We start from the raw sequence: 71,331 nt of genomic DNA, 5'->3' as shown, positions 1-71,331 counted from the left end.
TTTAAAAAAAAAAAAAAAAAAAAAAAAAAAAACCCGTTTTCTCTTTAGTGTTGTCACATCACGTCACGTGAAGTTGTTGGCATAATATGTGAATAACATCCAAATAGGCGGTGAACAGCATGTAAGAGGCACAGAATGATTTCGTCAGTCCAAGGAAATCGGGGTCGTGTCGGGCTAGTCTTGAGCTTGAGTGCTCAGATTAATGCGTCAAAGCCCTTCGCTCGCAACTCAGCCCGAGAAATTCTCTTGCTGGGCTGTGCGGAACCCTTCTTTATCTTTATCGCATGTCGCCCTGGCGAAAAGGAATTGGGGAGAAACCCAAAGCACTGCTTTGAGTTCAATGTGTGTATGTGTGTTATGTGTGGGTCTGGTGTATTTTGTTGGCGGCGTAAAAGATGTAAAAAAAATAGATGCGTGTGAAAGAAAATAGTGCACATCCCACACACTCAACTAGAAGAGGACTTTGGAGATGGCGAAGACGAGGATACTGTTCTCCCCTTCTTCTCGGTAACCGCGCGTCGCTTTCTTCGCTTTCCGCCCGATTGCTCAGCAGCAAGTATTCGGGCGGCTCGTTGTGCTTGTTGTGCGCGAAGTTGTGCATGAGCGTTGGCTAAATACTGTCGTCGTCGCTCCTCTACTTCTGCTGCCCCGTTGATCATGCTAATTTGCTCCTCCGTCGTCAACTCTGCTGCAAATACTGGCTGGTACGAAACAGATTCATCCTCCAGGGCTGACTCGGATCCAGATGACGAAGATGGCAGTAGAAAGAGATCCTCGTCTGACAGGTAGGCACTGGCGCAGGAGTCAGAATCAGAAAAGAGCGAGGACCGGTTGGGCCAAGAGGGAAAAGCACATGAAGTGTTTCCACCCAACGTCATGGAGAAGGAGGTTTTGCGAGGAGCAATGTCGAGGAGAGAGTCGTTGGGAGAAGGTGGAGGGGGTGGTGGAGGAAGAGAGGAAGGTGAGGTAGATGGCGAGGAGAGTGTGCTCTTGTTGAAGCCGAATCCGTACCGCATTTTGCTGATGGGGGAAGTGTGTGGTTTGTATCGATGTTCATAGAAAAGATTATTGCTGTAGTAGTGAGGAGAAGATGAGATGACTTCTGCTATAAGAAGATTTTGCTTGTATGTGTGGATGTTGGCGGTATACAGAAAGGAGAGGTTATGAAGATGTGGATAAATGAACAGTCTGGGGGAAGGTTTATATAAAACCTGGGGAGTCTGTGCAAAAAGGGGGCTATTCAGTATATTCAGGGTGCAAATTGAGGCGATCGAGACAATCAACCCAAACGGGCGGGAATGCTGTATTGATATATAAACCTTATTTGGACGGCAACAGGCAAATAACAAACAAAAAAACCGTTGCAGCGGGATAAATAAGAGACAAGAGTTTAAAAATATGACAGCTCTTTAGTCCGGTTGGCTGATTTTGCTTTTTCTTTCTTTCTTCCTTTGCTCTTTTTGGTTTGATTTTGCTTTTTCCTTGGTGGAAACCTTAAGTAAAGAGTCAAGGGGGACGACCAGGGTGGGTGAGGGATGTTAATTTCGCGGATAAGATCTGGGAGGCGTCGATTGCAGTGAGGTACCCCAGCACGCTTCCATGGAACGGTCCGCTGACGGTCAGGCAAATTACAACCTGACTCAGGAAGTGATTAGCGGTTGGACGGTGGGCTTTGGGGGGAAGCCGGGGTCCCACGGCTAGTTGCTGGTGCTGGCTGGCGTTGCAAACCGAAATTAGGCGGCACAGGGCTTTGCTAACTTCACTGGACAACCAGGATGTGGCTGTTCCTATTCGCTCACAAACAAGGTTTGCAGTCCCCGGTCAGAAGGACGGTGAAGCAGAAAATAGGAAGACTCGAAGTTCTCGTGTCTTGTTTGTTTGATTAGCTGGAGAGCGTCACGGGTGCAACACACAAATCGAAATGCAGGATCGCGAGATATCTGATATCTCTCCCGTGGATGGCTCGCTATCAGATGCCACAGGGTTGGGATAAATGTAATAATTCGTTGCGAATTATTACTCATATAGGGAGGGTATAAGCCTCAGCTGTCTTGTCGCAAGTGACTCAGACCCCTTCCAAGTTACACTGGAAGAAATCACAATGTGGGCTACGTTCGATGAGAGTGCTGGTGATTTTGCGGTGACAAAAATGCAGAGGAGCGACTCGATGCTTTGCCGTAGACACGCACTCTTAGCAATAACAAGATGGATGTCCTGCACATGAACCTGTAATCTGTAGTGGTGCCCCCTTCTAGACAAAACACCTCACCTGGCAGGACTGCCAACTACGGCCAGATTACGGTGCGAATTTTTACGTGGGTAGCCGCGGGAGACCTGCGACTGGAGATTTGCAGCTTGTCTGTGGGGGGATAAGTTGGTGCAGTTCAGCTAAAGCTTGGGGATCGGGCGTTGGGAGAATATTATTTTATTGGCAAGGCAGGTCTTGGGGTTGGGTTGGCGGACAAGAGCTGCTGCGATTCGAGAGATTTTAGTTTCGGGCAGGATGTGAAAAAAATGGATAAATAATCAGACAGATCGACAAGTCTCGAAACTGGAAAAAAAATCAAAAAGAGATAAAAGAAATAAAACTGTTCTAGACAGACGCGTGTTTGTCGTCGAAGATGTGATTGTGACAGGTTTTTTTTTTTTTTCTTTTCTTTTTTTCTTTCTTTTTTCTTTTCTTTTCTTCTTCTTCTTGTTCTTTCTTGCTGTTGCCGCCGGGGTCTTGGATCGGGGATCTTATTTTATGGTTGTGTTTGTTGATATGCAGTCCGGGATAAAATTTGGGTTGGATGTTCTGTATCTCAGTTCTTCTTTCTCTGCGGGCGATAAACAATCAACCACAATAGCAGAGGAAGGAGGCAGGAGGATCCAGAGTCGAGAGTGAGTTTGGTTAATATATAAGATGTGAAGTTGTGTTGCCCTTTTGTGGGAACTGCACAGTATATTCCTTCGCGGAGATGGAGACGGTCGGTTCTATTGGCGTGGTCTCCGTTCAGGATAGGATTACCTCTTCGTAACCGTAAATGTGGCGCGTCTAGGGTAAATTTAAAAAAATAAAAATAAAAATATAAAAATATAAATCAAAATAAAAGCCGAGAAATCACAAGCCGCAAAAAATAGTCGATCTGGCAAACAATTTGAAAACAGAGAAATATATCTGCAGCCAGCGGGTCGGGGTTGGTCTTTCGGTTGCAGATTTACGTCGTTCATGTGCTGTATCAAGTTGGAATTAAATATCAACAAGACAAAAAAAGCCAAATTGTACGAGTCTCCGATTCGTTTTTGCAGGCAGGGGACCTCTTCAGGTCTTTGATTTTTCCAGTGTTTTGTTTCCCCTCCGTCGAGTCCGTATTCGACCACCCCCACGCTTCGTGGTTGAGCGGTTGAGCGGCAGAAGAAGACCGGAAAAAGCAACGAGATTCTGTGACCTGCCAGCGACTAGGATAGGAAGATGATAAATCACCACCTGGAACGTGGGGAAGAACGAGACGATTGTTTGTGAGCTAAAGTGATGGTTCTTGATTCGAAGGCTCATTAGGGAACGGACTCGGACTGGTCGTTTCGGGTTGATTGTTGAAAATGTTTCTATCCGTCTTCGTTCCTTGATGTGTGACATTAATATAACTTCGAACTTCGGGATGTTGGTATGATGATTATTGCCGGATGATATATATAGAAATAGTATAAGAAGTGGACAATAAAATAACCATCCAACGGTTCTGTCCTCCAAGCGGCCCACCTGTCACTTATATCTGTTTCCCACCTTTGACTCGCTGAACTCCTTCCGTTGCTGGTCCCGAGATACGCATTCTGATGATGATTCATCCTCTCCGTGAAGACTCCCCTTAGAACTTTAGCCTCGGAACAGGCACGAGTCAAGATGCCTCAGCCAGTAGTGAGCGGGTGTAGATACCAGGTCAACGGAGCTTGTAAAACTCAAGGTCCCGTCCGGCTCCATCGTGTAAGGTTCCTAGTTTGAAGCCGCAAGAGGTTTAAAAAGCCTCCTGAAGGGGGCCATCACCACCACACACTGTCGAGTGTCGAGTCGAGACACATAGAGAACTCCGCCAGAAAGCTGGCGCATCTGCACCAGAAAACACCAAAGCGAACTAAAGCGTACCAAAACACACCAAAAAGCAACCACGACTTTTCGTTAGTATCGACGAACTGGGGCATCCTCAATTTCCTTCAGGCTTCGCCTCCTCGGGGGGAACTTGAGCCCCAAGCGTACGGATCTTACCCACTTGGAGGCAAAAATAGTGGGGATTAACTCGCTTCTAAATTGTTCTTAGCGCGTGTTCCTTTCCTTTTCCCCGACAAACGACAAACCGGACTGAGGTTAGAAGAGTAGAGCGTGCAAGATCACAACTGAAGTGGTAAAATACACGTACAGCTGCCGTACAGAGCACACAAACACGGGAAAGGGGTGCTTGCGCTCTGCAGATGGACTCATAAGATAGACGACTTTTGCCTGGGCTAAGAGGTCAGTGTTTTGTGTGTCCGTGTCCATGTGTATATATACATGTATGTGCGTATGTATATCCTTCAAGAGCTCTTACAAAGTGTGGTAAGGCGTGGTTCAGGAATAACTTAGAAAACAACTACACCACATTACCCCATATCCCATCCATCAATGTTTGTTGAAGTAGAGTGAGTCGAGCCGAAAAAGCCGAGATTCACTCGGTTACGCCGCAGTGGAATAGCCGTTACCAGTCCCTGAGATAATTTGTCTTGGTCCGTATATCGTATACATATTAATCCCGTATTCTTCCGTATTATTCTAGCCGAGTTCTAGAAGGGAGACCGCGGGCGAGTAAGCCCAATCAGAAGACAGAGCGAGGAGAAACTCTCAGCGTGCGGATGAACGCTGCATGCATACTACCGCCAAGGGGGGTTGGCCGGGATCCTGGGCCCAGAAGCCCAGGTTTGTCGCTCTGCATCTCAGCCGAGGCTAACTACGGATTCGATGGCTGCTGCCAGTGACCTTTGTGGGCAGGGGTAAACAAGGAAAAAGGGGGAGGGGTGAAGGATATGTACCTGTTGTATACCTTGATAATATACACCTTTATACTTAGCTCACCGATGATGGTTTGCAAAACAGGACGGAGTAAGGAGCCGAGGAATGTGGACGACATTCTCAGGCACACATTATTATTCTTGGAATGCAACCGCCATTCAGGGAACCCAGGAAATGAACAGCTGTGATGGACGAATCTCGAGGTGTCCCCGTTGATCGAGTTTACCCGCATTTCACCGCGGTCTTCTCTGCAAAATCCGCCTGGCCCCGGCTAATCGTCGCGTAAGTTTTCTCTAGACTGGAGGGTTCCCGTCTCTCTGTCTGGGAGTCCTCAGTCCAACAGCATCTGAAGATCAGACTCTCAGACCCCCCTCTCAGTCTCCCTCAAACAAACTACTTCTGAGTTCCCTCACGCCTTCACACTCTCAAACTGCTACATGGACGTCCTTGTCCCGCACTATCATCATCCATTGTCCCCAAGAGTCCCAGATCCACCCCCCAGACCATCTGTAGTCTAGAAGACGCAATTGCATACACATGCAGTGTCCTAAACACCCTGTTTCCCAAGTTCTCGGGCCTGCTAATTAACAGTGCTAAAATAACATACTAAAATCTCTCCCTTGCAATTTAGCCTACTGGAAGTCTTGATTTAGGCCTGAATAGGTAAATAAGCTATCTCCCTCCTATCCTCATTCCCAACCAACCGGAAGCCATTCCCTGGTCGATTGGGGTCAGACTATGGCACTATGCTGCCTATCCCAGCAACTAGCGCCCACAACCTTGAAATTATCCTACGGTTCAGGGGGTGAGAGCTGCAACATCCCAACCTTAAAACTCCTCAAACTTGTTACTCCACACGGCACGGCAGGGTAACTAACGAAGAAAGCAGAAGAAAGAAGAAAAGAGAGAATACTCCATTTACTAAATTGGGCTAAGAAGATCCCAAGTCGCAGCCACTTCCCGTCATCAAGGAAACCCCTTGAAAAAAAATCTTCAACATGTAGAAAATCAAGCAGGTGATAGCCGGATAGGTTCCATAGAAAAAACGTAGGGGGACCCCACTGCTCGACAGAGCTATTGTTTACCTGGGACCTGTTGATTCCTCGTCACCTATGATCTTCATTAGCTGAGCCTGTTGATCTCAGAGTTTACATGCTTCGTATTCCTATTCTGCTTAGCCCTTTTGCCTTTCATGCTCTGCCCTCTTTAGAGTCCCTTCGTTTTCCGGAGTTAACAAGGCCGTTAGGGTTGTTGGAGAACCATGAAGTTACGACGAACTCAGTGTCACAACACGTATGAATGAGAAAACGAGAAAAGGTTAGTCTAAAACCTGCTGACCAGGCTAAGGAACCCAGGGCTTTGGGTGTGGGATATGGGGAACGGGGAACGGGGAAGGGGGATAGGGTGTCTGAACTGCGCGTCCTCCTGCGTCCTCCAAAGACACTTGAAGGAACTAAGGACAGGGGCTTGACGCCGGCAAGACCATGTCTGATCTAATTTTCCCAGGTTTCTGGTTGTACACGGTCTCAACTTTTACGTTGGAACTTGGGAATATAACTTAGCCCTGAACTGCGGAAGGATCTGTCAGATATCAAATGTGAGATGTGAGATGTGAGGATGTGAGATATCCCTCAACCCCAGCCTTCAGGCTTGAACTTCAATCCGATGGTCAGCCACGTAAATAACCATCACATTATCTTCAATTCGCCTAATCGAAAATGCCCCAATAATCTATCAATAATTCCAACAATCGCAACAATCCGTAGATCCAACCGCATACAACTTCCTCGGCATAAGCACGAATATATGCAGCAGATCCCCGTCAAAACTCGATTTCAACTTATTATTCACTAGACTCCACTTGCTCCGCAGATATTCGGTAGCACACTAACAAAGGATAACCCGCTAACCACCGACCTGGAACGCGCCGTCCCGCCGGAAAGCAGGGGTTCAGCACTTCCGCATGGCCTAGCTAAAATGTGTAGGTCAAAACACTTCAGAAGCCCCTATTATTCATTGTCTGTTCTCCCATGTCCATCAATAATTAGGAAAATGACCCCGCTAACCCTTGAGATACCAATCGACATGGATATGTACATCTCAACCACCACTATGTATGTGACAAATGACCCCCACGGGCAGCTTCATGGTATGCTCGAGGTGAGCTTCTGTGGATGGAGAACAAGAAATGACTCTATCTTCGGGAATCTTGCATCATGGGATGGGATTGCAAGAGTTTGAATCGTTAAGAGGTCCGCTTTCATGGGTGCATCACAAGGCTGGCACGAGAAGTGTCCATGGGTGCCTCCCGAATGTGGCTTCGTGGGAATCGTATCCAGCATTATGGTCCATTATGCTGGATGTCCACCCCACGCGATGCCTGAAGATGGGAGGAGTTTCTGGAGTCTGTAGAGGATTATCCCTGAACTCAGAATGGGAATTTGGGGGATCCACTTCAGCCCGTGAATATCCTCGTGGCTGGGATTTCTGGCAAATATCACACCCATTTTCTATGATAGTCGTGATTATCCAAAAACAACAGAAAAAAAAAAAAAAAAAAAAAAAAAAAAACAATAATATACGAGAACGAATACTCTAAAACCATCGCGTGATTTCCCCAATAATTAGGTCAGTCCGGCTTTGGGGCAGAAACGGAGCGGCGGCAACTGTGCCGAAGTAGTCACTTTTGGGTTCACCATTCCGGGGCACTTGGGCGATGTTTTAGACTCATGATTCGGGCCATCGCCAAATAGTGGCCCATTGTGGGGGGGGGGTTTTCATATCCTGCCAAGGGCTGGTGGCAAGGGCAGCCGGCTTACGACTTAAATGTCTCCCAGCGAGTGAAGAGCAGGTGTATGGTCGTCATGGCTAAAACGAAGACCTGACAAAAACTGAAACTGCACAAAGAAACTGCCCCTGGCTGCTACTCTGTGAGGGGTTGAATATGAGAATTGTCATCGGTTGGCATCTGATCCCTCCTCCTTCAACAGCAGTGAGACAGATTGTAACACGGGCTTCTCTTTATGTCCTAAGCCACCTTACATTGATCTGTCAATTTTCCATATCGACGCTGAGCATTGCTCACTGGACTTTCCCCTCAACCCACATTCATTCCAAGCAGATCCTTCATTGGTCATATAAATCTCTCCTCTTTGGAACACCCTCTAAAATCACTAGTAACTTATGACAGCGAATTGGGAGTGGTCTTTATTAAACCTGGGCCAACCGCTACGCGCCCACTTTTCCCTTAGCCGTTTCCATCTGGTTCCTTTGAGGGAGTAAATGCGCACAACCATACCCCCGTTATTCCCCGCAAGGTCCGACGTTAAGCCGAGACGGGCGAAATAAGAATGAAATCCTCAAGAGGTTCTGTTTTCCAAAATTTCTATAATTAGTTATCATTGCTGTGATTTAATAATGCTATGTTACTTGGAGAAGCTAAGAAGGGGATTTCAGCATCGTTCAGGCCAATGGCCGACATTCTTTCTCCTATCAAACGCCTCAGCTTGTGAAAGCGCCCATCAACACTGTCAAGGCTCGCCCTGTGACCATCGCACTCATCTATTGTTATGTCCACATAGTTACCCGTTTGCCCCGAAAAACCGCCTGTCACTACCCGTGCAAGTAAGGGGTTGATTGACGGATCAGATATCACGGTACTCCATTCAGAACCTCGGCTGGTTCCAGCATCACAGTCTTCGCGGCGAAGATCAAACAGTGGGCACACACATTTCATCAATGTCAACCAGCAACGTCTAAGGGAGCGTATGCCGCTGGCCGCCTCCGCAGTTATCCCGCATCAGGCGGGCATCTGAATGTTTCTTCTTTTCTCTTTCACTTGCTTCACGCTCCAAGAAAATCCACAACTACGGACATGAATGGAGATACAAGCACTTCTGAACGAGGATATTCTTTGGACAGAATATTATAAATAAATAAATAAATAAATAAATAAATAAAAAATGGTTGTCACTAGTTTTGGCTCCTTGTTATCTCAAACAACAGCGACCGCCAGAGAGATATTCCATGATCTTCCCGATTCCCGATACCCCGCTTCTAGTTCCGCGGCTTTGCATGTGGGTTGGAGCTGCATGTCAGAGATTTTTCTGCAAGGATGTGTTTTCTTTTCACAGTCGGTGAAGTCACCGCTTTTCCATGAAGTGGGTGTATTCATTGAATACGAAATTTTGTGAATCGGAAGGGAAATAATAAAATAAAATAAAAATTTAAACCTGCTCTCCCGGAACTCCAGCATCCCGGCCTACCTAGATCGTCATTGTTGCACTTATGCCTCGTCCCCAATTCAAAAAGCGCACTGAAATATTTCCGAGAAAACGGGGCTCGGTGGAGTTGCTAATCTCGGGCACTGCTTCTCTTCTCACGTCAAGTTGTTTTCCTTCTCGATTTCAAGGTGGAAACCATGTAGTTACCACGCAATTTTCACTTTTCACATCAAGATCTTCATTATCAGGATGTACATCCATGCTACTTCCACTAGACGCCAGTACCACCCTGAAACCTATTTCTGGTATACGACAGGGTTCTTCTCGCTTGCTAAGTGCATGTCACGGTGATATCTCATGTCAGCAGTCCGCGTGTAAAGACCATCTGCTACTTGCGGTTGGCTGAGATCTCGAAGCTGGAACGGGAAAATTGATTCCAGAACTGTGGAAGACCGTAACTTCTGCTGCAGAGAGTCTATAATTGTTATTCTTTATTGAGGAGTCTTTCACTTCGTGGGATATTGGCGGGGTCTCTTAAAATAATTTAAATGGAAGGGAAGGGAGATATCTGTTGCATTATATAACTATCCGCTATAAACATAGATGTTTACTACGGAGGAAGATCTAATATAACTGGAAAACCCTATGAGTTTCCTTTCTCTCCACTAGGTGCACCCAGCTTGTGATTGTGTAATAAATTAACGGGATTTTCTCGTATCACGGTGTCTCTCGATGGCTACCTATCCTACAGATGAAACCCGGAAAACCTTCCGGGTCTTCAGTTGAAAACTTTATACGAGGTCACTCCGAAGATCAAGTTTCCAATAAGGGAGAGTTACCTAAGAACAGGTATCTAACTAACTAGTTCATAAAAGCTGACGATGGTATTAGAAGCTGGAAAAGCAGTTGTGCTTGGATATCTGGTCGTGATAACTACATGAAGCAGCATGTTTTAGGGCTATGCAATACTAAAATAGATAGTTAACTACAATGTTCGTAAAATTTTATGCTCTCACGGGCGGGGTTAGCTAACTCGAGCAACCAACCCAGCAGACCGAGGAATGCAAGTTAACGGTGGACTTTTTCCTAACCAAAATTCCATGCTTTTTAGAAGCAACATAAATACCTCTCACAAGTCGATGAAATCGACTATTCTTACATCAACCTGGTAACTCATAAGCAACGTTGGAACAGTCTCATCCGACTGATGTTGTGTGTTGCGCCAACGTCACATACTTCGACTCGACGTGATCTAGAATTTCATGCGACCATGCACTTTGACGATTTAATTACAGCAAAATTAAAAATGAACCTGCAAAACAACGATTAGTCTTGAGCCAGTTTCTTTCAATCATAAACCTTTGTCCCCAACCTAGCTTCCGGGTTGATGCCTGTGAACGCTCTCCTTTGGATAGTTGTGTACGCTCGTTCCTGACACTCTGGAATAAAAACCCGCTCAGCTTATGAAGCAAAAAGAATAGGAGAAATGAGGAGAATTATTAATTCCATACCAAGGAGGAAATTGTCATAGGGTCACATTGTCATTTCCTTGTCTTTAGCGGCGCCCCACGATACAAGTTCTATTGAGTCCCGGCAACCAGGTGTCCGCAAGCGACATCACCAAAGTTATAGGCCTCTCTTTGCAGAAGAAAACCGCTCTCGATCTTGGGGCGGTTGAATCCCGAATGAGAGGCCGAATGAAGAGACCGAAGGTTTAATTGATGACTGTTTACCTTCTTGCGTTTCTTTGTTAGTTAACTATTTACTGGCAATTGTTCTTTATTAATTAACTTCCCTTTAACTGATAGTGTACCATCAAGATCCCAGCTCAACGACTCCGCGTGACGTAGGCAGACTCCAGACCTCCCAGCGCCCCAGAAACAGTGGGCGGTAGTAGAGGCCAGGAGGAACGAATGCCCTGCAAGCGACTCCGTTCGCCTCTCAATAACTTATAAGGGAGCTTATCAGCTCTTCTCCAGCCAACCTCCACATATACATATAATGTGTCTTCTGTATACATATATGCACATGTATATATTTAACTATATATTTAATGTATATACATGCATGATACCCGTCGATCATGACGTACACAAGCTCGGAGCGGGGAGACCTCTACCGTAGAGGATCCTCCATTGATGCAGCAGTACACGGCATTCTTAGCATGCTAGGTTGGTGCACTTAGGTTTATCCGAAACGTCGAACCTCTAATATCGCCAGACCACACACCCGTTCCAGTCCGTCGGGTACCTGAACCGGATTTTCAAGCCTTCTTTTTGCTTGCTGGCTGGTTTCGATCAATTCTATGAGATGGCCCATGGATGGGCCGTAAAGTCTATGTGCGGGGAGAGGCGGATGACTGGCGAGGCAACAAAACCTAGGGAAGATGTGACAAAGGACGCCGACTGGCTGTTTCCTTTGACTATCGAACTGCCTTTTTTGAGGTTGGGTTCAGACCTCACCTGCAAAGCAGGGGATAATTGGCTTGTTTAATGGGTGGGCGGCTGGAAGACAACAGAACCGAGCAATCTGATTCCTAGAGTCTCCAGATGATACAGAGCCACATTCTCGCCAGGTTTGGTTGCTTTTCAGGGGGCTTTAATCTCACCGTTGGAGTGACGCGGCGGATGATCATAGAAGGTGTCTTTCTCCGTGGCTCATAGTTGACTAGAGTGATTGTTGCTCGTCTCAGGCTGGCAGTGCTCATAGCTCATCCACTGAAGCTTTACGAGGTCATGGTTATTTGGGTCTAGGCATAGTGAGTAGTGAACAGTGAGAGTGTTATTCCGCCCTTCTCGCAATACCCTTCCTTGCTAGCAATATACGCATGTTGACGCTTTGACCATTCTTACTTATCTGTCTTCTCCGGGACGTCTTCAACTATAGCTAACGGAAGACGAGGATTCAATTGCGCTTAGTTGGAGAGTTCCATCATTATGTAAAGGCTATCCCTGTTCCCCGTTGATCCCCTCATAGATATTGAAGGCGAGATCCATCTAGATTGCAGCATAAGGTTTAGACACTTTATATTCTATGGATCTACTGAACTTTAAAGACCTTGAGTCTGAGAAGAGCTTTTCTCCTGATTTGGATAGTCGATCGATACTTCAAGAGTCGATGGACACTGCCTCCTTAAACAATCGGGAGACGGATTCTCTGGACTCGAGCGCGTCAAAGGACTGAGGATTCCTCGCCGTTAATGTTAAATGTTCATTTCCTCGAGGGGATCTGATCTGTCATCGCCGTATTCTCCCGTTGCCCACTTAGTTCGAATTGGGGCTAAAATCTGTAACTGTCATATTCGTAACTTGGATCTTGTGTTTTACAACTGATTGCCAGCGATTGAGAAAATCATCAGCAACGATCGGCCAGCACTATTAAGTCTTATGGTGACACGGGCATTCATTATATCAACATTGACGAGAATGTTATGCTTAGTGCTTGCTAGCCAATGTAGTTCGGGATGGAAAGCAAAGTCCAAGCTTGAGCTTCAAGAATTAAAGCTTGTCCCCCGGGCACTGTGAGATTATCTAGCCAACAACATATATACAAAAGAAACCTCAGGTTCTACAACGATTACCCTCGCTTGTGTACCGGAAGTATACAGAGGTGATTCTGAGTATATCAGGCTCCGCAAGATGTTTTCGTGAGACATCCTCTGCTATTTGCGTGGAATATAAAATCTAGGTTTCCTCTCCCTGCACCCCGAACGGGCGCAGGAGAATGCAGAGAGCACAGGTTCCATGAGCTTCTGTATGCAATATTCACCATTCATGCGTTCGTGCGGCCCGATCAGCTCATGAAATTCCACACGGCCAGTCCAACCCTTTTATCAAAAGGGTGTGCATAGTCAACTAGTGGGCCGAATAACCCTGATTTGGGTAACTGGGAAAAACCAAGAAGTGGCCGGGATGCAGTTGTTGAAAAAGCAAGGGCACAAAAAAAGAAAAAGAAAAAGAAAAAGAGCCGTCAGAGGTTATTTCCAGAATTTGATGCAGAGAGGTGCTTGGAGCTACAACGGGATTGGGATGCTCCAACTCGGCATCTCTCCGTTGTGGGGCTCAATCTAAATAGTTAAGTTATCCCAGAACATAGTTAAAGCGCCGAGCGTGTCCGTTTCTCCAGGTTTGTTTTACCACTAGAGAAATCAAGCACTTTCAGCTCAACGTCTCATTTGTTATCAGTCATGAAACTTACCAGATTCCTTCCACAGTAAGTTTTAAGTTTTAATCATATCTTTCCCCCTTGATGCTGGTATTCATTTGCGAAATAGGGCTGCTACAGAACGACCATTTTGGCTAGGGAGCCAGGCGGTACGCGGCTATTCCTCGGCAAAGAACGACAGTAGAATTCTCCCCTATAGCCGGCAAAATCAATGGTCACTGAACCTCCAGGTGCCGGTCATTTCGAGGTACGTTTATCATTTGAAACTTTTTGATAAATTCAGAAGGCCTATTTTATGTATTAGCAGGTGAAGTGAAAGTGAAATTACGAATATTGAAAATTCTTCGTCCTCTAGACATATACCTGCATCGCAATCCTACATATCAAAATCCTTCACAATCATGACGAGCCACAAGAATAAGAACCTGCTCAATGCCGGCAACAGCAATAGTAACAACAGCAGCCCTGGCAATGGCGCTATCACAACGTCTATAACAACACTCTCCTCCAACGCCAAAGTTGCAACAGTCACAGTCTCCCGCGCTGCCAAGCTGAACGCGATGAACAGTCACCTCCTCACAGCTCTACCAGCCGCTTTACAAACCCTGACAGCCACCCATCCGAATCTCCTCGCCATAATCCTCACAGGCGAAGGCTCTAAATCCTTCGTCGGAGGCGCCGATATTGCCGAGATGGCAAGCATCACGAACCCCGCAAAAGCTAGGGAGTTTATCAACAGAGTCCATGCCGCATGCAAAAGCATCCGCGACTGCCCTGTACCGGTCATTGGGCGCATTAATGGGCTCGCGCTGGGTGCTGGTTTGGAGATTGCGGCGGCATGTGACATCCGCGTCGCCAGTAGTCATGCGTTATTGGGCATGCCTGAAGTTCGAATGGGCGTTCCGAGTGTTGTGGAAGCTGCGTTGCTTCCGGGATTGATTGGTTGGGGGCGAACAAGACTGTTGCTACTGCTGGGAGACAATATCGGTGCAAGAGAGGCGCTGGAGTGGGGGTTGGTGGAAAAGGTTGTGGAGCCGGAAGAGCTGGACACGGCGGTCGCAGGGTGGGTAGAAAGTTTGGCAAAGAATGGTCTGGAATCGATGAGGAATCAGAAGGAATTGATTCGAAGATGGGAGCAGTTGGGGCTAAATGATGCCATTGAGGCCGGGGTTGACCATTTTGGGCGTGCTTTTGAAACAGGTGGAAAAGGTGTTTCCGGCGTTGATAGGTCGGAGACAGAACCAGGAAGAATGATGGGAGAGTTTTTAAGTAGGAAGAAAGGGAAGGGTAGTAAGTTGTAGCTAAGGTAGAGATCTTATGCCGATAATGACTGAATTTTTCTCTAATCAATAGATTCCTATCCTTGATCCTCTTTGGTCCTGTTGCATCCAGGAATCTCCAAGCTCTCAATGTTATACCGCTAATGTTAAATATGTAGCGCTGATAAAACCACTAGTCTCTGAACAGAACTTTCAATGGGAGCCAGTATGCTCAATATATCTTCTGTATTTATGCCAGTATCTCATCCTGATGGGAGTTTGGGAGGAAACAGTTGGAACCTATTGTTGGGAAATGTTATGGTTCTCACAATTTGATGGGCAGAGAAGATTGAATATTGAAAGATTGGAATTGAATAGCTCATCTCATATCACCCTGTTTCTATAAAACTTAAGGTCAAGCTTCTTTTCCCGAGCAAGGACAAAATTTCTTGCTGCGTCTGTTCCACGGAGTTGTCTCCTTTTATCTGATCGTTCGTGAGCTTAACCAGTCCACTGAGTTGAGAATGACTACTTCGACGGGAGCTGTGAGCGGCCAAAGGACTTTATCCTTAATAAAGCGAGGCCAAAACTCGGACCACCGGAACTCCAACACCATCGCTGGATGTTGCAAGTTGTCTGGGAGAATAAATCATTCAGGTCTTACTGACCTGGGGTAGGTCGACCAAGGCTTGAAAGGCCAGATGAGAAAAGAAAATAATCAATACAATTGCTTCACAGGATCTAGGGACATGATATTCAGGAGAAAAAATATGGAATGACGTGCCTGTCTCAGCTATTGAGTCCAATTCGTCCTTTTTTCTGCAAAGGCGATGAATCCTAACTGAATAATATGGAGGAGCTCAAGCTGTGGCTACTGCTGATGGCAATAAGAAGCATGTATTGCGTTAATTTGGGCAATTAAACCCCGAGTTTGAAGGCTGCAGGATATCCTGGGAGATTAAATCAGTAGTTGTCCAAGCATTGAGTAATTTCATTTAATTTTCATTCAAATTTCATGTATCTGACCCGACATACCTGGGGAGGGCTCTCGTAAGCTCCAAGTCTGCCGTTAAATGCGATCTTAAGGAAGGGAAATAAGATGTCTGAGGGGATGTCCAGAAGTTGCAAATCGGCACTGCGTGGTGTGCTTACGATCCCTTTTATATAATGCAGAAATTAGGGGGGATTTGTTGCATTTGAGAGGATGATTGCTGGAGAAGTTATGTGCGGCCATTTACTTAAGGGGCGCCGCATGTTTTCTGGTAATTCTCATGAGAAGATATTAGTTACTAATTGAAATGAAGATGAAGAGAGATAGAGAAAAAAGGCAATGAATGCAAGGGTTTGAATGTGTAGATGCGGACGTGGATATGAATGTCACTTTGAAGTTGATGGAGGTGACGTCACCACCGAGTTGATTTCAACCTCTCCGAGGCTCTTTTAGGGTAACAACAACCATTGTTGACTGCCGATTCTTGCGCCATCTTCATGGTTAGATATGTACCCCAACATAAGTCAATATGATCTCCCTTTTTTTTGCGATGTTGATGTTTCACTATATGTTGGGAAGGAAAATTATGTATGGGAATGGTTCCCCAGAGCACAAAACAGAGTCTCCATTTCGACGAGAATTATGTTATATTTGGCCGATGATATATTTCTGTTGTGCATCGAAGCTGCAGGAATCGAAAGCGGAGATTCTGTTCCAACCATATCAGTTCAGGAGGTGACAAGTTTAAGCTATTCGAAAACCAACCGAGTTTCTTACCAAGTACGCCTTTTGCAACCAAAAAGAAGGGGACGAAAAACGGGAAAAAGAAATATGTTACTCAAACTTCGTCTTATTACATCAATGCTGCAGCAAATTCAGGGGGTACTCGAATTGGGGGTTCCAAAGGACCAAATTTCGCCAAAAACAGATGTCCAGTTATGGATGTATGTACAACGATAGTTGGTGTCGATACGGCGGGTTGCACTCGGACTAAAGGAGGAATATATATATCCGACGTTAATACATCGACAGAAAACGTGGAGTTAAAAATCTCTGTCGCTGGACAAGGGTGCCAGGATGTTGACTGATCAAGATATTCAAGGAGTTTTTTTTATATATTAAAGGGAACAAAAGGATGGGCATGCATTTACAGGGCATGCATCAGAGATTCCGGGCTCTCGGACAGGCCGAGGAGATGTTGTGTCCTCTTCCTATTCTCCTTTTATCCCCGAATCTCTGATGCTTAGACCACTGGTGCGACCTCGGGGCTGCGTATGTGTATACTGTTACACAGCGTATCAGTAGTTCTGGCATTGAAATGAGGTTTCTTGGTCTTTTGCAGGAAATCTTTCACATGTTTACATTTATTGACATCGGTGTTGATCGTGCAATGTGATATTTGAAGAAGAAAGAAAGGTTGTCAAGAAACAAGGAGTGACCGAACTACACAGAGTTTCCCTGTGGGCGCTGGTCCCTCTGATGCCGGCTATCTTTGGACGGAGAGTGTACGGCTCGATGTAGATAAAACCAAAATAGCATTTTTCTGTCAGCAGGGATCAAATTACAAGATTGCTATTCTCAAATCAGTAAACTCGACGAACCTTGAAAAGAACATAGATATCCAAATCTTTGCCATACATAGGATCTGGGAGAGCCTCTAACTCTTTGAGGGAATAAAACCAACATGTAATTCCTGGATGGTAATAGCAGCTGGTCTTGATGGTTTCTAAAACATCAAATTCCTCACAGTTCTCACAGATGGCATAGTGAGGGTGTATTTTCTTTTTCTTTTCTGATCCTTCATCAGTTATGAGAAGATGAGAGATCAATCTCCCACAGACATATGAAAACTTCTTGTAAAGATCTTTCACAAGACTCTGCAGTAGCTCATTAACTAATCATAAATGACACATTTATGTAGGTCATTGACTTCAGAAGCCTCAGAAGGAAGACAGATTTTGTTTACTCATCTCTCAGAAGAAGGAAAATCTGTATCGTAATTGATGAACTGTTGCCAATGCTCACGCAGAAAGTGGATGATGAATGAGGATATGAAAAAGTCAGCAGAACTCTAAGTGTCATTTATCAATTAGTGACTAAAATAGACACACATGATGAATGAAGCTTGACACATCAAAACTGACAGATGTCACACTAAGTGAGCATGAGATTGAGCTGTCAGTTTGTGATCACCTGCTGGTCATGTCAGAATGTTTTCCCTTTCTCTTTTTGCCTACCATATAAGTCTAAGCCATCCTTAAATCAAGTTTACGTAGTTATAACGTAGTTAATAATTCAAAGAGGGGATGTTGAGAAACTTCAATTTTATTTTTCGCATTGTGCAGCAAGGTGGCCTGCACAATGATATCAGTCCTTGACCCAAAAATGCAGACTCAGAGAATTAAGGCACGGCTGCGATGGTGCTACCTCAAATCATGCAATTCACCCGAATGACTCTGGAGCGAAGGGAAATGATTTTCATAGCAAGGTGTGTGAGTAGATTCTGCAACCTTCGTAAGCAAAAGCCAGCATCCGTGTTAATCGGTGGGAATTGAGTTGGAATGTTCCTGACTACCTTCGTCCCCCTGCCTTCCTCATAGAGGAATCTGGGCCATCGTGGGTCAATTCTCAAGTTTGAGAATTGCTTCAAAACAACAGCCGCAGTGCAGGGGTCTTCCCGAACAGCGAGAGGGAGTGGTAACCCGTTCTGGAATGGGAATGAGGAGGCTGGGACAATGATGTGGTAAGAAAATGGAGTTTTACTTCAGGATTAAGCAAGTAAAGCTTGCAACTGGCTTCTGCTTAATTAGCCGTATGCGCTCTAACGTTTGTGAATTAGCTCTTTTAAAGGATCTTCTTAAATTTGGCGTTCTCGAGGTTATCATTTTCTCATCTGACGGCCATGGAAGTAGAGCTGGAAATGTTGGAGAGATAACCACCATTGATTCCAAACTTGGGTTGGACTTGGGAGCTGCGAGATGTAACTCTTTAAGCATCTCTGTAGGTTCATAGATCGCATGCTGGCATGTCCTTTGAGACGGCGCTCAAATTTGGACAATAACTAAGTTAGTAGTTACGTAACGTAACTAATCCACCACCCTCGGGTCCACTTCTACACCATTTAATAAATTCACAATCACATTTCACAATAACTAGTTAGTTAAACAGAAAAAGAAGATATAAATACATTATGAACTATTCTCTACACTAAGAGCATGTATGAGCAGTATGTTCAAGAACCTCACATACAATACATTGAGATTGCTTCATGTTTTCATAAATTGTAGATGTTTGTTCACTTTCTCTTCATTAAATTTATGTACATAAATCTCTCTCTTCTCGAACAGTCTAACCCTCTCTCTGATCTATATATGTAAGAGATTTTCTTTCTTTTTCTTTTGTTTGACATTTGCTGTCTTTAGTTTTTGATTTTCTGACCGTTAGAATGATAGCACTGTGTATGATTATCTGACATCTCTTAATCACCTGATTTAAAGCTCAATTGATTAAACTGAATGAGCTTTGAATAAAGTGCTTGAGAGATATTTCTTAACTTTTTAACTTTTAGCTTTTTTTTATCATATAGCTATTATGAGACAACATGACTGTTACTTAAAGGCTTAAAATCTATAAAAAACGGTTTGAAAATATAGAAAGTATATAGATTAACAAGTATATTATAAAAAATAAAATACTTTAGGGCATTTTCTTGAAAATTATATGCATATCCGCTTTTCAACTTGCGGGTAACTTTCGCGCTTCTGAAGCTTGATCAGCCAACAGACATCAAGGCGGGTTCATCAGCCATTATCAATTAACATGCCACAAAGGTGAGCCGTCAAGATATCTAACTGTTTGATGTTCGATATTGACCAAAAAAAAAAAAAAAAAAAAAAAAAAAAAAAAAAAAAGGGAAAGGGGAGGGGGAGGGGGTTGTTGGGCTGTTGCTGTAAATCAGGAGGGACGGATAAACGTTAAGGTATATATCCACGGTTGCCAAGTTGGGCGGAATTGGAGTGGAGGGACGTATATTTAAATAATAAGATCCGAACTATGTCGCGGAGCTGTCAGAAATAACCCAAAGGAAAGAGGGAACCCACGGCTCAACGGTGTAAAGTCAACAATCGCAGTGATTCCACTCGTTGGATGGATATTCCGCTGAGGATCCATGCAAAGCCGCTCCGTTTTGGGATATTCTGACCAGAAAGCCGTACATAGTACTTGGTTCACCACCAGACTTACCCCCTTACCCCTCTTGGGCCGTGAGGTATATAGGGTACAGCAAAACTACATGCAGAGACCAGCTTGAGCATAGGCCGTCCTTGATCTGAACCGCTGACGGAGGTAACTCAGAACTTCTTTTTCTGCGAGCCAGCGACAATGCCAACATCCAGTATCACACATAGCCGATCCTTCACCCAGCCAGAGCAGTAGAATCGGTAGAATGTAAAAAAGTCAACCAGCAAAGAGGCAACGTGGGGAGTAGATACAGACCTTACGAGCCCGGCGTGTTTCGTAGGCGGCCCCTACCCACCAGGGGTCGAACATCCAGCGGCCAAGCGGTCCCTTCCAAGATATCACAGTGCGACAACTTGGTCCATCATCCTCGGGGATTAGAGGAGGTGACAGCAGTGATTCGGCAATGTGCTAGTTTGGGGTGATGAGTCCTGCAGACCAAGAGCGGGGGTGAGCACTGTCAAGTGTCCAATCGCGTGACGCCAAAGCCGTAGTAGCCAGACCCTAGCCCTAGCCCCACAACCCTAGCCCCAAGCCCTAACTCGCCCGGCCAAAGCCCCTGATCTCGCTGCCCATAGTGACATAAAGAACTAATTACTACTCTTATTAAGACTTCTTCACATCTCAACACATGAAGGACTAATTATAGAAGAGGTGCGGGGGCTTTGCCATGCCGTACCACGACCGTCTCAATCATTCTGCTCCGTTGGGATGGTAGGCTGGCTCTTGGGATCCCGCTCACATTGGCAGCGACAACCAATATAATAGTATAATCAGAACTGCACCACCGCTGTTTGTCCTATTATGCAACGTCGCAACCTTGTTGTCTGCTCCATAGAGGACTGGGTGAATTCTCCAGCAAAATTACGATAATTCTGGTTTGAGAACACGCTCTGCCAATCGGGTGGCTGCACCTACAGCATGTCACTCACTTGCACCTTCAAATCCATCATTCAATGTTCGAATTTCCGATGGTCTGCTTTCGTCTTACATCAATGAATGGTGCGTGCTGTGTTTTCTGTCCAATCCTGTCTGGCGTTTCTCAATGGGCAGTTGTTTTGATGCCCATTAGATGGAGCCCAGCCCTTCTAAGATATGGAGCGAGGGCTTGTGACTCCCAGTCCCCCCGTGACAGGATAGAAGTATACGCTCGTTGACCGTCTTTTCGTACTGTCACCACATCGATCAAGATATTTAGTGGATATATATCTTGCGAGCGAGGTGATCTGATCCATTTTATGCTCCCAACCCTGAATCATTTGGAGCCAAAAATAAATTTAACAGGATGGAACAGAAAAAAGCAAACAAACTGAGCGCCCGGCATTTCATGGGCTGGTCAACTCCAACCGACCTATCCTTGTCCTTCTCGCTGTATTTTCTTTTTCCATGTCGAGATAGTTCCACTGGCCAAAGGCAAAAAGTGTGATGTGATCCGCCCCCTCAATGTTCATCCTTGACTCTCATGTTGGCGCCTCTTGTTGGATGTGGCAGAGCTACACGAGCCACTAACTACTTTGTTTCCCCCCGCCATCCTTCATCACCGTCATTCGCTGCCAGTCTCCCAGAACGGTCCTCCACTGTGTGATTTTAATTTAGGTGGACAAATAGCAATTTCTAGATACATGGTGTTGATTGATACTTGAACTGACTGCATATTCTTAGCGGCCTTTTATCCCTCACGTTTCTCCTTGCTGAGTAAATTGTGCGGGTTCGGACTGCTCATAATTACGTGCCCTGTCAATGATACCTCACACATATGCGAGTGTACTTCGTAGACATCTTCAACTTTGGCTTCTCCCTCTACAGCTTCTCCACTCCTTTAGACCTCGCACACATTCAGCAGATTTCCTGTGTAAATTTTCCTCCGGGTTTCAAAAACTGTGGCCTTGGTTGTTTCATTTTACTAGTCTTGGATAAATTATCCATCTCACTCAGCCGCCTGTCACTCGTCTACTGAATTTAGTCTCGCATACTACGCTGTTCGCACGGCGGTTATTTCGCTGGGCGCCCTGTAGAGTTAAATTTTCAAAAAATAGTTCGACGAACGATAGGGCTGCCATCATTTTTCGGTTTGTGACATTTGTCTCCTTGTATACGGTGGCTACCCCTGATTCTGCAACATATTAAATACATATGGTTGCTTGACTATCCCAGTTCCCCTTTCTTCCCAGTTCTTTTCCCACTTATGCACCAGCTGAGATAAAAACATTTACCGTGCGACGAGGGTGCTGACAGTCGTATACCACCGTCTTCACTGGCGTCCTCATGCTAGTTTGATGTCATAAGACCAGCTCGTTAATCAGAGGGGCGATGTCTACGGGATCAAGATCCGCCTCTGGCGCTCTCGCAGTGAACCAGATAAATACATACGACGATTTCGAACCATGTGCTTCTACTGCTTCGCTGTTTCTTTACGCTCAAGGGTCTTCTATCCTATGTCTCCACCATGATACCCTGGCGATCGAGCGACGGTTCGACCGCCACCAGGAAAGAATACAGTTTATATCAGTGGATAATGTTAGCGAAAGAGGTGCAGGAAGGTTGGTAGTCAGCTACGATGCCAGTCAGACAGCAATAGTTTGGGATATATTTACTGGACAAGAGGTATCCAGGTTTGCGTCTTTCGAACATATTCGGGTAGCTACCTGGATGAAGAATGGAAATGTGTCGTTTGGTATGAAACTTTTTCAAGTATTGAGTCGGAAATTTATTGCTGACCGTCAATTAGGAAATGCAAAGGGAGAAATCATCCTCTTTGAGCCGGCAACTTCTGAACATGTGTCTGCTCGCACAATTTTTGACCCCATTACCGCTTTGGCACCGGGAAACGATTGCCGAATTTATGCTATTGGGTATGCTCTCAGAAGGTGTGCGATCTAGATAGATTTACTGATAACGACGACATTTCAGATATAACAATGGCTCAATATTAATCGCTACCATCCAGCCCTTTACAATATTGCATACGCTCACTACATCCCGGGCCCCCTCCTCGATTGTTTCACTTGCATGGCATGCCTCATCTACCAAGCAGAAATCAGATATGCTTGCGAGTCAGACTGTTGATGGAGATTTACTAGTATGGAGTGTGTCGAAGCATCCCGCCAATGAAACACCTCGAGTTATCAGATCCCTCAAAAGATCGGAATTTGGCTCACCAGGACCAAAATGGATTGCCTGGTCCAAGAATGGGCGAATTGTTCAGTATGCTGAAGGGTATGACTGTTTATGCCTCTCTTTTAATATCCCCATTGGTCAATCTGCTTACACATTTCAGGGAAACCTGGGCGTGGGATGTGAGAACAAAACATGTAACTTATGAGCCAGTGCCAACCGTGTCAGGGGTGAGGGCCTTGGCGAGTTATGGAGCAACAGCAACCCTGTTCACTCTGGGCCCAAACCATACTGTCCAACAGTATGATCTTGAAAATCCTGCTCTGGTGGCTAATGTTCAGCATATTCCTCTTACATCCTTAGCCGATCAACCAGGTGAGGTGAAAGTTGAGAAAGTTGAATCAGGACTTACAACGAAAAATTTGGCAGAATACCAGACTACCATTGCCGAGAGACTGGGAAGTCCACCGCCCGGTTCATCAGGGCGACATATTGACCCGAATGCCTTAGAACTTGCCCGCCAGCGAGCTGGGCTAACGAGTCCTTTGTCTAATGGAAGTCAAACCGCTTCAACCGGCTCAGCACATTCTTACAGCCGTGGTGTCCGGGGTCCAGTATCAGTACATTCGAGATCCTACAACAGCGGAACCACCTTCTCAATGAGCTCCCCTTCCCCTTCAATTCCAGAATCGCGATCGGTAACATCCTTGAATTATGCTTCTTCACTCTCTACGTCGTCAAGGAGATCATACACTCACGGTTCCTCGCGACTACGTCACGAATATCTTCCAAATTCTAATGGCAGTAACAGTGGTAATTCACTCGAGAAACCGATCACAGAACTTTTCCCCTATATCCGGAGTCGTGTGAACAATGTGCCGTTCCAGCCTCCTCGCCCTCAAAACGATGGCAATTTATCCCCGGACGAGCTGAGGAAACAGATGCTGAACGTGGTCTTCGGATGGGAAGGAGATATTGATGGATTAATCCGGGATGAATGTGGGTGTTTTACTTTGTGGCATTGTTGATATCTCTGCTTCGTTGATCTCTTGCTGATTTTCCATTTTGTAGTACGTCGTCATAGCCCTGGAAGTCAGCATGCTATTCTTCTCGCTCGCTGGCTTGGAGAAATCGATCCAACCCTGATAATATCGATGATGGGACCAGGTTCCAGCCAGTATAGTGACTGGATGTTACTTGCGTTAACCCAACTTGGAAACCAGGGTCATAGCAAACACCTCGGGCAAGCACTGGTTCAGAAACTTTTGGCAAAGGGTGACATCCATGCCTCTGCAGCAGTTCTTCTGGGAATGGGAGATAGTAACGACGCCATCGAGGTTTACGTGTCCAGAAATATGTTTATGGAGGCAATTCTTTTGACATGTTTGTTAATGCCCACTGAATGGCAGAGGCAATCATACCTGGTTCGAAAATGGGGTGAGCATGTGGTTCAGAATTCTCAGCAGCATCTGGCTATTCGGTGCTTTGCTTGCACTGATGCAGAAACATCTGAAGCTTGGGCCTCTCCGACTGCTCAGATGACAACCATTCTATCCGACCAGCTATCCAGGTCCCGCGGTCCAACACCAACGAACGCAGAGGTTTCTATTACTGCTAATGCACCGCGTCCTCCCTCTCGTGGGAATCTAAAAAGCCCTGCCCTGAAGCTCATCACTTCGTTCAGTCCGCAGCCGAACGGCCAATTTAAGTTCCCAGGCCTTACATCTGCGGATCGCACACCAACAAATGCTCCTGGAGTTACCCCCATTGCAGATTCCGCGGTTGCAGATCCTACTTCCCCGGGGGGATTTGGTACGCATAGATTACCCCTTGGGCGAATCGGCCGAACAGGAACACCAACCAACTTTGCTAAGCACCGGCTGCCATCTATTGGAGAGACGCCTATTGATGTGAATCCGCCCGCGTTCACTGTCCCGAAGGGCTTACCAACACCTGTTGACTCAGGTTCTGATAAAGAGAGGGATGCTGACAACGTAGGCCTGACCATTGTACAGCGGCTGGTTGATACCCCAGAACCAGTTTTATTGTCTTCTGCTAGATATACCCCTATATCCGAAACCCCAAGGAAGACTCCGACCACGGCTGTTCTCCTCGGTGATGACGATTCCGACGGTGGGCGACCGTTTTCACCTCCAAACACGATCTTTGAGTCACTGAATGCGCAGAATCAAGACGGAACTAAGTCGCGTGAACGCAAGGACGAGCGCAAGGCCGAAGGTCTCCATGTTTGGTCACCCCTAGATGTTTTCCCACCGAATGGGGCCGACTCATCAAGCTCCTGTGATGGTTTGCGTCGACCACTGTCACAGAATCAGCACCGCGGACCAACACCGGATAATTATTATAGCTCGGCCTTGTCAACCACTAGCGCAAGGTCAACAAGAAGTACGAATGCCAGTATCAGAAGTATCGATCCTTACGTTAGCAGCCTAGACGAAGCTACCTACCGTTCGCAACATCATAGAAGTGGACGTGAAAGGCGAAATACGGACACTGAATATGATACTAAAGGACGCGGCAAGCACGGTTCCCGAGCGCACTCAAAGGAATCTCGTGGAAGAAGTGACCAGCGGTACATACAGCCCGCAAAGCGGTCACCATCATCGCCTGTCCCAATGTCCCCTGAGGACTTGGCGCTATATTCCACAGCCACTGACACGACTGACACCCAATCAAAAGGGAGCGTTGGTCATGGAACCTTCCATAGTAACAGAAGACAAACGAAGTCCCGAACTCGATCAGCATCTAGACATGGTGATCGACCTCGCAATCGCTCTGGTTCTTGGGCCGGTGACAAGTCTAGTCGAGTTACAACACGCCTCCAGAGCCCAGACCCCCTGTACAATCCTATTTCACCACGAGGCAGGAGTTCTCAAAGAACAGAAGGATCTGGCCCCAAGTCCCCATCTTCACCCCTCCCTATGTCACCATCTGCCGGGGACTACAGTCGTGGCCCTGATGTTGAGGATGGTCTTCGACTGGTTAATGGAGATAGGAATCACCGTATGCGATCAAGGCAACGACACCAGACTCGTCGTCCGGAGCGTGGTACAAGCTCCCGTCGCGACCTATCTCCAGACCGAAGGAGAGAGCGTGAGCGGTCTCAAAGCAGACAGAGTCAAGATTACGCAAACAGAACACCCAGAGATCTATATGATAGCGGGGGTGGCAGTAAAACCCAGCATAGACCTGAGTACTCTATTGATAGCGAAATGCCTTCTACCGCAGGCTTTGAAAGCCGTCGACAGCCGACACCAATACAATCTGTGGCAGAACGTTCGAGGAAGGAAATAGCAGCTGCTGAATTGGAAGCTCGCCGTCTGTCTCTAGCACGGCGGCCTTCCGCTCCCTCGATTCCACTACCGGGCGACGTCAAGAACAATTTCTCCGTCCGGCAGAATACGGTTGAAAGTCCTCCACTCAGTGGGTCTCTCAGTCACAGAATGGGTGGAAAGAACCAATCTCCAGCAAATTCGAGTCACTCCGATTCCAACCATTCGGGACGCGGGCCTTCGAGTGTCCCAATTGGTCTACCCGCAACTCCAAGGGCAATGAGGCATCCTAAGTACAGCACCGGGTATGCAAATGTCAGCGTACCTGTTTTACCCGAGGTTCCTGGTAATATAGTGATATTAAGTGACGCTGTGTACCGGCCAACTGGATTTAACATTTTACGCTCCGCCTCTGCTCCTCCTGAACATCTGGAAATCGTTGGAAAACCACATGGAATTGTGGCACACCCTCATTATCAACATCAAATACCGAGCAGCAAACCAGCTCAGAATTTCTCCCATCGTCGACAGACATCAGAGGATATTGTTTACAATCCATCTTACGGTACTATTAATAATGTGGCGCCACCTCTTCTCCCGGAGCTTCAGCATTTGCAATCGCCTCCCCCACCACCCCCGCCCCCTCCAATGATTAACACGCATGTCCACATGCCACCAACGTACGATGCACGCAGCTCACTTGTTTCCGGTGTCGGTACGATCAATATCGCTATTGATGATCCTGGCAAAATGAACGACCAGGTCCGTCATCTACCAGCGGAGTCCTTGGCTGTGTCGCCGTCAAAAGGTAACGGCGAGGCCTCTCATCGCCGTGGTCGCAGTGTGAATGAAAACTTCACGAGCAAGATTCGAAATTTTACCGACAGAATGCGTAGCACAAGTAGGGGACGCAACACCCAGTCCCCACCTCGGGAACCCGACGTTCCATCTCCATATGAAAGTTTGTCAATACACAACGTTATAGAAAACCAGATATAGCTCAGTACCCCACCCCCATTCCCGCCCTGCTCGGTCTGATGATGAAATACAAAATCACGAATTGACTAAACCACGGGAAAATGAGAGAGGGAAAACACAAATGTGCACTTTTTACCTTTCTGACATTTGGGAATTAGCGAGTAGACGGAAATTTGTCATGTTCAAAGATTGGAGAGGCCGTCAACGGCAAAATTTGTTTCTCATCTCTTATTTTTATTTTATTTTTTATTTAAATCCAGCTCATTATTTTATTTTATTTTATTTTATTCATGATTATTTCTTTTCCTCATTTTGTGCTGAGCATATTTTTGCGGCAGTGAGGTTTGACAGCCATTAAAGCCTTGACTGCCTGTGTTCTGTCATCTCACAAGTTCTCCCCCCAAAAATTCATATTCCCAAAGTTCAGCAGGTTTGCTATTCTGCAAATGTTCATCACTCAATTCACAATCATTAGATCTTCCCCAGGCATTACTTGAATGACCTGATATTAACCCCGCTTCCTCGTCTTTCTTCTTCCCCCAGTTGGCATTTTTCTTTAATTTTATATTCCGTTTGTTATGATTATTGATATCTTCCCATTCTTCCTGTTTAATATCAGTTGCATTCCCATATTTTCTCGCACCCCTTCCAGCTTTTTCTTCAGTCATATTCTCAGGGGATCGATGCATTTATCTGTGGCGTGTTTTGATTGGAAATCCTTTAACAATGTTTTCTTCTTTCTCTCACCAACAGCCAATCTCCAATTCTCCTGACTTCTGTTTATGAATAATCTCGCCCTTCCTGCAGTTCACATTCTTCCTCCATAACAGCTATAAAGCTATCCGTGCCTCAGAATTTTTTTAAAAAAAAAGAATTTAAAAAAATATTACAAATCCAATGTGCAAATAATCACCTCTCATTTGCTTGTCCCGCTATGTAGTCGTGTATGGTCTTACGTCTGAGAGAGAAACCATTCGCTGGATTAATCAGTTAAGCAATTCACTGCGAATTAACACTAGCCATTTCATTTCAAAACAGAAAGGCATTGAAAGGGGCTACAGTTGAATGTGGTTGTGTAGACCTCCTCCCTCAACACCAGGGTTAAGGGTAGGGTAGGATTAGGATTTGGGTTAGTTAAGGAAAAGTATCTGAGAAATATGATAAATCACTACCCTCAAGACCATATAGATGTGTGTGAGATATGACTAGTGATGTTGTTTTAATGAGGAGTGTCATGATCTGTATGTTTAAAACCATGTTCAACTGACGCCTAATTATTCAGGTTTATTCTACGTTCCTAATATACGTTCAAATACTATGAAGGTATTAGTTATACACATAATGTGTAGCACATATGTTTAACTATGTGTCTCGATATAACTTCACAAAGCAGTTCCAACAACGTGGTACATACCATCTGGGTTTGCCTCATATATTATATTCAATTCCAATGCTCAATAAATAAATAAATAAAAATAAAAATAAAATGAAAAATTACATAGCCAAGGAATAATCAAGGGGAATAGTAGAGAGGAGAAATCAACAATCTCAGAAAGAAAACTGAAACTTTGAATAGATATGCATTCGCTATGATTCTCTGCCCCAAATCCCGCTTTGTTTATTATAACCATCGCCGTCCCCAGCAGTTTGTCTCTCCTTCTCAAGCAAACGATCAAACTCTTGCTGAGCCTTGTCCTTTTGTTGTTGTGTAGACTCAACATAGTTATCTTTCCGATTTTGAGGCCATTGCTCTGATTGCGTCTGGAACGGGTTGGAGGAGGGAAACGTGGATGACGAACGTATTCGGTCCCATGCGCTCCCGGAAGGCTCAGAGGGTATATCTGAGGATGTGTCCTGGTCGTTTGTCGGTGGCGAATTGAATGTGGAGCCGTTTCTGTTATTGGATGCGGTCGTAGAAGTCTTTGATGAAGTGCGAAGTCGATCCCATGCGCTGCCAGAGGATTGCGAGCTAGTGGTTGAACTGGTTGTAGTTGGCGTTGAACTCGAGTTTAGGTCAAAAACATCTTCGGTATCGTTTCTATTAGTAGACTGTATCCCGCTCTCCGTCTGACCGCCTTCTCGATATATGCCCCAATGACTTGGTTGCCGCTGCTGCTGCTGCTGCTGCTGCTGCTGTGGAGAGTCCCATTGCCGAGAATTTGGCTGTTCCGAGATCTGCGAATCTCCTTGAGAGTAGATTCCATTGCTTTCATTCGAAGATCCATATTGGGTGGACGAAGATTGGGAGTCTGTATAACCAGTTGATTCGAAAATTTCCGTCAAACTGGCATCATCCTGACCTCGCACTGTTTGTGAGGAATTGGGAAGTGAATTTGGCTGAACACGGAGAGTCTTCCATCTAAACTTCTCCAAATTCTTTTGAACCTTCTGTGGATCCTGAATTGCGCGGTCTTTCCGGTATTGGGCCAACCTGGGATCCGTTTTCAGGTCTAGCACCGCCAGAGACGCCGCGCCAACCTTTCCGAATGTACTTCCAGCAACAATAAAGAATGGCCAAAGCAACGTTCGCATTATTAATGACTTATTCACCAAACCTATCATTTTTGATACAGGGATGAGACGACCGTTCTTGAAGAAAGGCTTTGCTACTATAAGGAACCCCACGAAAGTGCCAAGGTACGTCCCAACACGAGGCCTTATGGATAATGATACAGCTTGGTCAACAAAAGAGTCAGTTTCCTGTTGCGTAAGAGGTCTGTTCACAAAAGCCATCCCAATCTCAATATGCTGCTTGATCTGAGAAGCCATATATTCCTCATATGCGGGTTGTGGCCGTAGATATAACAACTGTTTCCCCGGTCCATAAGGAGGAATCTCAATTCGGGCCGAGAATTGTCGGAGAGAGGAAACAGAGTTTTGCGAAATAGAGTAGCTATCCCCAGAGTCAATTTCTGAGCCATTTAAGCCATCAGTTTGGGATGATGTTTCGTTCAGCACCATATTGGGCAACGGTGGTGGTGATGGTTAAATGCTGCGACCCGAAGAGGGAGACATAGGTCAATAACTTCCGAGGTAAAATGAACACTCAGAGGGCTAGGGTTCGGATAACACTCACAAAAGCAAAAGTCACTGCTCTATGTATGGAGCATCTGTTGTGAAATTAATTATGGTGCTGATTGATGTTCATGCTGTGGTTTGGCAATTTTTTTAAGGGATTGAAATTCAGATCACCATTAGTCATCATGACGTAGTTAATATAGTTGCTAACTCTCCAATTTTCGGCACCGAAGTTCAATCTTTTTAAGAGCTTGGAAGTGTGCAAAATGTTCAAAGGAATGACGTTTCGTTTGTATAAAGATGCTGCCGGAGGGGAAACAATAAATCAAATTGGGCAATGAGGAATTCATCCAGCAATCAGCTTATAGATAATTTCCCACCCACTTCGCAGTATGTGCAGTCCACAATGCAGATGTCGAAATGAATTAACTAAGAAAATGGACAATCGGATTACCATTTCTCGGCATACGGCCGTAAATCTAATTCATGGGTAAAAGTTGTTCTCGGCTGGGTATGCAGGAACCAATACGTATCCGCGATCTATGGGCGGAAGGGGAAGATCAGTTAAAGTGATTTTACTAAAGGTAGACCCGAATTGCTTTTCTTCTTCTGTACTTCTGTTGCTTTCTCTTTGATGGCTATTTTACGGCACTGCATTTGTTTTATGAGACGAATCCAAACTGACCGAATGAGGGTTCAATTTTGCGTCTGGAAAATCGAACTGGAAACCTTTCGTGCGTTCAATATCAATAATGCCGTCGATAATGGCATGACTAACGTGAATTCCCTGGGGGCCAAATTCCTTTGCTAAAGACTGGGACAAAGCACGGAGTGCAGATTTCCCTGTCGCGAAAGAGGAACAAAAGGCAGATCCTTTGACACTCGCAGTGGCACCTGGCCACATATCAGCCACCTTTTCCAAGTCAAATTTGACGGGGGAATATGGTTTAATTTACCAGTAAAAATGAGTGTGGGAGGATACTCTAGATCCAGCGACTTTAGAAGTAAAGGGAGGGCTGATTGGCAAAAATTGAACGCCCCTTTGCTATCAATCATTCAATCACCGGTAGGGTGCCATGATATTAGTTTCTTGATCAGGATATGCATACGCGGGATGTTTTTTTTAAATAAAGCCTCCCCAAAGACTGCTTGGTTAACATGGGCACAGGGGGGCAAAACACAAAGTTGAAGTAAAACACATAGGCGGAGAGGGCGCATACGCATTGCTCTCGAAACCAGCCATAAATTCCTCCTGCGAAAGATCAAGAAATGCTCTCCGCACGAACCCTCCACCAACGTTGTAAATCGCAGCAGCAAGTGGCGCTCCGGGGAACGCTCGTGCTATTTCTGTGAAGGCATTTTTAACGCTCGCATCACTTGTGACATCTGTATTTATGCCAATAGCATTCCCGCCGATACTGCATATCTCTTGGATGAGAGTCTGGTAACTAGTTGGATTCCGGGCCAGAAGCGCCACAGAATACTGTTGGGCAAATTTGCGCGCGATTGAAGCTCCCTACCGAGTCACATGGTGTGGTTCGATTTAGACTAGTAAAATAATGAAGAGCTACAAGTATGAGTAGTTATGGAGAATGATCCAGCTTACAGTACCAGCGCCCACGCCAGCGATGACTGCGATTGATTTCGTTGCCATTACTAACTAGTGCAATGGAGTCGCCAGATGCTATTTTTCGGCGCGCGAAGTAGCAAAGGCAATAAACTTATGATAATAAAATGGCAAAAAAACACCGTACAGGAAACCGAAAAGGAAAACAGTTCCTATGCTTTTTCATTTGTAGGTGGCTATTTTGCGCTTTTCATTTCGCTCGGGCGAGACACTGTCGTCATCATCCCTAGTTGTTTAGCTTTTCTTAGGGAGGAGACGTTGAATCCTCAGGAAGCTATCTAATGTTGGGTCTGACTGTGTCACGTGCAAAAGCTGCTGTAGCATTAGTCATCTTCACCCTTCAAAAGTTTCAAGCTTCTTTTGCTCTGAGCTGGTGCCTAGCATCCCCTTTGATGATTTTGTCACTGGCAAAAGAGCGCGGTCTCATGATGCAAATTGTGGATCGTTTCTCGACAGGGACAAGGTTTCAAGTCCGAGACCATAATGAGAAGATGCTTTATCCTGATTCCCGTTAGAGAAAATATTCGGCTGAGTGGCGTCACTCAAAAGTTGATTCTCGGGAGGAAACATTGTAATATTCACGTGACTAATTTTGTGGTTTTCGGGCCGAAAATATCGGCATCTTCTTCGACAATTGGCAACTGCAACGAACGGCCCGGGACTCGGGCCGTCGTTTCTTACAATCGAGGGAGTGTGTTTTGTCACATATAAGGAGTGAAGTGCACAAGCCCCAGAGTAGGTTGGCTCAGTCCACAGTTTATTTTACAACTAGTCCCTAATAGTTAATAGTTAATTAAAAATCTGTTCTTCTTTCCACTCAATATTTTGTATTATGTAATTATTTGATGCTTCTACAGTTGCCCCACACACTTTGACATGAAACGGTAAACCTCCGATACACATGTAATTCTAGTGCGCGTATTATTTTACACGGATATATAGATGCATCTCCCGAGAGAGAGACATGGGTGGGTTTATATATATATATATATATATTTGCATGTATGTGTATTATGTATATAAAGTATATAGACCGGGAGAAACGTACAAAAAGGGGATATCAATCCTAATGTAAGAGACATGTGAAAGTGAAACTCGAAATTCTATCCAGGAGATACAAGGAAAACTGAAAAATGGCAAAAAAGGGAAAAGGAAGGGGACAGAGGTAGATAAGGAAAAGGGTATAAACGCGCCCTAGGTAGTGTAGCGGAACCTGGGATTCCGATCACCCATCTCCGCGATCTCTTCCTCCGTCATTCCCTCAATTATATGATCCATCTTGCCTGCCGCCCGCTCCTTATTGATTTGCCTATAATGAAACCACATGAACGTAAAGATCAGTGCTGAAAGTCCTGTAAGCGCTAGCGTGACACCATGACCCGTCAGATAGCGTGGACCGTCCCTGCTTTGGTATAAGAACGGCGTCATGATGCCACTGACATTTCCTAGGGTAAGCTGGAGACCGGTCGCAAAGGCTCTTTTGCCAAACCGTGGCAGGTTCGTCGGCAGCCATGCGAGCGGCAGGCCGACGCAGACATACAAACCAACGGCGACAAGGAAACAACCGAAGTAATGTACGCCAGCTCCATTGTCAGACATCAAAACCCCATAGCCAACAATGGCAATGCAACAGAATACAACCGTAAAGACCGCGCGTCGCTGCATCCGATCGCTGAACCAGGCAACGACGAGGTAAGTGATCGCGCCCACGGCGTAGCAAGGGATAGTAAGTGCCTGAACTTGGGGAACGCTCCAAGTGCCGATACCCTTAATGATAGTGGGGAGGAAAGTGCTGTAACCATATAGCATGGTGTCAACGCCAAACTGACTAAGGCACATGAGCCAGATGGTCCAGTCCTTTGCGCCCTCTTTTGCATCTTTGCCATGAAATTGTTGCGCCGAATCAGTCTGGCCGATTTCCAGACTGCGACGGGCCCTCATTAGTTCTTTTTCCTCCGCATTGAGGTAGTATGCGGTGTCAGGATCATCAGCGAGACAAAACCAAGTCGCCACACCAAGAAGAACAGAGGGAATGCCCTCGATGATCAAGATCCAGCGCCATCCCTTCAGGCCGGAAATCCCATCCATGAAACCAATACCGTAGGCGAGAAGTCCACCACATGCTCCGGCGAGCGCAGCAGCGCTAAACAGATAGCCGATCCGCAGGGCCATCTCACGTTTCCCGTAGAACAGGGTCATGTACGCAACCAAGCCGGGAAACAGACCTGCCTCCACACATCCAAGAAGAAAGCGACAAACTACCAAGCCGGCGAAGTTTTGAACAATGCCTGTCAAAGTAGCAATGATTCCCCATGATGTGGCGATGAAGGAGAGGTAGCGCGAGGCTGTGAATTTTCGGAGAACAAGATTGGATGGGACTTCCAGCAGCTAATCAATGAATAGTTAGTGGTCTAAGCCAGCAATGGAAAAGTAATCTGCAACTTGAAATATTTAGGGTTAATTGATAGGGATTTTGTTTCAAGCTCATCTCCAAAGAATACAGCTTCAAGCAAGGAAGCTTACACAGTAGGGAATGAACAGAATCGATACTGCGATCTGGAACTGATTGCCAGTAAGGCCCAGGTCCGACTCCATGCTGTAGAGTCGTGCATTGCCGATATTTACTGCATACGGTCTTTCATTAGAACAGTCGCACGTATATATGGCCCTTATCACCTTCCGGTGGCTTATGTTTGCTCTCAAGGGAGGGAAAACCAACCTCGATCCAAAAAGCTGAAAAGGTAGAGAAGAACGATGAAAGGGACAATTAACCTATCAACTTTCTTGACCAAGGCTTCAACTTTGATGGGATCAACTTCACCGGGCACTGCATCGCCAGTTCTATTTTGCTTCGTCTTTAACGACGGCGCTGGACTGGACAAGGGGTTTTCGGAAACCCCTTTCTGGTCCGCTATGGAGGCCATTTCTGTGAATCCCGATAGTACCCTGAGTACTAGAGTTTAGGGAGTCTGCAGAGTAAAACGGGTGAGTAGCCAACTAGCGAAATGCGGGTGCAGCAAACAGCCGAGACGATTCAAGAAGTGCGGGTGAGAGGGACCAGAGGGAGTAAGATAAGCTGGGAGTTAAGCTGAAGATAAACGGTAAGAATAAGAAGCGGAGCTCTCAAGGAGCAGGCTAGGGTAAACCTTTTTAGACTGACGAGTAGAATAATACGAGGGCGAAGGGTGGAGGTGGTTGAACAGCCAGGGGAAACCTGAAAGATAAAGTAAGACAAAGATGGAGAAAAAGATCAACGAAAGCCAACAAGCGCCAACTGTTTCTTCATTGCATTAAACTGCCGAGAGAACTTTAACAGAACTCGTTTTCATATGCACAATGCTAACCTATACCGAGGTGGCAACTTTCCTCCGACTAATACCTCTTTGGGGGATCCATGGAGGAGCGCAGGCAAAGAGAGTTACCGGCGTCGACAAAATTAACTGCAAAATTAGTATTGGAGAAGGCCAGAAATCCCTCCAACCAGTCTCCTGGCCCTTAGGCCCCAGGTAGACTAAGGTTGAAGTCTGGCATTATATATATGTCGGAAACAATTTTTTTGCAGCCATCCTCGCTCTTTGTTGAAGATATGAAGGATTGATGGGTGTCCGCGTTTGCAGGAGTGGGGCGTTAGCTAAGCAAAACAAGCGAGCCCATTAGTTAACTAGTTAGCTACCTATAGTTAAGTCCTGGGAGAGTGAGTTGGTTATTCCATTTGCATGAACTTCCCTTTGAAGACTCACTAACCCAAAAATTGGTGATTCCCTGCTCCCTATTCATATGTTTGCAATGGATCACAGCTTGGCAAAGTGCAAGGAATCATCAGACCAGGAATCAACATGGATAGCTGAGTGGCTAGCAGCTAAGAATTGATCACCAGCATCCACTCTGCGGAACATCTTCGGTCTGAACTTTGGATCTAACTAACTGAAAATAGCTTGGACATCATATTAATCCTGAGGAACAAATGGTAACAATGAAACAAATAACTAGTTAACTAACCAATTAATTATGAATGAAAGATTTAAAAAAAAATCATTGATTGAGCAGATCATCAAAGTTGCTGAAGCTCTAGTAGATTTTTAATATCTGAAAAGTTTATGCTTAATAATGTTAAATTAGATTGAACTAAATTATATTAGAATTAACAAGGACATCTATTTGATTCTTGTTATTTTTAAATATACCATATATTTGCTGCATTTTGAATGAAGCTTATGAAGTGATAAAGTCCTTGAGACAGAGAGCATAGAAAATTAAATAAGTAGTTGTTTAACATGTGTAGTAGATGAAATGATAAAACTTTAAATTTATTTTCTAATTAATTTTTCTATAATTAGATCTTTTATATATATATTTTTTTATTTTTATTTAAAATTAATATAATTTAATATAATTTTTTATAATTATATTAAATTTTTTATATTTATAAACTTTTAATTTAATTATTTATAATATTTAATTATAAAATTTAATTTATTATTTTATTTTATAAAATTAATAAAATTATTAAATAAATATTTTAAATATTATAAAATATTATTTAAAAAGCTTTATAATTATATATAAAGTAATTAAAATAATTTTATATATTTAAAAATTATTATTAATAATTATAAATTTATTATAATATATATAAAATTAAAATTTTATTTAATAAATTTAATTTTAAAATATTAAATTTTATTAATATATATATTTAATATTAATTAATAAATATAATAATATATAATAATTTTTTAATATAAATATCTTATTTTTATAATACAATAAAATAATTATTCTTTTTTTATATAAGATAATAATTTTACTCTATATATAATAATATAACTATTATATAAATATCAAGATAATTACTTTAATAATTATCTTTATAAAAAATATTATTACTTTTTCAATCAGATAAAATAATATTTAAATATATTTATGAAGAATAAAGATTAATAAAAACTTATAAAGTTAATTATTTTATTCAAATTACTATTTATAAAGTTTATAAATTATTTTTAATATATCAAATTCATTAAAATTATATATAAATCTTTATTTATTAATATTTTTAATTATTTAAATATATTTATTTAACTTTTTATTAAATAATTTATATGATAATATTATTAATTTTTTATTTCAATATTATCTTCTTATAATAATAAAATAATTAAATATTTAAAATAAAAAAAGAATAATAAGAAAATAAAATATATATTAAAATAAAAAAATAACTATAAATTTAAACTAATATATTAAAATAAAAATAAAAGTAAACTACATGATTAAAGTATTATATAACATATAATTGAAAATATAATATTTAAATTATTTTTCAATTAAAGATGAAAAGAAATTTATTTCATATATACTATTTAATTAAACTCTTTATCTGCTAAAAGAGAGATATAATTTAGATTTTTAATAGAGTCCTTGAGCTTTTTAGATATCTTTTATTATTATTATTATTATTATTATTATTTTACTGGTTCATTTTTTGGTCTGCAGCAACTAATGTTATAGATTGGTGATGAGCAAATAATAATAACTACTTTCTTTAACTACTAGGGCGCCGTACTCATGAAGTCCATCCTTGGTCTTGATATTCAGGGCTCGGTTTTAATTTTAGGGCTAGGGCTGCTTTGGACATCTTTCAACCAATTTCATATAAGTTAAATTGTTATCAATAGCAATCAACATAATCTTTCATTGATTGATCAGAACAGGATATCTTTGTTTTTGCAAGTAATAACACGAGACATCTTCGTAATATTGGCATACTTCAAGATCATGTTATTCAGCCACGCATAGTTTACATGAAATCGTGGAGAACTACCCGTCCGTTCCTGTAACCACGAGTTACCTGCTCCATCAGGCTGCAATCCGCTCCAGCTCTAGCTGAATCCTTCGCTGGCTTGGACCTGGGTTAAGATATGGCTAAACTAGCCAAGAACCTCACCTTTAACGTTACCAGTCAGCGGGACATCTCCATCTTCGGCCAGGCTTCTTTTTCACCCACCGCTGAAGTGGATATTGAACTGCTCACTTTTGGAACCCTGCATAATAAGGAGGATAGCCTATCTCTCGAAACGGTCACATGAAGTGGAGGGTTCGCTTTGAGGACATTTGGATGAACAGATCTACCGATAGGTGGCCGTCAAGTGGTTGGCGGGATATCCTATTTCCGGCGAGCTCATGGCAAGTGGATGATATCTTGGTTCATGACATGCGTATATCGCTTCACAAAATCTGATCGAATTGCGCTGAGAAATCTTTCCCTCTGGCGCTTGGCCTCCTTTCTAAAAGATAAAGAAACTCACAAGGATACAAATTTATCTCTCAACTTCCCTGTTTTACACCCTAATATATCGATACAGTTCCCACCTCTGGGGGATCGTCGGATTCTAAATATCCCAAAAGTGCCATGCTCTTATCTGTCTTATCTTATGTCCTCTAGCAAATGCCCGATACGCTCCGTTTTTAACACTTATTGGATTTGTTTACACACATATTATGGCCTATACGGGTTGGATGGACTCAATTCAGCCGCACCAACATATGTACAGCTAGAGTTACCTTGAAGTTTGTCACCACAAGTATGATTACAGTCGTACATTGCCTTCCGATATCTTCCACTAAATCCGAAATGTATGTACAATGTGCATTCTCAGGCGTCAACCACTAGCCATCTATTCAAAAGTCAATATGACTTCGGCAAGCCAAGAATCCTTTCGCCGATATAATTGCAAATCATCTCCCGACTAACAGGAGTAAGGCGGGGGATAAAACATTCCCTCAAGTACCTCTCCACGTGATACTCCCTCGCATAGCCCATTCCACCATGGGTCATCACTGCTCTCTCACACGCCTTAAATGCCGCTTCTGCGGCTAGGTATTTGGCCGCATTTGCGTATTCACCTGATGTATAGCCCGCATCGTACATCTTGGCAGCCTGATAGACCATAAGCCGTGAAGCTTCCAGGCGCATCCAAGCATCAGCCAAAGGGTGCTGAATGGCTTGGTTTTGTCCAATTGACCGACCAAATACTTGTCTCCCGTTTGCATATATCGCCGCTCGTCGCAGAGCTGCGAATCCAAGCCCCAGTGCCTCTGCAGCAAGCAAGATGCGCTCGGCATTCATGCCATGCATTATCATTTTGAACCCGTTGTTTTCCTCACCAATCAAGTCTGTAGCGGGGACTTTCCAGTTTTCGAAAAAAAGACTATTTGTATCGACTGAAGCACGACCCATTTTGGGGATTTCCGTAACATCTACCTGAGACCTATCGAGGTCGGTGTAAAATAGTGATAGGCCCTGTGATGGCTTCGTAACCTTGTCTAAAGGGGTGGTTCGGACGAGGATTAAGATCTTTTCCGCATTCTGGGCGGTAGAAGTCCAGATTTTTGACCCTTTGAGGATGTAATGATCGCCCTCCCTAGTAGCTGTTGACCGTAATCTCAACGTGTCGAGCCCGGTATTAGGCTCCGTAACCCCAAAGCAGGCACGTTCACGACCCTGGATGAGAGGTATCAGGAACCTCTCTTTCTGTTCCTCATTGCCAAATTTCACAACTGGTTCCAGACCAAAAATATTCATATGTACTGATGACGCGCCAGACATACCCGCTCCTGATTCAGATATGGTCTGCATCATCACTGCAGCTTCTGAAATCCCCAATTGGGATCCACCATACTCTGTGGGCATGCAGATGCCCAGCCAGCCATCTTTGGCCAGCGCGGTTTGGAAATCAAGGGGAAAGCTCTTTGCTTCATCGGCTTTGAGCCAGTATGCATCGGGGAATTTAGAGCATATTTTGGCTATCGATTCGCGAATTGTCCGTTGTGACTCAGTCCAGTCGGGATCGTGAGCTTGCAGATACTCTATAGCTTTGGCATGCAGCGATCTATACCCTATCCTCGGCCATGAAAACGAAGTCATGAACTTTGGATTTCGGGCATATCGCGTCGATATCTGGTGAAATTAGTAAAGGGGATATAAACGCTACATATAGAGATCCATTACCAGGTTTCGTCTGATGAGAAGGAGAAAGTTCATTGTGGAGAGAAAGTGCGAAAAATAAATAAATAAATAAATAAATAAATAAATAAATAAATAAATAAATTACAGTGACTTGATTCTATTTCCCAGGTTAGACACTTGCATTAATTACTTCTTTAGATGTAAGAAGAGAGGCTAGCATGGGCCGGTTTGGTGAGGTCCCGAATGAGGGGAAATCCGGCATCATCAACTGAATGCCGATTTGCCGAAAATTTACTTCTCAAATTGCCGAACATTGAGAACGTTCTTTTTCTCTGAATAGAGATTTGCCTCTCAGTTCATGAAAATTACATAGGTTAACTATAGCAAGAAGAATATGCATACTTGTGCCACTCATCCCTGAATCTCACCCAACATGACCACAGGATTTTGCTTGCAATTGGCACGACGTCTGGGGCTCGAACTTGGCCGTAGACGACGTCCAACTCCTGGGTTAAATGTCCTGGGGGAACGACATGGCCCATACTTTACACCCAAGTCCTATCCCTCGATGAGTTCCAATAACGGAGGAACATCTTATCTTTTAGGGGCGTTGCATGGATTTAAGATACTGGATCTATCTCGAATCCTAGCTGTGGGTCCCAGTCATGTCTCTAATGTTTCAACCATACCCAGGCTAATTGAGCTGTTATATTTTTTATATACCTAGGGGCCGTTCTGCACCCAGATGTTGGCAGACTATGGTGCAGATGTAATCAAAGTCGAGCAACCTGGAAAAGGCGTGAGTAAAAAACGTATAGATGTGCGGGCGGAAACGTTGATATCTAATTGGGTGATTGATCAGGATGATACCAGATACTGGAGAACAGATGGAGAGGGTGAAAAGTGGTCGACGGAAGGAATATCATGCTACTTCGCATGTGTAAACCGCAACAAACGTTCCGTCACCTTAGATCTCAAGAGCGAAAAGGGCCGAGAGATTATTCTTGATTTAGTTAAACGAGCAGACGTGGTGTAGGTCATATGTCGCACCTGAAGCTCAAAATCTGCTGATATTCTAAAGGGTGGAGAACTTTTTACCGGGAAAGATGGACAAACTTGGCATTGGATATGAAACCATTTCCAAAGTAAACCCGGCCATTATCCATGCCAGCATTTCCGGTATGTAAAATTCTCAGGGAAGGACAGTCAGTGATTTTAACACAGAATCAGGGTATGGTGCCACTGGACCCTATTCCCAGCGCGCGGGTTATGATATCATCGCTGCTGCAGAAGGTGGCCTGCTTCACGTCACTGGTGAAGCTGACGGTCCTCCTACGAAACCTGGGATTGGCATGACAGATCTGTGTACCGGACTGTTCATGCACGGGGCGATAATAGCAGCGTTGCAGGCTAGACATCAAACTGGAAAAGGCCAAAAACTTGAAGGCTCCCTTTTTGAAACCCAGGTATCATTGATGACCAACGTCGCAAGCAACTGGCTGAATATGGGACAGGAAGCCCAACGATGGGGAACAGCTCATCCAAGCATTGTTCCATACGAAGCTTTTAAAACTAAAAACTCCCACCTTGTTCTCGGTGCAACGAACAATAGACAATTTGGAATTCTCGCAGATCGTCTGGGAAGCCCACATTTAGCACACGATGGCAGGTTCCGAACAAACGATTCAAGAGTGCGCAATCGAGCGGAGCTGAATGTCATTCTGTGTGAACTGTTCAAATCCAAAACAACTGATGAGTGGCTTACAATCTTCGAAGGCAGTGGAATGCCATATGGGCCAATTAACAGTCTAGAAAAGGTGTTCACCCATACCCAAACTCAAGCAAGAGAAATGATTCAATCTATCGAATTTGATGCCGCCGTTGATGGAAGATTCAAAGTCACAGGTACGTGTATTCCCCCGGGGCGAATTTAATTTTCAAACTTTGAAGGCTAAATGTATCATATCGATGTAAAACAGGATTTCCAGTTAAATTTAGCGGCACGAAACCGTCAATTCGAAGCAACCCTCCGCTTCTGGGTGAGCATACGGATGAAATCCTTCAGGAGCTTGGTATTTCCAAGGAAAAGTTGGCGGATTTGCGACGGGAGAAGATTGTATAAGCATGTCTACCAACGTTGTTTGATACAAATTTTTATTAATAGTATTTACTGCTGCTAAAGTAAAATCACCTCATAAAATAGAGACATTGTGTGTTAACTGAATTTTTTAAGTTAATGCCTTTTATAGAATTTCTCTGACTTATACTATTGAGAAAGATAATAATTATTTGCAGATATTTATAATTTATTAAATCTTCTATAAATATAGAAGCTGTTGATATAAGGGGTTGAACCCCTAGATTTGCTCTGGCTGGCTGACTCAGCCTAGCCATCATTCGCATGTGCACACGTGATCATGCTACGTGAGCTTGCTTAAGCTTGAGTTCTCATCTCATTCTTTTCTTCCCTTTCTCAAGCAATTCGTCCTTGTTATATAGGAGGACTAGCCTCTAGTTCTTAGAGCTTAACCCTTTACATTATGAATTGCTTCACTCCTTTCATTGATAGGCCACTGGAAGCCTTAATCCTGTATCATGAAGCTCAGCAAACATGCTGATATATGATAGACTATTGAGAGTCTTAAATCCTGCATCACAAAGTTCAGTGATAGCACTGGTATATGAATAGACTGGGTTAGCAATCATGCTAACAAATGAACAAGCAACATTGAAAATGTCTAGCTGAATGAGATAAAGTGACAGACTTGTACAACAAATGAATCAACATGAAGCAATGAGCAGAGATGCCTCCAGCAGCTTTGAACAACAATGGATGACCTTTCTTCAACAGCAGAAACAGATTCAGTGTGAGAACAAAAATTTAATAGCAGCTCAGCAAGCTGAAATAGCTAATCTACAACAAGCTTTGAACATCTCAACATCAACTCTCTCTCAATTGAACTCACAATCACTTATTGCAGTCAGAAGATCAAAGACCAAGCTATCAGACTGTGAGAAGTATAATGATTCTAATCTGAAGCACTACTCTCAGTGAGAGCTAAAGCTTCAATCAAAACTTAAGATTGATGGAAAAGCTTTAGGTAATAATAAGAAATGTGCTTGATATGTGTACTCAAGACTGGAAGAAATGACAGCAGCTTGAGTTTACCCCTGAGTTGAGAATAATAAGAATAAGATCAACTTCATGATAGAGAGCTTACTGAAGCAGACACACATGCTCTTTAGTGATTCTGCATGACAGAAAAAGACTATGCAAAAGCTCAACAATTTACAGTAGAGTAGAAGAGCTCTCTTTGACTTTCTGCTCAAATTTAATCAGCTATTGCTAGAAGCTGGTGATCACAGATGAGATGATCACATTAAAAAGAGATATTTGAAATCTGCTCTAAGCATGAAGCTGAGGGAAGACATGATGAGTGTAAAGAAATCATCTCTCTATGAGAATTACTGCAGAGAGCTTAGATTAGTTGATCATCAACTCTCTGAGCTTAAGACTTTAAGATAGTGATCTAAACATCATGAGAACAGATCTTCTTCAGATCATATAACATCTAATTCACACTCTCTACTTCATCATGCTGTTCTTGATCAATGAAATCAGTCTCAAACTTCCACTGATGATCTGATGAATCTCTCTACTAGTGCTGTGATCTCAAGTGCCTGTCACATCAAATTGATAAATCAGACAGAGGTTAATCAATGAAGAGAGCAAGGCCTGTGCCTGAGATGTGAAGCTGAAGATCATATAATTAAGAGCTGTCTGTTCAAACCTCTCAGACACCCTGTCACCTCCATGATAACTAAGGTGATTCTCAAGCCAGTACTGAATGACAACAATGTAGATATGAGTGAGGATTTGAGAAAAGAGTAGCTTCAACCAAAAGACACTGGAAGGAGTGAAATAAGAAGCTTATGAGAAAGCAATGAAGAAGATTTAAATCTAAGATAATGTTCAAACCCTTCACTGTTGATGCTCTAGTAGATAATGCCTTTTCAACTAGAGCAATGATAGACAATGAATGTAATGTCTATAGTCTTATTTCTCAATCCTATATTAATAAGCATAAGCTCCTGTGCATTGAAATTCCCTCTGTTAAAATGACTAGTTTTGAAGACTTGATGAGACTCTCCATGAGCATAGTGACTGGTATTTGAATTGATATAGGCAGTCATATAACTGAACAGGCCTTTCTCTATGTGGTGAATGAGTTACATGATCATGATATGTATCTAGGTGACCCCTGGCTGGCCTAGCAAAAGGTGACTATGATCCTTCATCAAAGAATTATAAGATTTGAAGAGAGTGGCATAGAGATAGAGTCTAGTTCAAATGCAAAAGCTGATGTGATTCCCATCTCTGCTGTAAGCTTCTCTAGACTTGCAAGCACTCAAGAGAAGTGAAACATCAAGATCTTCACTGTCAGTTTGACTGATATTCAAAAGACTCTAGAAGTGAAATCAAAGATTGATCCTAGAGAAAAGCTGCTTGAACATTATCATGAGTTTTTGAACATATTTGATAAGAAAGCCACTGACACTCTACCCTCACTTCATGACTGAGGTAGAGATCATGAGATTGAGCTGATTAAAAAGGCTGATGATAGCACAGAACAACCCCCTTGAGGCTCATTATATAATATGTCTTAAAAGGAACTACTGACTTTGTGAAAGACTCTTACAGATTATCTAGATAAGGGTTTTATTAGAGTGAGCAACTTCTCTACAGCCGCCCCTGTACTATTCACAAAGAAGCCTGGGGATGAGCTAAGATTTTGTGTAGACTATCAAGCTCTTAACAAAATCACTCAAAAGGATTGATATTCTCTATCATTAATCAGTGAGACTCTACACTGAATTGAACAGGCTAAATGATTCACTAAGCTGGACATTATTGCAGCTTTTTACAAGATTTGAATCATAGAAGATGATGAGTGGATGATAGTCTTTAGAACCAGATACAGGCTATTTAAGTGACTGATTACACTCTTTGATTTGGCCAATGCTATGAGCACATTTCAAAAATATATCAACTGAGTATTATATGGATATCTGGATGACTTCTGCTCAGTCTATTTAGATAACATCTTGATATTTTCCTCAAGAAGCTTACAGGAGTATCACAAGCATGTACAAAAGATGCTTATGCATCTACAGAAAGCAGGCCTACAGGCAGACATCAGAAAGAGTGAGTTTGAGATGAACAGTACAAAATATCTTGAATTCATCATTGAAGTGAGCAAGGGTATATGAGTGAATTCAGAGAAGATTAAAGCTGTTTTGAAATGGGCAACATCTACTACTCTTAAAGGTGTATGAGGATTTTTAGACTTTGCCAATTTCTATAGATGATTTATCAGAGATTTCTCAAAGATTGTGACTTCACTGATGATTCTTACATGCAAGAATGTTCCTTTTTTGTGGATGAGCAAGACTGAGAAAGCTTTTAAGTGTCTAAAATCAATATTTATCTCTGCTTCAATCCTGCTTCAATTTGACCCTGACTGTGAGACTATATTGGAAATGAACTTCTCAGATTACATCTCAAGAGAAGTGCTGCTACAATATGATGAGCAGAGCATTCTACACTCATGTGCCTTCTTCTCTCACAAGCATTCACCTGTGGAATGCAACTATGAGATTCATGATAAGAAGTTATTAGTGATAATTGAGTATTTAAAGAAATGGAACACTGAGCTACAAAGTGTAAAGAAATTCAAGATCCTCACAGATCATAAAAATCTAGAATACTTCATGACTACATGCAGACTAAATGAAAGACAGCTACATTGAATGGATATTCTCTATTGATTCAACTTCAGAATTGATTACCAGTCAGAGAAGTTGAATGCTGAACCAGACACTCTATCATGAAGAGAGCAGAACATGTCACAGAGTGCTGATGATGAGAGAATCAAGCAGAGACAAGCTTAACTACTTAAGTTTAATGTACTGACATCTGAAATGGAATCAATAGTGATCACTGCCAGTGTGAAATCTGAGATGTCTCTTCAAGCTCAGTGAAATGATACCTGCAAAAATGACAAAATTCTGCAGCATCTGAAGTAAATTCTTCATAAGAAAAGATTCAGATTTTCTTCTGAACTCAGCATTAAGATCTCTGTCTCTGAGTGCTCTTTAAATGAGAATGAGAAGCTTCTCTTTCAAGATTGTAAGTGAGTACCAGACTTCAAACCTCTTTGAACCAGGTTAGTGCATGAGGCTCATGACTCATCTCTTACTAGTCATCCCAGGTGAGAGCAAACAGCAGGAGTTCTAAGACATGAGTTCTACTGGCTAGGCTATGCCACCAATGTGAGAAGAATGATCAGAAACTGTCATCTTTGCAGATCAAACATCACATGAAGAGATCAATGTCAGGGACTACTTAAGCCTCTTCTTATTTCTGAATGCATGTGGCAGGAGCTTTCTATGGACTTTATTATGAACTTATCAAGTTCTAAAGAATACATGAACATCATGATTATAACAAACAGACTGATCAAGAAGATTATATTAAAAGCAGTTAAGAAAACTGATATGAAGACAGTGACTAGAGTGTTCCTTCACAACATCATCTCTCAATATGACATCTCTAAGGTGATAGTGTCAGATCAAGGGTCAGCTTTCACAAGCATGTTTTGAACTCAGATGTGTGAGAAATTAGACATTAAGAGATGACTCTTCACAGTCTATCACCCAGAGACTGATAAAGCTACAGAGTAAATGAATTAGACTCTGAAAATCTATCTACACAAGTACATTAGCTTTCAACAGAATGACTAGTGTGAATGACTTCCTCTAGCAGAGCTGATCATCAATAATAGAGATGTTGTCTCAACAGACATGAGCACATTCTTTTTAACACATCTTTTTCACATCTTCTTCATTGATATAGTTAATGCACTCCTCATTGAAACATCATGTAATCCTATTGAGTTTGCAAATGATTATATGAGGAAGACTTATGAAGTGTTGAAGTGAGCTCAAGTAAAAATGATGAATGCTCAGCAATCTCAAGAGAAATATGTGAATAGACAAAGAGACTCAGCTTCAAGCTTTCAACCTGAAGATAAGGTCTGATTGAGCTTAGAGAACATGAGAACTAATCACCTGTGCAAGAAGCTGAACATGAAATACAATCAATATACTGTGCTAGAAAAGATAGAATTTCATACTTACTGACTGAATGTCTCACTCAGTATTCACAATATCTTTAATGTAAAGCTTCTACATGCTGTAGTGACAGATTCCCTGCCTAGTCAGAGGCAAAGTGACTGGCAGCCACCTGCTATAGAGACTCTGAAAGGACCTGAGTTTGAGATTGAGGAAATTCAGAGTGAATGAACCTGCTGAAGAAAAAAGCAATATCTTATTAAATGAGTAGATTGGGCTAAGTCTACATGGAATGATGTGAGTCTCCTACAAGAAGTGAAGATCTTGATCACTTGAGAGGCCTCTCAGCAGGCAAAATTAGATGTAAAGAGAGCTTTAAATAGTCATAAAGACTTGCAACAAAGAGGGAGAAGGAGGATATTATAAGGGATTGAACCTCTAGATTTGCTCTGACTGGCTGACTCAGCCTAGTCATCATTTGCACATGTGCATGTGATCATGCTATATGAGCTTGCTTAAGCTTGAGTTCTCATCTCATTCTTTTCTTCTCTTTCTCAAGCAATTTGTCCTTGTTATATAGAAGGACTAGCCTCTAGTTCTTAGAGCTTAACCCTTTACGCCCAGCTCCAAGCTTTCAACCCAGAGATAAGGTCTGATTGAGCTTAGAGAATATAAGAACTAATCATCTGTGCAAGAAGCTGAATGTGAAATACAATCAATATACTGTGCTAGAAAAGATAGAATCTCATGCTTACTGACTGAATGTCTCATCTGACATTCACAATATCTTTAATGTAAAGCTTCTACATGCAGCAGCAATAGATTTTTTGTCTAGTCAGAGACAAACTGACTAATAGTCACTCACTATAAAGATCTTAGAAGAATCTAAGTTTGAGATTGAAAAAATTTAAGATGAACAAATCTATCAGAGAAAAAAACAATATCTTGTTAAATGAGTAGATTGAGCTGAGTCTATATGAAATAACATGAGTCTTCTACAAGAAGTGAAGACCTTGACCACTTGAGAGGCCTCTAAGCAAGCAAAATTATATGTAAAGAGAGCTTTAAATAGTTATAAAGATCTGCAACAAGAGAGAGAAGAAGAGTATTATAAGAGACTAAACCTCTAGATTCACTCTGACTGACTGACTCAGCCTAGTCATTGTTTGCATATGCACACATGATCATGCTATATGAGCTTGCTTAAGCTCATGTTCTCATCTCATTCTTTTCTTCCCTTTTTCAAACAATTTGTCCTTGTTATATAGGAGAACTAGTCTCTAGTTCTTAGAGTTTAATCCTCGACAAAATACTATATAAAAACTCAAAGTAAAAAAATAAAAATATAGAAAATCAATTAAAGAGAAAAAATTAAAATTTTAAAATAAATAAAAATTAAAAATATAATCTTTTATAATTATCAAATTAAATATTTTATATATATTTAATAATTAAATTATATAAATTAAAAAATTTAAATTTAAAAAAATTAATTAAATTATTTTTAAATATATAATTAATATATATTTATAAAATAGTTCAATTATCTTTTTAATAAAAAAGTAGTTAAATTATTTTTATATTATAATTATATATAATTAAATAGTTATTTATTTTATAATTTAATTAAAATATATTATTTATAAAATTTTATTAATCTTAATTATCTTTATATAAAAGCTTAAAAAAATTAATAAAATATTTAAATATTATTATATTTATAATAAAAAAACCTTAAAATAAAATACTAATAGTTATATTATATTGAGTTAATTATATAAAAAAATAAATAATGAGTAGATTTAACTAGTTAAATATATATATATTTTAATAACTCTAATATATTAAAAATAAATTACTATTTTTTTGATTAATAAATCAATTAATTATTTATATAAAATTTTTATTAAACTTTTTAATTTATAAAATATAAAAATATTATTTTATTTAATTAAAAAAATAAATATATTTTTTTAAATATAATTAATAATATAATTTTTATAATTTTTTATAATAATTAACTATATAATTATATTATATAAAAATAAAAAAAATAAAACTATTATTAAAAAAATAATAATATTAAAAAGATATTTTAATAAAATTTTATAATTATAATAATTATTTATTTTAAAATTTTATTTTAATACTTTTAATTTTTTATTTTAATTATTATTTTTTATTATAAAATAATATAAAATACTATAATTAATTATATCTATATAATATATATAAAAATTTAAATAAATAAAAATTAAATTATAAAATTTACTAATTAAATAAATTTTTTATTATTTAATATTTTTATAAATAATAAATATATTATTTTATAAATTAAATAAAAAAATAAAAAAATATTATTAAAATATATAAATTATAAAATATAATTATTATCTTTATAAAATTAAAAAAAATAAAATTAAAGAAAATAACATATTACAATAATTATTATTTTATTAATATTAGTAAATATAGAGAAAAATATATAAATTAAATTCTCTTTATTTAATTCATTATCTACAGTTTGTTTATTTATATTTTAGCTTGAACTGACACTCTGTAATCTTTCTTTATTATAACTAATTAGTTAATGTGTATTTAATATATTTTCTATTTTCTAAGTTAAACTTAATTAGATTATAATTATACTTCTTTATATACTTAGAAGAACGAATCTTGAGTCTTCAAATAAAATGTAAACTTCTCTTTTATTTAAAATATAAAGTAAAAAACAATCTACTTATTTAATTAAAAATTGATTTCTTTAAAACTATAATCACCTTTCACTGCAAAGAGTATTTCAGGGTAATTCATCAATAATGCATAACAAGAGTTTTTTTGAGAATCGATGTCAAACTCATTCAATTTTTCTATCAATACACAATGAAATCTGGCTAACTAGTGTTTTTCATCAAGACATGCTATCTAGGCTATAACCGGTGACACGATGGTTCAATCTCTTTTAGGGGATGAAAGGCTACCTGGAACTACCTATACACACTAATCATGTGCGGTGGAGCGCCTGCTCTGTGCCCCCCAACATTTCTGGCATTCTATCCCCTTGATGACTAAGCCCACCTTCCTTGCCCCAGATACCTCTTGAATATCGCAGTGCGAAGATGAAGAGTGCTCAATCATGCTCTCACTTCCGATTACCCAACTTTTCAATTAACACCGGGAGCCAATTTCTCTTTCCAAGGTCTCTGTTAGAGAACGGAAAAAATACTTGACCAGTTCCATTTTCCCCTTAGGGTGAATCTTGAACTAACCGCTGGCTGGCCCCTGAAATGCTCAGAACAATAGGGCTGTGGAATTTAATCATATAAGCCCTTATGGCATCCCATCCCCTCCCAGAAGCGGAGCTGTCTGTACATAATGAAAATGGTGATTATTATAGGGATCTAGAAGCACATTCACCACAGCTACCTAGTCCTACAGACAAAATACCGTGGATCGTACGCCACCTATCTGAAGACGTCAAAACGAAACATGCAGATCTAATATTCCTCTTCTGTTACTTTTTGTCGGGTCTCTGCGACAGCACTGCCTACAGAGCCTGGGGATGTTTTGTTAGCATGCAAACGGGTGTGTTTGAGAATATCTACCCGCCTGCATAGATCTGCATGTTATGCAAACAGCATCATTTGCTGATACTACCGATGTCAGGTAATACCATTTTTCTCGGACTGGGGACATCCAATACCCTCGAGCAAACAACGTACGATTGGCTCAAGTCCCTTGTTTCGATTCTGTCTTTTCTCGCTGGGAGTTCAGCCTACTCAAAGACTAGATATTTCCGACCTCAAAGCAGGAGTGCCTTGGTCGGCAATTTCGGTTCCCAATGCCTCATTCTCATTACAGCCGCATCCATTCTCCAATTGGGTGTTATTGAAGACTCTAACAAGGAAAAGGGTGTGCACACTCTGCTAAAACTCATACCGTTGTCACTAGTCGCTTTCCAATGTGCCGGTCAAATGGCGGCAAGTCGTCTCCTCGAGTTCCCCGAGCTTCCAACAACCGTGTTGACAAGCCTATATTATGACCTGGTTGTCGATCCCGGCATTTTTCGACCATTAGGCAGAAACACGATGCGTAACAGGCGCGTTACTGCTATTATCGGTGTCATTGGAGGTGCGACTATTGGCGGCTGGCTGTTTACAAGCACGGGTCGAGTCTCGACCGCGTTGTGGGTGGCCGCGGCATCAAAACTTGTCATCTCTGCCATTTGGTTCTTCTGGAAACAAGAGGACAGGAACAGTAATCAGCCGCACACCGCGGCGGATCCCGTCACCTGAATGCGTAGATGTGACATACATTGTTGCATTTGAAGCTTTACCATTATAGGTCGTCAATTAGCCGCTCCGACGCGGTAACGACAGCCATTACGAATATCGTTGACAGTATTCTCTGGACTCTGTATCCTCCTGGAATAGTTATTGTCAACAGGTTTACTTCTGTTCCATGAAGATTAGTATGCCCAGTTCGCATTATCAATACCAAATGTGTGGACGAGCAATACGTTTACTCATAAGCATAGAAGAGATATATGTGCCCCTCGATGGGCAGAATCCATTACACTTGTAATCTCTGCGGCGAATTGGGGCGATTATTAACCTACTGCATTGGGTTGAAAGACCGGCCACTAAGAGTTACAGGTTATGGAGGTATTTGGAACGGGAAAGTTGTTTTCACGAATATGCCTATCTTGATGTGAACAATAGCCTTCGAGCCCACAAAACATAGAAGCGAACCACGCAACTTCGGACGTCGAGACGTCTTAGGACGCCAAGTTGGGCGTTAACTTCAAGGACATCGACTGAGGACGTTGGTGGGTATACAGAAAATGGAAAGAAATGAAAAGAAGAGAAGAGAAGAGGAAATAGACAGCAGCTCAATGCATATCATACCAAGCTAGAGCAAACTCAGCAGAGTATTATATCTAAAAGCATTTATACATTCCACTTCACGCAACTATTCCAGTATTAGCAGTTAAACTTTCCAAGTAGATGAAACTTGGGCGGCTAAACAGTTTGAGTTTTTGTTGATTGGTCACCAGTAGCGCGACGGGGATTCAAGGTAAAAAAATTAACTCGGTAGTCCGGTCCGCCACCGAACCTTAAGCTACATCCGCGGTAAACAGGGGAGTCTAAGTGGATGGAGCAAGGGACTATGAGGGGATCACACGGCAACAATTCTGCATTGCATATGTGATGCATATGTGACAGTGGGATTGAGGAGGGGAGGGTCTGCGGGGTATAATTTGACGGACGTGTCTAAGGAAGGGGGTGGATTGGTCTTGATTTATATGATAGAGGCGTTTGGTTGCTGTATTTTATTTATTTATGGGCCAAAACGATGGGGAAGTACACAATGTGGTTAATATTGTTTATGTACGGCATGTAGGGACTAAGGTGCGAAGGGATGGCGTTCAAATAAGAGGTCAAAGCTAAATATTTATGAGGTGAGTATGTATATATACCAATGAAGGACATATAGACGATAAATATAAGCAGGGAGATGGATAGGCAAGGTTCCACATGTATAGAATAAAGAATAGACAAAATGTAATAGTATAAAAATAGGTACAAAAACGAATTAATAAGGCAAATAAGGCAAATAACAAACAGCAGTGGTATCATCAAAGGAAAGATAACAACAACCAAATTATGAAAAGGATTCCTAAAGAAAAAAAGAAAAGAAGGAGAAACAAAATGACAAAAATCCCAATCCACATAGAGCAGATAAACATGAACAAGAACGCGAGTGCTGCTATGACTCGAGAGCGTTCACGGGGCAGAGGTATCGATGTATGAGACAGCCACCCACCATAGCCCAGGAACAAACAATAAAACATCCAGCCCGATCCAAACCCAGGAGATTGCCGGAAAAAATATAACCGCCAACAACGGCAATGCCAACGGGAGACCAAAGTAAAAGCGAAACGGAGTCAAAGAAAAATCAACCAACGACACCATACCCACTTAAAAAAAAAACCGGGAATCAGTGGTCGAAAACGGATAACCTAACGACTTCAATGACAACAACAATATGCAATGAATGAAGATAGATCCCAGGCACCAGGGCAAATGGAGCGAGAAACAAGAGCAGGACCTCGAGGGAACGGACCAGGTAGGTTTGTGGGGTTCTTTTGTTATGAAAGAAGTAAAAGAGGAAACAAGATGGGGAAATTTTTTGCCAGCGAGGCGAGGATGTATAAGATAAGATTGAAGGAAGGGAAGTTCATATCACAGAATCTTTGGTACCACAGTGGGCGGGGTAAGAAGATGGATGAGAATGAGGAGTAAGTGCGAGGCGAAAGAAGGTAGGCGAAGGCAACCTCTCCTTCAAAGGGTTGTAGTCGATCCCTTGAAGAAAGCTGAATGTGGAGGGTGCTGTTTTCCCAATCTTTGGGTCTCCGGTCGGTTGTGAAGATTGGTTTGGGACACGGAAGCATCACCCAATACCTTCGATATAGCATTGGGGGTGCACACCCGTCACAGTGAGCAATATATCACCTTTTCACCCGACACCGTTCAAATCGTCCTACTCCCAACCATAATTTATCCACTTCCAAAATTCTATAACGGTCAAAAACACAAAATATATCCAACCATAATAAAAAAGAGAAAAGAAAAGAAGGGCAAAAAGACCAAAGTTCCTAGCCGACAGCCATTCTGCGCAAAATCTCATCACAATTGGCATCGAACCTCATATCCCACAGACGAATACTATTCATCAATCTCTCCGTATTCTCCAACTCCCGATCACGGCCAAAGATCGAATCGACAAATTCACAGCCGGCATTGCGGCCCATCATAACCGGCCCACATCTGCCGGTTTCCCGCTTCGCAGCCTTCCACATAAAATGCTCGCACGCCTTAAGCAGCTTTTCGAACCGATCCCACAATCGCTCGCCTCCATCAAGAAAATCCTCAACCATCTCGCGTGCCTCAGCGTTGCGAATGCGCGGCCCACATTCCCGCGCCCGTTTCACTTTACCAGCCAACTTGATGAGGAGAAGCCACAGATCGCCAGCGACATCGGCCATGGGTGCAGAGGCGCCATGATGAAAGACGGTCCAGTCGTATATCCATTTACCGAGAGAATTGGCGTCGAAAACACTACCGAGAAGAAGAACGGGTTCTTCGGAGGGATCCCAGTTTTTTATTGAATATCCATCCGGGATACCATTTCGAATAGCGTCAGCCTCGGTAGCTTTGGGGTGTTTGGGCACGCTGGAGGTGGGTTTAGGTTTCTGTGGGGTGCGGGTAGATGTTGAGGCGCGACGGGCTCGAGAGCGCATGGCAGAGTCTGTCTCATCATAGACGGGAACCTGGTTGTAGTAGAAAGACTGATCAGTGGTTGGCTTTTGCTTACGATAAAATTGATATTGCCCGACGCTCTGCCTGGCGGACGTCCCGGCGCCGTCATCGAAACAACGACGACCACCAGTCCAAGCCGATGCACGGCTGTACCTGGGACGCACATGGGGGGCAGAGCGCGGCAGCGTATCGAAAGCATTGTCAACCACATCGTTGAAGAAGGGTCGTTTCTGCGATCGGAGAGGCGAGGCGGGCTGGTGATAAGAATAGAAGGGATCTCCAGATGCTGATGGCATGGAAGGGCGGCGAGGCGCTCTCCCTCCGGCAGCCTTGTAGTGGCTTTCGCCGTAAAAAGCACTTACTTTTTCGTGCTTGTGCGGAGGCGAGGAATAGCTGTGCACCGCATCATAGTAGCTTGCGTAACCTGGTGGCATGGAATGCCAGCCACCCGAGGAGTCCTTTGCAGCGGAGTAGCTGGCCCAATGAGCCTGTCGTTTCGGACGAGAGACATGTGGTGATCCGAAATTGGGGGGATAGTAGGCGTAATGGGCAGGGATAGCGGTAGCGTAATCGTAAAAAGAACATCCAGCTGGTGGAGCTGGATATTGATACATTGTCGATGAGAGGGCATAGAGACACCGCAAACATAAAAAAAACCAAAATAAATAAAATAAAACCAACCACGCCGGATATATTGTTTAAATAAATGCTGATAAAAAATTATCTCCCTTTTCTTATATAAATGGTCAAGTAAAAACCAACAACCAACAAACAGCAAACAACAAGCAGGAAGCGAAAACAAGAAAAACAAAAACCGACAAGTGTATTTGTACAGGATATCGCTTGCAAACCGGAAGGAAAAGACGGCAAAGAGTTAAGGGGAGATGTATGATAGCCCGTCACCTCGGCGATGAATATAGAGGAGGCAACAAAAGGAGATTTGACTGATCTTGCCCGGCGTGCATTTGAGCTCTGGCAACGACTCCCGGTCGAGAGAACAGAGAGACGGATCGAGGATGGATCTGCTGGAGAGAGAGGGAGAGAGCGGGTCCAAAAACAATGGGCCGACCCAAGTGAAGTTAAAGAGGCGAACGACGGCCGCAGGGACTTTTTGGGATTTGGACAGGCCGGAGAGATCAGGACAACAGTGCGCAACGACGACTGTCAGTCAAGACTGTTCTCTGAGAGCAAGCGATGGGGTATAGAAATAGTAGAAATGGTCGAGCTGGTCGAGCTGGTCGAGATGATGGAGACTGTTTCGTGTGCAGTTGAAGCGAAGAAGAAAGAAAAAGGAGAAAAAGAAGAGAACAGAAGAGGTTGAGACCAAAAAAAAAAAATAAAAATAAAAATAAAAATAAAAATAATAAAAATATAAAAAAAAAAGGGCAGGGTAGTGTATTTAATAGGATGGGTGAGGGACGTGGTTTTTTTTTATTTTTTTGCTCGAGGGGCTCCCGAACAGGTCGAAAAGGCAGGAAAATGTTGGTGTGTACGGTTATGTACGGTATGAACGAAATGTACGGAATGTTCAAGTACCCCAATTCCACAAGCGAAGGACGTAATGTTACGCCAATTAACTGGTGGGTTTCTGGGTGGCGGCCTGAGGGCGGTTCCTCCCAGCTGCGTGGGGTTAAGACAGGCCGAGTGCGTGGGCCTTGACTTCCCACCCGACGGCTGCTATGTTACTCGCTGGCCCTTTGTCAACCCTTCTGATCCCTGGGGGCAGGGGAGCCACAGCCCACCCCATCCAGCTGCTCGATGATACGCAACATCACATCAACCCATACAGCCCATACAGAGACCGTATTATGAGGCAGGGAATACCAAAGTGCCCCCCCCAGCCGCTGTGAGAGACGGTTTCGTATCCGTATTACTCAACTCGCTAGGTACAGTTCCAACTGCTATCCTAACTTAAAAAAAGACTCCGTACTGGACAGAACATTGTCAGGGCTATTCTTATGAGTTAGTCGTCTGCCCCTCCACCACCCACACAAGTCAATTCGGAGATTGATGGGGAAAATTCCAAGTATCCAAAAAGAAGTCTTTAACAAAATATACCTCCGAAAGGCATGGGGAATCATCGAGGCGGGATTATTCTGACAGCGATTCGAAGGAAAAAAGAAGATGAAAATCATGTGCCTGGATCCATCCCATGGAATGTCATGACTGATCAGGTTATTTACTCACAGCTTCCCTTCGCTCTGCGGCATCTATGCTTGGATACTGGATACTGGATACTTGCATGGAAAGTCCTCGAGAATGTCCATATATGTCCTGTCCTGCCTTGGTAATTACTAGCTTGACAATCCCTCCTCCTGATGGATGATCGAATGAAACCTCAAGAACCAAAACCAAATAATGACTCAAAACCCGCATTTTGCCCGTTGACTAATTCTTAACAATTCCATCACCATCGATAATCAGTTAACTAGCTAACTAACTGAACTAACTTAGTGATTATCTATTGAAGAGAAGAGAAAACTAATTTCAAAGCAGCGCCCTAACACCGCCCATATGGTAGTGGCTTTGGAAACGGCGAAGGGCGGCGATGGTTTCATACGCCAGCTCTCTTCCTAGTCAGTCCAATGGTAAGCAGGGAAAACCATAGTAGAGGGCACATTCTGGGAGAGGGCCTGAGTTGAAGAACAAGAGTCATTGTTCATCTTTCTCTGTGTTTAAAATATACGGCTGCCTGGGAGTGTTCCAAAGGAGGGAGCGTCAATTGGGTGAAGAACAGGAAAAAGGATCGCCAACATTTTTCCCTTGACCCTTGCGATGGATCCCGGTATCTAGTTATCCGTACCTAGTCAACTATCTCACCATCCATCTATTCTCTCCACGACCCTATTAAAAAATGCCAGGAACAATAACATCATCCATGATCATATTTGCCCATGTTACTCCGCGCGCCAAAAAGGGACTAAATTCCCTGCCTCTCTTTTCTCTCAGCACTAATGACGTGCGTTGTAGCTATCTCATTACGGAGGACTCTCAGTGCACAGTCTCTGGTCATGTCATTATCGGCACACAGAGAGCTGAACAAGAATAACTCTAAAAACTGGGATAATCCATTCAATCCATACTATCCTACCACTGGAAATTTGAGAAACAGACGCTCTCACCAACCATCAGCCGCTTCCGCCGTTGCTCCGAGCGTGGAACAGTGCCCGTGTGATCGTGTGGCGGCTGCGACCGCTGGGGTCCGCTGTCAAGAAAAACTCTGGAACCTATCAACGAACTCCTCCAGATTCTCTCGTCCGGATTGGACTCTACGGAGACACCAGTAAGCATAATTATTGCCCAAGGCGAAAAGGATGTTGTTTGCCTTCACTGCTTCTCCCTACATCGTTTCACATGAAGCAAAAGAAAAAGCTGAAAGGGGGGTAATAATGATAACATCTACTGGTAAGTTTACTAACTGATAGTTAACAAGTTAGTTAGTTAATGATAAACAAAAAATTAGTCAGCGTGGCCAATTAATAGTTAACTAACTAGTTAGTTAATTAACTTAGTTTTATCTCCTTGTTGAGGTTGGTTAAAAGATTTAACTTAAGCTCCCGCGTGCACCCAGGTCTCGAAATCTGATTAGGCCTCAGAGAAGACGTATGATACCTTCAGGCCCGTCCATGGGAACGTGAACCAAGCCGGACAACGTTAATGCCCAACAGAGAGAGTCATGTCAGCTGCACCACACTTCATGTATCCTGACCCGTCTCCCTCCATGCCATGATGCCAGGATCCATTTTACGGCTCCTGGGGACTGTGAGAGAGAGAGAAACTCGGCTATATAACTCCCAACGAAACAAACGCAGCAGAATCTCTCCTGCCCGAAGAAACCGGGTACGCAGTTTGAAGTGCCGCCGGGGCGCAACAAGGCAAAGACAAAGATAGACGTACCAATAACCGAGCGGATGATGTATCGCGCAGCGCATGCGTAGGGGCTGGTGCGTGGCCGGCAAAAATGGAAAACCCTCCATATCCCTGCTGCCGCACATGGCATTTGCTGTAATAGTATGACAGAGATATAGTTCTAGTTTTCCATGGCTAAAGCTGGGGCCGGGTAATGATACGATACACACAAGTCGACATCGCTAGAGACTGTACATGGAAAATTTGTTTAACTACCGGGAATTTCATCAAGACGCTATATAAGTTGGACTGCCTTGCGCATCACGAAAGTTTCTCCTCCTCAACTTTTGGGAGGGGAGGGAGGGGTAATAAGAGAGGGGCAAAACTCCACAAAAATCATGGCTATCTGCCATACAAGTTAACTACGGCTGTGCGACGGAAACTGCGGTGCGAGGTTGCAATAATGTTTTGCCCGGCGCATGTCGTGTGCATAATCTTCACGCGGATATAGAAATAAGGAATCTCGATATAAGCAGAAAACTAACTGTACGGATGATGCATGTCTGTTTTAGCAACTTTCTCAAGTTCTGAAATCCGCATCCGTGGAAAATCAAACGTCTTCTGCCATAGCTAGCGCCAAAAATTAACCGCTCAACCAACGCCAATCACAACGCCAGTGGTTTATTGACCCCGCAAATTCTTAACTTATGCACGAATAGCGCGCATCTCTAGTTAGTCCCCCGGCGAAACCTGCCAGTGATTCTTCTCCAGCCTTCACCAAACACAACCAACACCTCTTGTCAACCAACATTCCAAGATTATTCTGGAATTCCCGTCATGGAAATCCAAAATGTGCAATTTCATAAAAATGTCATCCACCCACACTCTCGTTATTAATCAACGCCTGTAACCGCATTGCTTTCCCGAATGGGGTATTCCGGCCCCCAATCAAAGAGTAAAACCCTTTTCTTTCACGAATATTGGATTAAACTGGCAAAAGAATTTGAAATTTCGACCAAAAAAAGAAAAGAAAATGGATTCTAAAAATATAACTAACAAACGTGCAAGGCCTGTCACCTGATGGACTGTAAATTCTGTGAGAGGATTGATTTATTATTAGTTATCCATTGAAAAGTGTTTCTCTCCCTCATTTCTGACCTGAGGGCGGCTGTGCCATGCAATCGCCCCAATCAACCAACCATCCTTGCGCTGAAGAACCGGCATTCCCTTTCAGCTGGCAGTTCGTTATGATTCATGACTGCAGTCAACTGTCCGCGCACCCTCAGACCCAAAACCTTGATGAATGTTTAACTAAACTTTTGTAACTGTCCGTCAAATGAGACTTGGCTTGTCGATCTGATCTTCAAGCTGAGCCGCCTACCGCCCCCGACTTGCGGTTGACGCTTTGCCCTCTGACAAGGGGTGCCTACTACCAGTTCTGTTTGGAATTTTCTTCTCAGCCCTATTGCATCCCGTTAGTTACACAAGGCAGCATGAAAATATCTAGAGATGATTCGGTCACAACGGTGTGCAAGCGAACTGATTCAGTTCCCAAAAGCAAACGGAGTGACTATCTTAGGTCCACAGGCGCTCATCCAGTTGGTCTCTGCCTGGAGCTAATATCGTCCTTTATTCCAATACAAAATGATGTAACATGGACGACAGGCAGAGCATTTTCATGATTTGACTTCACATCTCCCCATGGACGTATCGTTCCATACAACCACCCTGTGTTGAACAACATGGAAGAAAATAATAGCCGGGAAACTGCCGCCCAATTCCTCATCATGGATGTCCGAGTAAACGGACCACCTATCTTGCACTATCTGAGCCAGAAGTGCATTCCCTTTTTGCTGCCAAGATTAGCGGCGCAGATGGGATGTACCAGCCTCTGAGATTGAAATTCCCCGTCCTTAGTTGATTATTATCAAGCAGATGCTTATCTGCTCCAAGAGCATGATCGCTATAACCATATGACAAGGAGATGGCGTCGCTTGATTCAAGAATCAAGAGATACAACTTAGGGTCTTCGTTTAAATGGTGATTTTGAACCTCTCAGGGCGTATGAAGTCTCTAAACTATGATCATCAAGTTCTGTCCTGCCTCTTGAGTGCTGTAAGAGCCCATTGTTGAATTTGAATCCAGCGGTTGGTGAACTTAAACCAAACACCCGCAGTCATGCGCATAGGATGATAGGCTCTCCGGACTCTGAATGTCACAGTCACTGTGACTGACTGTGATTTGCGATGACTGACTAACTGGGTCTTGGTGGCGCTTGACCACAGAGACCCAGAGAAGTGAATAGGAGACAGGAATCAGTTGCTAAATGATGAAGATGATCATTGATTGGATCGAGAAGTTCGACCAATAGTCAATGCCATGATACATCTAGAAGTGCAAGAGGAAGAAGGAATCATTATTTTCTTCTCAAGCCTCATTTCAAGGCTTAGCAGGGTCTCCAGATAGATCTCAAGGAGAGGAAAATTGGGAAAAAGCCTTGTCAGACTCTGAATTGTATTTCGTACCGGACGAGAAGCCTTTTATTTCCGCGAAACTGATAACAGATTCTGGCAAAACCTTTCTGAAATGGAAATGAGTCACGCGTATCGCGTGTACTGAATATCTTGATCTATCGCATCTAATTGATAGAATTGATTGAAATGGTGAAGAAGGCAAATGAGGGTAGTAAGTGGGGGGGGAGCATGTTGGGAGAGAGATTTGGAAAGTTTCAACTTTATGCTAAGAAAGAGATCTAACAAATGAGTGGGATATTTACAACTTGGAGAATTACTTAAAGGTGTGGGGCGGGAGAATGTGAATATGTTGCTGCCTCGAAGAAAACACTTAAGGTACTTTACTTCTTCCCTGCGTTGGACCGCAAAGCCGTAGTTGCGATTAAAATATGCAAGGACCAACTGCGATCAAAAAAAAAAAAAAAAAAAAAAAAAAAAAAAACCAGGGAGATTAGCCACCCAACAACCACAACTTCTCAGTTCGTACATGCGACACCAACCTGATGCACGGGGGCACCGTTTTCCAGTCGTCCGGTTGTCATCATATCTCTGCACGACATATTGTAAAAGGTGAATAACTTCCCTGATGCACATCGGATCGGTTATCTCAGGCCATGTCATGCTCTACTTCAGCTCAGGCAGTTCATGTACTGTACATATATGTAAAATCGATGCCATAGATGACCTGTGAGGTCACGATGGTTGTTGTTACTAGACGTAATTAAAAATTATCTTGACTAACTCCGGAATATATCCATGAGATGTGAGAAACAATCCCCAGAGGAGAAAGATGGATAACAACACATAGATAGAGAAGTAGCCCGTAAAGTAGAAGTGGTTTTGCTTTCGCATCCAGCTTACATACAGCTAACTAGTAACTATGTCAGCAGAGGTTTTCAGAGAGACTCCCAACAGAGCCCAATATAGCTTTAAACAGAGACATCAATCACATGAATTATCATCTTCACAAAGAATAAAACAAAACCCATGCTCAAAGTCTAATACATAAGCTGTATTGCATCAACAGGCAGATATTAAATATTCATGCTTGACTCTGAAGAATATGCAGACAGCCCAGCATGGAGACAATAAAAACCACCAGGTCAGCCTTCTGGGCAGCAATGTTCATGCAAAGGAGAAAAGTAGGGCTGCAGGGCATCAATCATGATGAACTACTGCAGCAACAACCAACAATGGGAGTAAATAAATAATAGAGAAATGGGGGAAAGTCTGATTTTCTCTTTTTCTTTCAATTCTGTAGAATGTCCCGGGAGACATAGTTGGGCAGACCGCAAGTTTGAAGAAGATGATTTTTAAAATCATTACCTAGGTAGAAAGGGATATCGACGCTTTTGGTAAAAGACGGTGAGCGATGAAACAGGGCAGAGATTTTAGTTCTGTATAGATGGATGAACAGGATATAGAATTGTCAAACACGTAAATGAAAGGTTGATGGTTGAAGTTAACTCGAGCGCAGAAATAGCCAGATTGTACAGGGGAGAAAAGAAGATAATTATATATAAAAATGAAGGTGTTCAGCTCCCAGAGAAGATGATGATTCACAGAGGAAAAGATGCAGCTTTTCCTTTGATCTGTTAAAAGAGGGACAATGTTGTGCTGTTGTCTGTAATTCTGTATTATCGATCAATGTTCTCTTACCAGTTGTATTGATGATTTTGCCCTGTCCAATGCGATACACGGCTCATATTGCCACAGGGCGCAAATCTCAAGTTTTTAAGCAGTAGGAAATGGTCGGAGAAGGTTTAGTTGTTCAAGCAAATACCTTTTCTTCCTCTATAGTTTTCGGCACCGAACTTTTCAAATAATAAGCATATTCAGCTCGAAGTCGATATATTATTCATTGGAATATATTGACGAGGAATTTAACGATATCATGAAGTAATGAAGAAGATCACTGTCTATCATTGCATGAATATTTACTGGACTATTTACAACAGCAGATATAATGTTGGAGCAAACCCTCTCTGTTAGTTATAGTTTAATGCTGGGATTTGGTTTTGGGGTTGGGGGAGTTGGGTTTGTGCGTGTAACATACCAAATACGTGCGGAGTATAGGTACATTTTAATTACAGTTCTCTATCCCGTATTGTAACACAGGGCTTCAGCCAAACCAAGTTATAGAGAGTACCGTTGGTATGATCCCCCATCTTCTCCCTCTCTAACTCTGGTTGTTGGGTATCTCCGCAGCAAAGAACGAAATGAGTAGCCTTAAGCGAAGCGCATGAACAGATCCCCCGTATTTTGTTGCGCATGAATAATATTTCTATTGTATACCATTTAGCATGCATAAACTTATCGATTTGCTGACCCCTTTATAAGTTAGCCTCTGATAATAGAATTTTCACTGGCACGTAAACTTGGAACAATCCATCTTGTCTTCCAGCAGGGGAGTGGGTTGAATCGTCAAACCCACCAATCCGAAGAGGGAGCGCTAGCATCCATAGCTAATTGAAGCCACGGAATATTAGCTTAACAATCAAGGGCACCCTTTTCAAAGTCCCTGCGCATATTTAGCTCGGGGGCTTGGTCCAATCCCTTCCAGACCACGCAGAGAAAAATTGGAGAACATTATGTTTGGTCTCTTCTGGGTCAACAAGGGGCCTGCTGCAGCGTTCGATTTTATTGTTGCAGCTGAGATAACAAACAAAGCGCTACACGAACCATCCAAGAAACAAAAAATTAACACTTAAAGTCCTCCACATATGGAGTACGTACTTTCAAATCGTCGTCTGTCGGTTATCCGTATTATATATGCGAAACATATGAGAGGACCCTTTCACCACGCGTTTTATTCCATGCCCCCCTTGCTTTGTTTTGTTGGTGACAAAAGAGAAAGTTCTCAAAGTTCATGCAACTAATCCACACTGCCCGCTGCAGGACCAAAATCCCAAATAAAATGCACGGGATTCTGAAAGATGTACGGTCGGTCGAGGTCGAGAAGATGGAGTTTCACAGAAGCGTCACTGGGTGTTCTTGAACTTTGCTTTTTCTTAGACCGTGGAGGATTTGTTTTGTCCTACGACTGGCCAATTTTAATATTGCGAGTTGTTTGTGGGTATCGCTAGGTAGAAATTAGTTAACTAGTTAGGTCGTTGTTGTATAATTGGGCCATCCCTATCAATGCCCTAATCTAATCTGATGTGATCTTGATCTACAATTCAATGTTTTTAGTCAATGGGACGGCATTTTTCGTTCAAATACTCGCAAGCTCTAGGCTGTAATTATTCGTCCTTTGTGCACGCACTGCATCTGGCAGAGGCGATTTAAACGCGCTCCCAATTATTCCTCTCATGGTGAATCGAGAATTTTAATAATGGAACTGCACGGTTCCAGGAACCCGTCAACCAACCGGCGCTTCCCATGGATACGACAGGGCTACTGCAATTTACGTGTGGATAGATCTGGCAACTATTTATGGGGAACCCAGACAAGCAATCCCTTTTCTGTAGTTTGTATCCCCGCTAGACGTCATGGTGGGTTGTTGAGCCTACCAAAGCGGGACATATACAATTCATCCGAGTAAGAAGAGGAAAAGGTAAATCAGAGATGGGTCTGGTTTGCTGACAGCTTTTTCCACCTTCTTCCCCTGTTCGATTTTTCGATTTGCTGCTATCTGATGCCAGGCCAGGACATGGTGTATTGATCTACCACACCCTCCCCACCCTTAGTTTTTTTTGCAGTTGGAAGACTGAGGCTTACACGGAGACATGGAATTATATTACCTAGGTACATAGTCAGGTATGTAGTTACCCGATCTATGATATTGTGGCTATGATGTTCGTTCTTGAAGGGTCGGGAATGGTTTTGCCTGGCATTCTGTGAATAGGTAAGTAGTTTTGTTAACATGTAATTTCTACCCCACCATTGTTGTCGTCCGGTGTCATTTGTTCTTCGCGTGACCTATGCATTGTTCGCAATCCCTCTTTATAAATGTCACAGAAGGGCCGGTTGCATCATCACCGACGATTCCTGGTACCTGTTGGTTGGCGTATTAACGTTAATTTTCTGATTTATTTATGAACATAGTATTCCACCACTCGATGAGCACCTCAACCACAAATCACTCTTCCTACTAGCTCAATCAATTTCTGAACAACCATGAATAGAAACTGTATTGGCTATTAAATATTAAAGAATTGTAGTTCCTAAAAGTAGAGATAATAGAATAATTAAAAAAAATAATAAGTGTTGGACTTGATAATACAGCCTAGATGATGAGAATATGATTGAGATAGAAAATTTGATAAAAAAGTGCTAGAAAGACCAATGGAAGTTGAATCTGCTACATTTTCTAATAAGGAGGTTTGTATAGAAGTAGGAAAATGATATTTAGTGAGAGAAGTTTGATTTTACTGATACTTAGAGAGTGAGCAGATCTGTTTAGTAGTCTTTGACTTCTCAACAGTCTTCTACTCTATTTCATTCTTCTTTTTCTGCTTAGTCTCAGGTCTAAAAGTTTTACACTCAGCTATCTTCTGAGCATGCTGCTTCTTCTTAAAAGTATATTAAATCTTTGCTTCAGTAACTTCATCAATCTTAACACTGCTTCTTAGTTTTTAAATTGACTGTTTATTAGTAAACAATTTTCATTTTATTAGAAGAAAAAAACTATATCTAATTGATATACTTCTTATTAAATAAGTCTAGAATATTGTCTCACTTTTATCTTTTCTTTTTAAACTTCAAGCTGTTGATTAAATTCTTGATATTATAAAATAATAATTTTTCTCAATAATAAATTTTTCACTAATATAAATTATTTAAAATTATTTAATAAAAAGTAAGTATTAAAACTATACTTCTTTAATTTTATCATATAGTTTTTAAGTTATAGTAGAAATAGTAGATTTTATAAAGATTTTTAAAAAATATATTTAATTATTTATTCAAACTTATTAATTATAATATCAAAACTCTCTATACTAGCTTCTTGCTCTTATATTTCTTATCACACTACTTATTAAAGTACTTATCTTCTCACACTACTTATCAAAGCACTTTAAAATCAACATCTTATAGAGAATTAGTATTATCTCAAAATTTAGTACTTGAAATCAGCACAGATCAGCACTTCCCAAAAATCAGTTCTTTGAAATTAGCAATTTCTGAAAAATAGAATCAGCACTTTATGATAAATTAGATCACTATATTACTAATTTCTTATTTTATTAAAGATTAAAGATAAAATTTATTGCTACTCATTCATATATATAAACACTTTAAATCTTTGAAATTTCTTTAAAAGATTCAGTGATTAGCTACTATTCAATTCTATATCTATATTTTTATTCATCATTATTCTCTTCTTTTATAGCACTCATTATATCTATATATTTACTCTTTTATAATTCTAGTTATAGAGCTTCTCACACTTTCTTTTGACACTTAATTTATTTATTCTAAGTGTCTTCATAACTTTTAACTACTCTAATAGAGGTGATCTATTAAGTCTATAATAATGAGTTTAAAATATAATCTATGAACTGATATTTTACACACAATATTCAGCAAAGAAGTATATATAAAAGAAATTCTCTATGAATAATCATCAAGTCTAACTTCAAAAAGAAATACTGAAGCACTTATTACATCAGTTGATGAAGAGATTTATATAGTTCAATAAGAACAAAAACATTAAAAGATATATAAAAAAGTTCTTGAACTACAACAACAAGTCAATATTATTAGTGTAGTTCAAATCTATAAAAGCAAGCAGTACAGAGCAGAGTTAACAGATCACACTATTAATATCAATCTCACTTCTTTTAAGTTTTATTCTATATTAATTTGAAAATTTTTAAATGAGTTTAAAATAAAAAGTCTCAAAAAACTAAAAGACTTTATTTTCTCAAGTCTTATTTTCTATATTTATCAAAGATATTACTTTGAAAATGATAATAAATGTAAGATTCTTGAAGTAGTAATATATTTTAATATTAAACTATAACAGAAATGATAATAATACTATATTAAACTAAAGATATTAATTATTTGAGATGAATTCTATAATTGAATTCATGTTAAGGTTATTAACTCAAATAAAACAAGTCAGAACTATAAGTTGAAGTATCAGACATTGAGATAATCTAAAGATCAAATTGTTCATGACTTTTTATTTACTCTTTAGTCAATTGAGAGTCATTTTTTTAAGAAATATAGTGATTATCAATGAAAGATGTATCTATTTGACAAAATTCTATTCTCTTTTTATGTAAAATTTAAGAGATATGCAGTCAAGCTGTGTGATCTCTTCTATGATACTTTTATTATAAAACTGAGTATTATGAAGAGTAATATTTTAAAGACTATTATATCAGTAAGTATAATTATACAATAAAAAAGTACTACTTGTAGAAAAGATTCATATAATAATACATCAACAGCACTTAAAAAGAAAAGTCAGAAATGCAAGAAGTACTCTAACATTTAATATGATGTTTATCAAAGCTTCACATACTTCAATGCAGACTATAAGACTCAAAAGAACAAATTCTTTAAAGATAAATTCTCAACTTTAAAGTCTTCATTAAAACTCTTTTTCAAATCAAATTCTAAAGAGATAAAAAATAAATAATAAATATTATTTATACTGCAATAGTAACTTTTAACATATTTAAAAGTCAGTAATTACTAAGTCTATTTTTACATCTTTTTATCTGAATTTTAACACTTATAAAAGATATATTAATTATTATTTTTATTAATTCTGAAGCTTAAATAAATTTTATCAGTAAATTCTGAGTCAAATTATATAAATTATAATTAGTAGAGTATATATTATACAGAATAAAGAGATTTAATGATCATCAAATATACTTATTTAAAATTATTAATTTAAAAATAAAAGTTTTAAATAGTAAGAAAATTATAATTAAAGAATTTTATTTCTTTTACATTATTAGACTTTTAGATTATAATATAATACTAAAATTTTTCTAATTTAAATAACTCAATTCTCTTATTAATTGAAAGAATAAAAAATTCTATTTTCATCAAAAATCAAATAATAAAGAAATAGCTCTGAGTATGATAAATACTGCTAATAAATTACTCACTAACACTTCTGATTATATACTTACAATAATATCTATTTCAATCTCATAGATCTCTGAGTTTTTCACTAAAATCTCTGAGAACTCTGCATTTATCTTTAGACTTCATGTTGAAGATTCTCAAATCTTTATATATATCTCTAAGTTTTTTTCTAAAATTTTAACACTTTTAAAAATAGCTTACTTGCAAATATAATTTTTATCAATACTGTAAAGATACTAACGTGGATGAACTAAGTGTCAAAAAAGAGTATAAGAAGCTCTATAATTAAAATGGTAATAGAATAGATATATAAATACTGTGAGCTCTATAAAGAGAAGAGAATAATGATAAATAAAATATATATGTAGAATTAAATAGTAGTTAATCACTGAATTCCTTGAAAAAACTTTAAGAATTTAGAATATTTATATACATAAATGAGTAATAATAGATTTTATCTCTAATCTTTTATAAAATGAAGATTTAGCAATACAGTGATCTAAATCTTCATGAAGTGCTGATTCTATTCTTCACAAACTGCTGATACTAAAGAACTAATTTTTGAGAAATGTTGATTTGTGCTAATTCTGAATACTGAATTTTGAGATGATGTTGATTCTCAAAAAGGTGCTAATTCTAAAGTGCTTTGATAAGAAGTATGAAGATAAGTGCTTTAGTAAGTGAGTATGAGAATCTAGAGAATCTGATTTTAAAGTATTTTGATAAGCAGTATAATAAGTAATATGAGGATAAGAAGCTAGTATAAAAAGTTTTAACATCATAATTACTTTCTCTTTCATAGATGCTGATCTCAGTGACTTTGAAAAATAGTTGATTTTGAATATAGAGGTAAGGTATGAGCGTGAAGTATTTATTAATATAGAGGATAATATTTATGATGCTTATTCAGTAATATTAAAAGACTGATTATATGAGATGATTATCATGAGAGAATTTATTGCTATAAGAATGAAGAGAGAAAGTATCTTTTGCTCTTTGAACTTTTCTTTCTTTACAATCTCACAATTAGAATTATTATAAATTTCTTGCAGTTGCTGCTGTCTCTAATCTTAAAGTTTTTTTTATTTCTTTCTTATTTCTATCAATATAATAGAATCAATTTCTGTATTCTTTGAGTAAGCTCTTCTGTTTTTTAGTGTATTTAATATCATCATATGTGTGATGACAGTTTAATATATTTACTAAGTTATAGCTCATGATTGTTTGATCATATGACTGATTTTATCTTAGAGATATTCTCTGTGAGTAATACTTACTCAAGCTAAGTAGTTTGTCTGTGATGTATAATTATTCTCACTATGGAAAATATTGTGATTTTTGTCATCTTGTGCATAAGCCATATATATAAGTGAGTATAATGTGTCTTTAGCTTCTTTGCTTATTATTATGATTAATAATTATTTATCTAACTTATTTTCTCTTCTGAGTTAAATTAACTACTTGCTCTTCAAACCTTTTTATTCTTTGCAAAGTGAGTGAGATCAGTGAAAGTTTTACATTATTGAGTCAAGCTACTATATCTGATAGCAGTGTTGACAATTTTCTATTATACTATTTGTTCAATAAAAGTTTATGCTACTGTTTTAATTAATATTATCTGTTATACTCAATACTGAATTGAGATTGCAAGTGTGCTGATAGCATTTTTTGAGAATGAGAAATAAGAAAATGCAGAGAAAAAAGTTATATGTGAGGTAAAGAACTATGAGTTGATTAAGAAGAAAAGTACTGAGCTTGAAGAGAGAAGAATTGCTATTTCTGAGCAGCATATGATGACTATGATGATTGTGAATAGAAATTAAATCAGAAGAAACTAGAGATATATATTTGAACTTTTAACTTGTTCAGATAATAGTAAAATGAATTTTTTCTGAAGACTTGATAATTTTTGATACCTGGCTTGCCTCATTAAAACCATATAAAAAAAAACTCATTTGAGAAAAAGTAGTAAAAAGAGTGCATGTGTGAGAGAGAATTAATGCTTAATGTTTTTAGAGTGAGTCTAGTATGCTTGTCACTGTGATTTCTGTTGTTCAAAAATATTAAATATATCAATTTCCTGAATATTTTCAAGAAATTTTCATATATCATTAGATGATTCATAGCTCTTTTAGTGTACATGATATTTTTCTTTACTCTGGTATTTCTCTTTCTTTAATATATTCAGAATATGAAATTTTTCCTTATCATTTACTAGCTCTGGTGCTGAAAGTGAAGTAGTATCATTTCTTATTATATAAGATTTAAACAGTGAGATATGAAAGATAGAGTGAATATTATACATTAAGTATAAAAGAGAAAGTTTATATATTTATATATTTCAAAATTCAAAGATTTGAAAAAAGTCAATAAATTTATAATTTAATTTTTTAGTGAGACAGAGTATGTAAAAATTCTTTGCATTGAAAAGCAGTCAGTCCCTCACATGAAAGTGCTTTGTGCTATATTTGAAGTCATAGTATATCTTTTACACAGTTTTGATCTTCTTCAGCTATTTTGAATCTTTTTTCATATTACTTGTATTTCTTTAATCTGATTGATTATCTTAATTGAGCTTGAATAGAATGAATTACTGACATCAATCTGAAGAACAGATCTGTAGTTAAGGAGTACATGAGCTAAAACTTCATTAATTAACTTATATTATAAATTATTATAAATGAACTATACTAAAGATAGTCATCTATCTCAGTTATTCTGATAGAAATTTATAAAACATCAAAAATAATACTTTAGTATCTGATTCTGATATTCAGTTTAATTATTTGTCTATGAATGAAAGATTATGAATAGTTTTTATTTGATTTTAAATAGATAATAGAGAGTTGATCAATATCAACTTATGAAAAGAACTTCTCTATCTAAAATATAATTTTCAGAGATGTCAAAGATGCTATAAGTATGAATATAGATAATATTTGTAAGACTTTTTACAGTAATATCTTTTGTATATGAAATATACAAAGCATATTTGATTAAGGCATCAATTAAGATAAAAATTATATAATAGATTTTATCTAGTCAGATGATGACTAAAAGGCCAGTGATGAAGTTCATAGTGATGATTTATTATAAATTAATTGATATTGAAATTGAGTCAAGTTTGTCATATTGTTTGTAATAACATACTTTCACCCTTTAGCAAATATCACAAGTATGAACATGTTTACTGATATTCTAAATAAGATCATGTCAATAGTACTTACTTTGAACACACTCAATGAACTGTTTTATATTAAAATAACTTTCTTATAAGTCATCATAATTGATACATATTATCTCTTTAATCAGTACTTATTGCAGCAAAATATAAACTCTATTATTTATCTGAAGTAGACTATTTTTTGAGTTAATTTAAAATATATCAATATTTAAAATTGTATCTTTTTTTTTTATTTTCTACTTCTTTGTTACTATAAAGAAGTCTGAGTCCTGTGTTTTAACAAAAATAGAGATGAGAGACTCTGAAATATCTATATATACTGATTTAAAGACTGTAGCAGTATTAATCAACAGTTTAAAAATACTTTAATTATTGAAATAT

At 41.1% G+C, this 71,331-nt stretch overlaps 13 protein-coding genes across 13 annotated transcripts; 7 read left to right on the top strand and 6 right to left on the bottom strand.

The window, feature by feature from the left end:
- Positions 1-446: 446 nt before the first annotated feature.
- On the bottom strand, positions 447-1,016 carry PAAG_05222 (hypothetical protein; the record flags this gene model as incomplete). Its single annotated transcript, XM_002793040.2, has 1 exon — positions 447-1,016. One exon carries the CDS (start codon positions 1,014-1,016, stop codon positions 447-449), a length of 570 nt encoding a protein of 189 aa, XP_002793086.1.
- A 4,191-nt stretch (positions 1,017-5,207) lies between these two features.
- PAAG_05219 (hypothetical protein) lies at positions 5,208-6,517 on the top strand (the record flags this gene model as incomplete). Its single annotated transcript, XM_015845504.1, has 2 exons — positions 5,208-5,302; positions 6,376-6,517. The coding sequence occupies 2 exons, from the start codon at positions 5,208-5,210 to the stop codon at positions 6,515-6,517; spliced, it is 237 nt and encodes a 78-aa protein (XP_015699730.1).
- Positions 6,518-13,429: 6,912 nt separating this feature from the next.
- On the top strand, positions 13,430-14,708 carry PAAG_05218 (3-hydroxybutyryl-CoA dehydratase; the record flags this gene model as incomplete). The annotated part of the gene is made up of 3 exons (XM_015845503.1): positions 13,430-13,455; positions 13,517-13,654; positions 13,763-14,708. The coding sequence occupies 3 exons, from the start codon at positions 13,430-13,432 to the stop codon at positions 14,706-14,708; spliced, it is 1,110 nt and encodes a 369-aa protein (XP_015699729.1).
- A 7,495-nt stretch (positions 14,709-22,203) lies between these two features.
- PAAG_05215 (WD domain-containing protein) lies at positions 22,204-27,299 on the top strand (the record flags this gene model as incomplete). Its single annotated transcript, XM_002793033.2, has 5 exons — positions 22,204-22,567; positions 22,622-22,745; positions 22,804-23,109; positions 23,171-24,006; positions 24,079-27,299. 5 exons carry the CDS (start codon positions 22,204-22,206, stop codon positions 27,297-27,299), a joined length of 4,851 nt encoding a protein of 1,616 aa, XP_002793079.2.
- Positions 27,300-28,865: 1,566 nt separating this feature from the next.
- Positions 28,866-30,239, bottom strand: PAAG_05214 (hypothetical protein; the record flags this gene model as incomplete). Its single annotated transcript, XM_002793032.1, has 1 exon — positions 28,866-30,239. One exon carries the CDS (start codon positions 30,237-30,239, stop codon positions 28,866-28,868), a length of 1,374 nt encoding a protein of 457 aa, XP_002793078.1.
- Positions 30,240-30,746: 507 nt separating this feature from the next.
- On the bottom strand, positions 30,747-31,950 carry PAAG_05213 (oxidoreductase; the record flags this gene model as incomplete). Its single annotated transcript, XM_002793031.1, has 5 exons — positions 30,747-30,836; positions 30,982-31,190; positions 31,253-31,341; positions 31,517-31,812; positions 31,903-31,950. 5 exons carry the CDS (start codon positions 31,948-31,950, stop codon positions 30,747-30,749), a joined length of 732 nt encoding a protein of 243 aa, XP_002793077.1.
- Positions 31,951-33,117: 1,167 nt separating this feature from the next.
- PAAG_05212 (hypothetical protein) lies at positions 33,118-34,847 on the bottom strand (the record flags this gene model as incomplete). The annotated part of the gene is made up of 3 exons (XM_002793030.2): positions 33,118-34,311; positions 34,447-34,547; positions 34,643-34,847. The coding sequence occupies 3 exons, from the start codon at positions 34,845-34,847 to the stop codon at positions 33,118-33,120; spliced, it is 1,500 nt and encodes a 499-aa protein (XP_002793076.1).
- A 3,764-nt stretch (positions 34,848-38,611) lies between these two features.
- On the bottom strand, positions 38,612-39,967 carry PAAG_05211 (acyl-CoA dehydrogenase; the record flags this gene model as incomplete). The annotated part of the gene is made up of 2 exons (XM_015845502.1): positions 38,612-39,883; positions 39,935-39,967. The coding sequence occupies 2 exons, from the start codon at positions 39,965-39,967 to the stop codon at positions 38,612-38,614; spliced, it is 1,305 nt and encodes a 434-aa protein (XP_015699728.1).
- Positions 39,968-40,325: 358 nt separating this feature from the next.
- Positions 40,326-42,014, top strand: PAAG_05210 (formyl-coenzyme A transferase; the record flags this gene model as incomplete). The annotated part of the gene is made up of 6 exons (XM_015845501.1): positions 40,326-40,544; positions 40,620-40,691; positions 40,755-40,924; positions 40,974-41,071; positions 41,123-41,797; positions 41,872-42,014. The coding sequence occupies 6 exons, from the start codon at positions 40,326-40,328 to the stop codon at positions 42,012-42,014; spliced, it is 1,377 nt and encodes a 458-aa protein (XP_015699727.1).
- An 8,344-nt stretch (positions 42,015-50,358) lies between these two features.
- PAAG_05209 (hypothetical protein) lies at positions 50,359-51,321 on the top strand (the record flags this gene model as incomplete). The annotated part of the gene is made up of 2 exons (XM_002793027.1): positions 50,359-50,611; positions 50,693-51,321. The coding sequence occupies 2 exons, from the start codon at positions 50,359-50,361 to the stop codon at positions 51,319-51,321; spliced, it is 882 nt and encodes a 293-aa protein (XP_002793073.1).
- A 1,758-nt stretch (positions 51,322-53,079) lies between these two features.
- PAAG_05208 (hypothetical protein) lies at positions 53,080-53,331 on the top strand (the record flags this gene model as incomplete). The annotated part of the gene is made up of 1 exon (XM_015845500.1): positions 53,080-53,331. The coding sequence occupies one exon, from the start codon at positions 53,080-53,082 to the stop codon at positions 53,329-53,331; it is 252 nt and encodes an 83-aa protein (XP_015699726.1).
- Positions 53,332-53,684: 353 nt separating this feature from the next.
- On the bottom strand, positions 53,685-54,962 carry PAAG_05207 (hypothetical protein; the record flags this gene model as incomplete). The annotated part of the gene is made up of 1 exon (XM_002793025.1): positions 53,685-54,962. The coding sequence occupies one exon, from the start codon at positions 54,960-54,962 to the stop codon at positions 53,685-53,687; it is 1,278 nt and encodes a 425-aa protein (XP_002793071.1).
- Positions 54,963-55,258: 296 nt separating this feature from the next.
- Positions 55,259-56,110, top strand: PAAG_05206 (hypothetical protein; the record flags this gene model as incomplete). The annotated part of the gene is made up of 2 exons (XM_015845499.1): positions 55,259-55,608; positions 55,882-56,110. The coding sequence occupies 2 exons, from the start codon at positions 55,259-55,261 to the stop codon at positions 56,108-56,110; spliced, it is 579 nt and encodes a 192-aa protein (XP_015699725.1).
- Positions 56,111-71,331: the final 15,221 nt, after the last annotated feature.

Source organism: Paracoccidioides lutzii, assembly GCF_000150705.2.
Source record: "Paracoccidioides lutzii Pb01 unplaced genomic scaffold supercont2.13, whole genome shotgun sequence".
Lineage (NCBI taxonomy): Eukaryota > Fungi > Ascomycota > Eurotiomycetes > Onygenales > Ajellomycetaceae > Paracoccidioides > Paracoccidioides lutzii.
Note: the sequence above shows the minus strand (reverse complement) of the source record. Positions and strands in the feature narration are given on the sequence as shown.